The following is a 62,897-nucleotide window of genomic DNA, read 5'->3' as shown; positions in this document are numbered from 1 at the left end:
AATTCCTTTGTTTACTATTTTTGTAATGTCATATGGGGTAACACAAAGTGAAAGTGAAAGTACACATGTCACGGTGACAAAACACATAATTTCACTCAGCTTCTTTTTGTCACAAAATTGACGATAAGCTACTTCACCATGGCTTCATATTTTGATGAACATGACTGTGAGCCTCTTCAAGATGGGGAACAACCTAATCATTTACTGCATATGGCTAGGTGATGATTTATTAAATAATAACTGAATAATAGATCATTTATTAAAAAGAATTTCGCCTTTTAATCAAATGTCAGAAGCTTAACAATTTTTCACTATGATACTATTTGGTTTCTCATCATTACACTTTGGAAAAAAAATGGCCCTGAAAAAATGTACATCAAAAATCCCGGAAAATTTTTAATTTTTTGAAACACAAAAAAAAAACATTTTCTGTAGCTGTGTAATCATAGCTTTTATTGTCTATATAATACTTGTTGAGGGTGGCCAAATCAGAAAATTGCTCTGGACATAGAATCCTAAAAATAAAAGAGATTATAGGACCATAAGAGCTACGATTTTGTAGCTTTTACTGTAAACCAACTATTTTTCACGAGCGACTGATGATCCTAACCGTTGTGAGTAGAAAAATAACATGAATTTAAATCGTTGCAATAATGTGAAACTTTGATCTTCCTTTATATGATTTATAAGATCACGAAAATAAATCGTCTCCAAGTTGTCTTGAAAGAAAATGAAAAAAAAGTATTGGGGAAAATTAGTTGGTTTTAATACAGTATATATCTAGGACCTACATAGCTTTAAAACCTTTTAAGTTGCACAGATAAAACTATGCTCAGAGTACATTTTGTGGTGAAAACACATCCATTTTTGCTGAAGTGTTATGACGAATCAGCTCTTAAAATTAATTTTATTAAGTTATTGAAATCTCATGTCAGAACAACATTTGAAAAATATTAAAACAAAAATGATGAATTGGAAGTTTCTAAGGATTTGACATAACAGCTGTACTGATTAACTCTATTGTCAGCCTAAACTAAAGTAGACAGCAAATGTATTTGTAAAAGATTTAATAATCAGCCCAAACATTCTCAATTGTTCCGACTCATTTACCTGTAAGATACCTGTAAGATCGTTGTGGGGCTCATATGGAAGGATCCTATCCTTTTTAGCCCACCTTATTTTTGGTACACTTTTATAACTGATACAAACATCAATCCTGCATGGTTTGGTGCAATATTTCACACAATTAAAAGTTATAGAAAAACTATTTGTGTCCTCATCAATTACTGAACTAATACATTACGGACTCCCAATGATGGTTACAAATGTACTGGAAATGATCATGAATTCCAACCAAGTTAAAACAAAATGTCAACAACCTGGACATTTTCAGCAAGAATATTACTTAATATATTGATGGGCAATGGAACAGATAAGTGGGAATTGATTGAGACAATAGAATTATCTTAAACAATATTCTATCCATGACATCTAGATGAATTCAAAGTACCTGTAATTATTTTAATTTAGGAACAAGAAACAAAGAATAATTTGCAGTTCATTTCTTCACAAATTCATAATTGAAAAAGATCATGAAAATAGAAATTGTTAAGACTTCTTTTAATAAACACACACAAAAGAACCTTATACACATAACAATTTTACAAAGCACTGACTGCTATATTTTATTAAAAAAAAATGGTGTTTATTCTTTTAATGTAACTAACATAAAGAAGTACATGTACCATGTAAATGAACTTTAGATATACATATGTTGAAACAGTTCAGCCTAGGTTCAGGAAACACTGGTTAATGATATTTGTGTGAGAATTAGGCTTAAAGCAAATACCTAAACATTATTTTTCATAAAGTTTTAGATAAATAATTAATTAATCTATTAATCTATTTAGGCTATTGTTGGATAGTGGCTTAGGAGCAGAATGGGATATGGAATATGGAAGGTAATTATTCATTTGAAATATATTATTGAAATAGTGATGATACTGTGCATTTCTGTGAGTGGTCTGACCATAAACAATCTGAGCACAAAAAATTGAACATGTTAAAAACTAAACTGCTAAACAGTAGTTATGTGTCGTTTTATTTATGTGTACTGTGATGAGGGGTAATGGAAAGTTTAAATTAGAGTTAAAGTTTGTATATTATCCAAATGTTTGCTGTGAATCCATGAAGTGTGTGTCTATGCATCTATATATATTGTACTGTAATTGTAGTTACACAAATGTAGTTATGTTGGTTTTTTTCTGCTCCATTCTGTTAAATATTCAATTATAAAAAAATCACTTTTCTAGTTTATTTTATAAATCTGTTTATTTAGTTATGTATGATTGTACTGCTCTATTTAGGGCACCATGATTGGAAATAATAAAATAAGTCTATGTCATCTGTTGATTACAACACCTTATTTACAGCATACTTATGATGTAAACATATATACTTGACATGCTCAGAATGTCCCTTTTGATTATCTTTGTAATGTCAGTGTGTTGATGAATTGCTGCATCACTAGCATATACGCCCATCTTGTTTCATTCATTTAAATAAAACATTTTAGAATTGTGTTTGCTGCTTCTTTGCAAAGAATACTGCTTTTAAGAATAAGTCAGCTCAAAGTCAGAAAATGTGTCTGGATATGGTTACTTGTGTACCTGTGGGCTAAGAAAATGTGTCTGGATATGGTTACTTGCATACCTGTGGGCTAAGAAAATTTGTCTGGATATGGTTACTTGTGTACCTGTGGGCTAAGAAAATGTGTCTGGATATGGTTACTTGTGTACCTGTGGGCTAAGAAAATTTGTCTGGATATGGTTACTTGTGTACCTGTGGGCTAAGAAAATGTGTCTGGATATGGTTACTTTTGTACCTGTGGGCTATTTCCTTGTGAACTAGCAAGCATGTTAAAAATCTGACTCAGTGTGCTGGTATAGTGAAAACTAGACCAAAGCACGGTACATTCATATCATAATAATAGGTCTCTTCTTGAATATTCATGCAACTGGAAAATTAGTAGCTATCAATCTATCAATCAATTGATTTATATTTATCACATACAGGTATATTGATTGCTCTTTGCTATTATTAAGATGGACTGCAGTGAAAGTTGAATTCTTGTAGGGATCTGTGCTGATATATTTCTTTCAAATATCAAGACCAAATAGACGAGAAATGGCATGCATATCAACTCATCTACATACATGTATTGCATATTTATAATAATTATTGGTATTACCTTTCAAGCTTATAAAATATTTCTTTGTGCATGTAAACTGACAAAAATCGCATAGCAGCAAATAACTGAATTATAAATCCTTTTGTAGTGTATTTGGAGGTGATCGTAAAGTTCCTCCAGCATCTAAGGCCAGTGTTGAGGCTTTAGAAACACATCTAGTCACACCAACAGAAGCAGGTAAAATTTTATAGATGTTAGTCTAACACTGAATAGTGACTTCTGTGAAATAATGATCAACATTCCTAATATTATATTGTATTTGGACATGTTTTTTTTTCTGGGAAAAGTGGGGGGGGGGGATATATAACTATATTAACAAGGTAATTTATTTAAAAAAATTAACCCATATATTTTTAATGCGGTGACCCTACACATATATCATATTTACATCTGAGAATAAAAACACTAATTTTTGGTTGTCATTCAAAGTATCTAAATTTTCATTAATAGTTTCAGAAACATAATATAAATGGTTTCTAAAGTCGTCATAAAGAGGACATCTTAATAAAACATGTGCTTTGTCTTCAATAAAACCATCACTGTTTTCTATAACAATATTTTCACATTTCCCTGTTTCAATCCTCAGTGGGCTACACCACATCTAAATTTGGCAAAGCACTTCTGTGACTGAAAGGCAAGACTATTTTACAGTATTCTTCGGGTTCAAAATTTTCTTTGACCAATTTGTACGTTCATAAGTTATTGCCACCACTACCCGATATAGGTTTATCAGAATGTAAAACAGCATGCATCGACATGTTTATCATGTAATTTTGACATAAAAAGTATTACAACATAATTAGTGCCCATATTTTCAGGACACAGTAAATGACTTAAATTCAGTTCACAGAGGGTTTCCCTTACTAAAAAGTTTCAGTTTTAACACACTTATGCTTAATACTCATATTGTCAGCCCATTTATTTTATGAACTTTTGCATTTAACCGATTTGAGCTCATTTTATTTAATCTACTCACCACAAATGAATAATACTTTTCCACTGCTTATAAAAAATCTAGTACTGTAACTGCAGCATTTGGTGCATATTTTCCTACTCCAAGAAAAAATCCAAAACAGGATGCAAATGAATATTCAGCCTAACAAAATGCAAGACAATGCAGGAATTAGTTGTGTACAAGAATAAGCAGTACAAGTAGCAGATGAAAATGATATATCCATTCACAAAAATACTCCTGCCGCCCTGGGTTCATTGTAGTTATCTTCTAGGTACACTGTACATTACAACTTTACAGTACCGGAACATTCTATTTTCAAATAAAATATCTGAATTATCTCCCCTGTTAAATTAAAGTTTCTTTTACAATACATTTTCTATATTTGTGAAATAAGATAAAATTTATTAGCCCCTTGAATTTGAAAATAAAACATATAAATCTAACAAGTAAAATTCTTTAGATGTTCACAAGACATATAAATATTAGTATTTATATTTTTGAACTTTATCTTTTTCTTCATGATTGATTAACATCTACAAACTTGAGGTAAAACTGCAAAAACTGCCAAAATAGTCTCATTTTGAGTTCTCGTCATTAATATTTACCATAGATATATCAGCTACAGCTTTACCTCAGAAGATATTTTGATACAAGATTTCTTATACATTAAGCTGTTAATATGGCAAAATATTTTTTGGAGTAAGGCTAAGATCATAATTATGCAGCTTACAGCATTGAAATTGATTGGATTTTCCTTACAAGGTTTGTCAGTGTTCTTACTTTTTATCAATTCATCAACAAATGTGCATGTGCTGCTTTTGTGTCATGGATGAATACTATTTAGGTAAAATAAATTCTTATGAGTAATGCAGCCTCATAGGAGCCTCTAATAATATCTCTAACAATCATATTCAAATATGGAATGTCTATTCATTTGTTGTTATTAGACTTAAATATTAATTTCAGCTTTAGAAAAAAAGTGTCCTATATGTTTGTCTCTGTTAGATGAAGAAGATGAAGTCAAGAAGATGCCTTGTTCACACATATTTCATTCAAAATGTATATTACCATGGTTACAAAAGGTAAGTAACTGTTAAAAGTTTTAAAGAAAATTTTAAATGAACCAACCTTTTAATACAAAGAGTTTTTCATCTCCCTTTTTTTCAGGGGCAGGCCAGGGGCATACAATGTTCCACATGTCGGTCACTCTGTAGTCTTGACTTTTTTGTGGTATAAAGTTTAATGATTTTTTTTTCATTCTGAAGCGTATGCAAAGCCCAAAAATGTCTGGCCTATTATATCACGCTGTTAAGGTGCCAAAGTTTTGTGGAATTTTTTATATATGACAATTCTGAGCCAATGTAATAATAAAAATGGAACATTTTGATAATTTGTGTTAGATTGGAGATAACTGTATTGTATATTAAGCTTGGCCTATGTAAAAACTTGATTTTACTGTGCCAAGCTTCAAATAAAGTTTCCTTGACATAATATTTATACCCCCATTGCAGCGGAGGGGGCATAAAGTTTTACCCTTGTCTGTCTGTACGTCTGTCTGTACATATGTACATCTGTCTGTATTTAACTCATACGTATGTCCAAAAATTATTTTCCGTTTCCTAACTTGAGCTTATCACAACCAAATTTTATGAAACTTATACACAATGCTTATTTCCACCGTTCTTGAGTTATGTCCCTTTATAAATGGAAAACTAAACTAAAGTTTGCCTTACCAAATATTATGAACCTTATACACACAATGCTTACTTTAACACCAAACACAGATTATGGATGGCATCATTTTACAGTTCTTAAGTTATATCCATTTATTAATGGAAACATTGGCAACTTTGCTGTTTCTGCAATCTAACTACTTTGCCTCAACCAAATGTTATGAAACTTATATACAATGCTTATTTCCATCAAACACAAATCTTGTTCGAATATGGGTGGTGTAACTTTCCCCGTTTTCAAGTTATGTCTCTTTACAAATGGAAAAATTGCCAAAAGCCAAGTTTGCTTTTGTCATCACTTGCCGTCTGGCGTCCGGTGCCGTTTGCTTTTACAAAAATCTTCTCCTCTAAAACTGCTGATCCAAATTTAACCAAACTTGGCTGCAATCATCATTAGGGTATCTAGTTTGAAAAATGGGTCCGATGATCTCGCCTGCCAACAAACATGGCGGACATGGCTAAAATAGAACATAGCGGTAAAATGCAAGTTTTGTCTATTACATTTTGTATCTTGAAAACATCTATGAATAGAGAAAATCTGACAGGGGCAAAAATGTTCAAAATGTTGAGATCTACCTGCTGTCCATTTAAGTCAAAATTGTCAGACGACTTTTTATGGAGTGATTGCCCTAAAATGTCAAATTTTACCAATTTTTGTCATTTTTGCTAATTATTTTGAAAACTATAATAGATAGAAAGAATCGTTAATTAGGAAAAGTGATATTTTTTACCTATTTTTTGTGTTCTTGTCTTATACATGTATTATAAAAACTGTAATAGATAATAGAAACTTTAAATAGCCAAAAATGAACAGCAGGACAAGATCTACAAATACATCAACATGATTGAAATTTGGTCTTTATGGCAGACCTTTGGTAGTCTATGTTAAATTCATTCACAACTTATCTAGACATGGGACAATTTTTAGTATTACTTAAGGATGTACACCTCTGAGGAGCCAAAAATTTCTAGAATTAAACTTTTTTTCTTAACCTGATTTTTGGGTTTATATGACTGTAAAATAATAATTTGTGAAGAAAAAATCATATGGTGGTGCACTTCTTTTTTGCTACAGCCATTTGAAAGTACCCAATTTTGATGATTTTTCCATTTTTCATCAATTTTTACCCATTTTTTGGCTATTATCATGAAAAAAATCACAGTTTCACAATTAAACTTTTTTTCATACTTTCACTAATTTAAAAGATGAAGTGGACCAATCTAAATAAATTTAACTTAAAAAAACTATGGATAGGAGTTCATATAAGAAAGTTTTATGAAATTTTGTTGCTTTTCGTGTCAAATTTACGATGTTGTCAATTTTGTAAATTTGGGATATTTCTCTTTTTTTAGAACTAAAAGCATATTATTTCAACTTCTTTATTATAAATGATTGAAAAAATACATATCTAAGAAATTTGAAAAGAAAAAGTTGATATGGGATGTACATGTATCTGGTAAAATCATTTCTTGTACTCCTCACCTATTTTCTCAACATTTTGGCTAATGAGACTGACTTGATTGGTTATAAAATTTGAAAATTTTATTACACAAAAACTACCGGTACTTATTGTAAATACACAATTTTTTCACAGAGTTAAGTTTGATTATAATATTTTTTAAATTCATTGATATTTTCCACTTGTATTACATGTTTTGGAAAAATTCCAGAACGAGATTTCAACGAGACTGAAACGTCAGAAGAATACATCCTTAATAAAAACCCTTGCAACAGCTCTTTGAGGGGTCTGTAGATGGCCTGTTGCAAAGGTAAATTTCTGTCCCTATCCAATATACCCTCATTTTCCAGTGGCATTTCAGATTTCCCGCCTATCATCCAGGTGTTGTGTCTTTTATAGGTTAACTGATGTCAAGTTTGCTTTGATATTGAATTTGTTTGTTATTTTACAGGTCAACAGTTGTCCAGTTTGTCGCCATGAGCTGCCAACAGATGACCCTGAATATGAAGAATTTAAAAAACACAAGGTATGTAGCAGTTATCTGTAAAGATGCTATTTTTGTAAGGATATTGAGTATATTTCCTTATTTTTTATCCTGGTAAACACACTTTATAGAACCTTTCCGATTTATTGTGTTAATAGTTATAGTTCTAAATATGCATGATATATTTGACACAAGACATTAAGCATCTAGCATTATCATAAGCTGCACTAGAAAAATTATGTTCTTGTTCAATGCACAATCTGAATGTGTGTACAATATTCAAATATGAAAAAGAAATAATAAAGTATTTTATGGTGCATCAAAGTGTTAATCAGCAATTGATATATATTCAAAAATACATCCCACACATGGCAGGTGTGCTCAGACTCCAATCTTAATTGACTAGGATTCCAGTTTTTCTAAGGAAGGTTGGTGGTTCTCTCTGGGGACTCCGGCCTCCTTCGCCAATAAAAACTGACCGTCATTAAATAACACAATAGTGCTGAAAGTGGTGTTAAAACATCAATCAATCAATCAATCAATCCAAAAAATACAGGGCATATAACAGAAATATAATTGTATCCCTCATCAATAAGTAAATTTACAAAGACCAACTCATAAAATTGTTTCTTTTGTTGATATCAGTATTTTTAATAAAATGCTCTGAGAAGTCGAACCATGAACAGTTGAGGCAAGTATGGACACAACATTCAAGCTTGATACAGCTCTGAATTTGGATTTTGATTAAATAGTTGACACAGCATAGGTTTCTGACACAGAATGAATGTGGTCTAAGAACTTAAAAATTTGAAATTGAACATTTACCAATTATGGTCCAATATCCAAAATCTAAATACATGGTAAGTTTCAGCATATCAAAGAACCACAAGAATTCAATTTTTGATGAAATCAAACAAAAGTTTAACTTTAGAAGGTATAGTTATTACTTTTTTGGCAGTCACAGTGTTAATGTTTTGCAATAAATCTCAATATCTTTAATATCTCAATTTTAACCTAGGATGACAATAATTGTATGGAAGAATTTTATGGTGATATCTTGTCAGTTTTGTGGTTGTATAAAAAGCTTTTCTGAAAGTCTTTTATTATTTAGAGTGCTTGTGAGCACTGAAGCGTAAAGATTGCTTTAATTGTGCATTATGAATTTATGAATTTTAGATTAAACATTGAAATGTATTCAGCAATGGAACACATTCAGGCAAATTATTTATCTAGAATTGGAGTTATCTTCCTTTGTTCATAATTGTACATTTGTAGTTAACCTTTTTTTTTTACAAATTCATACCCCATGCACATCTTATGTAATTTTAGTAAGTTATTTTTCTTGATAAGTATGGTTATTCAAATACACATTATTTAGTACTGTAAATTCAGAAATTATTGTGATTTTTAAAGAATGGACAAAAAGGCAAGATTAATTATCACAATTTCAGGAAAATCTCCATACTCACCCAGTCACATTATTTGCATTAATAAAAACCTCACAATAATTTCTGAATTTACAGTAACTTAAATATATGAGTATACCATATCATTATTAAATTGCATTACATTGGCTGGATAGGATCTAAAGAATGTTCACCTCACTGCACTATGTTGTCAACGGTAGTGATAAACCTTGAAGATATAGATATCAAGCCAGTAGCATAAGAGTTTTGAAAGCATCTGATACAATCCTTACCCCAAAAAAGAAGATTTCATGTAAATGATTGAATGTTTTTTTATTAAACTCTTTATTGTTGCAGGCTCGAGCAAAGCAGAGAGAGTTTGAACTTGACAGTCTGCATAATTCTATGTTTGGATGATTTTAAAGAAAATGTTCTGTGATTGACAGAGAGACAATTATAATATGTGTCAGATTATTTAATGTTTTTAGTCATAACATTTTAACTTTTATTTATTATATAATATAGAAAACTGGTATAACAGATATTTACACTGGAAGCATTATTATACACTTGTAGGTATAGTCTGAGGATTTTAATGACTTTTGAAGCAGTACTTATGACTAATGCTTTAGATTACACTGCACTATACAAACAGTGTTTACATTATTGAGGTATTTACCTACTACATGGTGTACTTTGTTACTCTCAGTATTTTTTAAATTAGTAATATATCAAAAGTTGTAAGGTTCAATTAATCTTTTGTATTTTTTATCAAATAAAGAAGACCATTATGATAACCAGTATTTGTAAAGGAAATTGTTTGGATGGTAATGATACAAGTTGATATGATTGCTCATTTTGTCCTGTCTGCTACAAAGTTTGCTGTAGAGGAGGTATAGTTATTACTTTTTTGGCAGTCACAGTGTTAATGTTTTGCAATAAATCTCAATATCTTTATTATCTCAATTTTAACCTAGGATGACAATAATTGTATGGAAGAATTTTATGGTGATACAATGTATCTTGTCAGTCAGTCAATGCTATCTGACCATGACCTCAGTTTCACACTTCAGTGGCAGTTTAAGTTTTTGAAGATAAGTCTGCACCTCAGTAACTATACATGATAGGTCAACAGTGTTTGGTTGTAAGAAGTATATTTCAGTCTGACATATGTCATATGACCTTGACATCAATTTCATAATCCAGTGATCTGGTTTTTTAGACGTTCTGTTCCTCAGTATTACAAACTACATGACAAGTCGAAAACATTTGACATTTAGATTTGTTGGGAGAAGTATATGTGCATCTAACATGTATGTCATATGGCCTTGAACAGACTTTCACACTCTAGATGTCAGGTTTAGTTTTCAAGTTTAGATCTAGTCCTCAATAACTATACATGAAAGGTCCATATAATGAGTGCAAACCAAAGACTAAAATTTTGGTATTTGCTGCTTCATCACCAAACATTCAGGAGTAAGAGCAAAGACTGATCAGTTCAGAGTCGGAATAGGAAGACATGGAGTGTTACCTTGTGAACTTGCATGTTAAATCTGACATAGAATTTCAGTCTAGTACAAAGCAGGATGTATTTGTATTTTATTCATACTGTGGATTCATTTATTTTGGTGGGTACCAATTTTTGTGGATTGAGGGAAACATTTTCATGGATATTTGATTTTGTGGTTGTGCAAAAGTCTGCATACAGTCCTGTAGAAAATTTGTACTTTGTTGAACATTTAAATGTGTGGTTCTCCATTGCCCACAAAATCCTCTAAAATTGGTACCTCACAAATAATGATGAATCCACGGTATGTTATCATCCTAAATAGTCATGTAATAGTTGCCACTTGACATTAACAGACAGCAATCAATCAATATTTAGTATGTTAATTGTTCGTTAGGAATTTGTCTGTGTTAAAGACCTAATCATTGTTGATTAAAGATTTTTATTGTGTTTCATATGAACTTATCTTGTTTTGAATGATATCACTATACTCAAAAATGGTTACAAAATTGGCTCAATAAAAATATTGTCTTATCTTAATATACTGTTAATTCAGAAAATGTGTTGTGCATTTATTATTGCTATTTTGAAAAATAGAAAACAAGAGGCTGTCAGAGTGACAGCAAACCGGATTTTCCTGCAGAGGTCGAACCCTGAACAGTTGAGCAAGTATAGACACTACATTTAAGCTTAAAACAGCTCTGAATTTGGATTGTGATTGAATATTTGACACAGCATAGGTTTGTGACACAAGATACAAGTGGTCAAAGAACTGAAATATTTTAAATTGGACATTTAAATACCTATTATGGTCCAATATCCAAAATCTAAGTACATATTAGAATCAGAATATCAAAGAACCCCAAGAATTCAATTTTTGATGAAACAGACAACAGTTTAATTTAGGACCCTTTGGACCTCAATGTGGACCAATTTGATAAAGGAGCCCACAATCCAAAATCTCTCAATACATGGTTAGATTCAGCATTTCAAAGAACCCCATAAATTCAATTATTGTTGAATAAAACAAAAGTTTAATTTTGGACCATGATTTGGACCAACTTGAAAACTGGGCCCAAAAATCTAATATTTAAATACAGGTTTAGATTCAGCATTTGAAAGAACCCTATATATATATTTAATTTATGTTGAAATGAAACACAGGTTAATTTTATCCATAATATTTTCTGTGCAAAGGGAAATAACTCAAACTGGATAAATAGTTCTCTAAAATAAGATATGATGCAATTTTTATACGACCGCAAAAATTAAAAAATTTTTGGTCGTATATTGGTATGACGTTGGCGTCGTCGTCGTCGTCGTTGTCCTCTGGCGTCGTCCGAAGACACATTGGTTTTCGCACTCTAACTTTAGTTTAAGTGAATGGATCTCCATGAAATTTTACCATAAGGTTCAATACCACGAAAGGAAGGTGGGGATTGATTTTGAGGGTTATGGTACCAACAGTTAAGGAATTAGGGGCCAAAAAGGGGCCAAAAATAAGCATTTTTGTAACTTCCAGACAATAACTTGTGTGTAAGTGTATGGATCTCTCTGACATTGTACCACAAGGTTCCATATCACAAAGGGAAGGCTGTAATTGATTTTGGGGGTAATTGCCTCAAAATTTTAGGAATTAGGGGCCAAAAAAGGGGCAAAAAACAAGCATTTTTCTAGTTTCATGACAATAACTTATGTGTAAGTGTTTGGATATTTCTGAAATTGTACTACAAGGTTCCATATCACAAAGGGAAAGCTGGAATTGAGTATGGGGGTAATTGCCCGAAACATTTAGGAATTGGGGGCCAAAAAGGGGCCAAAAATAAGCATTTTTCTAGTTTCCAGACAATAACTTGTGTTCAAGTGTATGGATCTCTCTGAAATTGTACTGCAAGGTACCATACCACAAAGGAAAGGCTGGGATTGAGTTTGGGGGTGATGAATCATAAGGGGGTTCAAAAAATTTGGGGGGGGATTTTTTTTTTTTCTTTTTTTTAATTTTTTTCCTTTTTTTTTTCTTTTAAAATTTTCCATTTTAAGTTGGTTATTTCTGATTAATATTTAAAAGCAAATAATAATGATATGGTAGGAGATACACACCAAACAGGATGTGTAAATTATTATATAATAAGTATTGTGCAATAGCAAGAAATTTTCAATTGCACAGTATTGCACAATTGCAAGAAATCTTCAATTGCACAGTATTGCGCAATAGCAAGAAATCTTCAATTGCACAGTATTGCGCAATAGCAAGAACTATCCAATAGCACAATATTGCGCAATAGCAAGAAATTGTCAATTGTACAGTATTGCACAATAGCAAGAAATATTCAATTGCACAGTATTGTGCAAAAGAAAATACTTCGTATAAATTGCTTATTTCTTGATCAATTTCAATGGGGTTTTATTCTTGAATTCTTGGGGTTCTTTAATATGCTGAATCTAACCGTGTATTAAGTTTTTGGATTTTGGGCCCCGTTTTTAAATTGGTCCACATTGAGGTCCAAAGGGTCCAAAATTTAACTTTGTTTGATTTCATCAAAAATTAAATTATTGGGGTTCTTTGATATGTCAAATCTAACCGTGTATTTAGATTCTTAATTTTTGGTTCCGTTTTCAAATTGGTCTACATTAAGGTCAAAAGGGTCCAAAATTAAACTTAGTTTGATTTTAACAAAAATTGAATTTTTAGGGTACTTTGATATGCTGAATCTAAACATGTATTTAGATTTTTGATTATGGGCCCAGTTTTCAATTTGGTCCAAATCGGGGTCCAAAATTAAACTTTGTTTGATTTCAACAAAAATTGAATATATGGGGTTCTTTGATATGCTGAATCTAACCATGTATTTAGATTTTTGATTTTTGGGCGCCGTTATCAACTTTGTCCACATTGAGGTCAAAAGGGTCCAAAATTAAACTTTGTTTGATTTCATCAAAAATTGAATTCTTGGGGTTCTTTGATATGCTGAATCTAACCATGTATTTAGATTTTTTATTTGTGGACCCGCTATCAAATTGGTTCATATTGAGGTCAAAAGGGTCCAAAATTAAACTTTGTTTGATTTCATCAAAAATTGAATTATTGGGGTTCTTTGATATGCCAAATCTAACCGTGTATTTAGGTTTTTAATTTTGGGTCCCGTTTTTAAATTGGTCTACATTAAGGTCCAAAGGGTCCAAAATTAAACTTAGTTTGATTTTAACAAATATTGAATTCTTGGGGTTCTTTGATATGCTGAATCTAAACATGTGTTTAGATTTTTTATTATGGGACCAGTTTTCAAGTTGGTCCAAGTTGGGGTCCAAAATTAAACTTTGTTTGATTTCAACAAAAATTGAATATATGGGGTTCTTTGATATGCTGAATCTCAACATGTATTTAGATTTTAGATTTTTGGCCCTTTTTCAAGTTGGTCTAAATTGGGGTCTAAAATTAAACTTTGTTTGATTTCAACAAATATTGAATATATGGGGTTCTTTGATATGCTGAATCTTACCATGTATTTAGATTTTTTATTTTGTGGGCCCGCTATCAAATTGGTTCATATTGAGGTCAAAAGGGTCCAAAATTAAACTTTGTTTGATTTCATCAAAAATTGAATTATTGGGGTTCTTTGATATGCCAAATCTAACCGTGTTTTTAGATTTTTAATTTTGGGTCCCTTTTTTTTAAATTGGTCTACATTAAGGTCCAAAGGGTCCAAAATTAAACTTAGTTTGATTTTAACAAAAATTGAATTCTTGGGGTACTTTGATATGCTGAATCTAAACATGTGTTTAGATTTTTGATTATGGGACCAGTTTTCAAGTTTGTTCAAGTTGGGGTCCTAAATTAAACTTTGTTAGATTTCAACAAAAATTGAATATATGGGGTTCTTTGATATGCTGAATCTAACCATGTATTTTGATTTTGGACATTGGACCATAATAGGTAAATTAAAAAAATTGAAGTTCTTTGAACACATTCTTTCTGTGTCAGAACCTATGCTGTGTCAAATATTTAATCACAATCCAAATTCAGAGCTGTATCAAGCTTGAATGTTGTGTCCATACTTGCCCCAACTGTTCAGGGTTCGACCTCTGCGGTCGTATCAAGCTGCGCCCAGCGAAGCATTTTATTCAAATTATAATCAATAATATAATAACAACAACCAGTGATGACTAAGTTCTCTAAAATAAGATATGATTTAACACTCAAACATTGTTAGAATCAGCATATCAAAGAACCAAAGAATTCAATGTTTGATGAAATAAAACAAAAGTTTAATTTAGGACCCTTTGGACCTCAATGTGGTATTATCTTATTAATAATGATAAGAAATACAGGTTTAGATTAAGCATTTCAAAGAACCCTATATATATTCAATTTATGTTGAAATCAAACACAGTTTAATTTTGGACCCCGATTAGGACCAACTTGAAAACTGGGCCCAAAATCAGAAATCTAAATAAATGTTTATTAATAGACAATATAAGCTTAGTTTTTAAAGGAGTTCACTTCATCAAAAAAAAATATATAGCATTCAGAAAATTAGTTTTTACAGAATAACAAACAAACTTGCCACAAAATTCTTTAAACACTTTACCAAAGAAAAGAAGAAAAAAATCCAAAATTTTATTTATAATTAATTTAATGTCTTTTCAAAATCTATAAAACTTATCAGTAATGAAGTCTCCCAAACAAAGATCCAATAATTTGTCATTCCCATGGTCGCCTGACATTGGGCAAAGTCCAGTACAAATTGGTTTGTGATATGCATAAGTGACGCCTATGGATTGACCCTGTATGTCATTCAAATCTTCTTGAAAGGGGGGGTGTGATTCCCCAGGGGACTCGCCCTTTATTTCATATGATTTGTTTTTTTGTCCCATACAAGAATATATATGGTTTAGAGGTGGGGATCTCAACCGTTTACAAGTTCTTAAACAGGAGGGGGGTGGGGGTGACCCAAGGGGACTCGCCTAATATTTCATTTGATTTGTTTTATTGTCCCAAACAAGAATATATATGGTTTAGGGGTGGGGATCTCGACCGTTTACAAGTTATCAAAAAGAAGTGGGGTGGGGGTTACCCCCATGGACTTCCCCTATATTTCATTTGATTTTTTTTATTGTCCCATACAAGAATATATATGGTTTAGGGGTGGAAATCTCGACTGTTTACAAGTTCTCAAACAGGAAGGGGTGGGGGTGACCCCAGGGGACTCGCCTTTTATTTCATTTGATTAGTTTTATTGTCCCATACAAGAATATATATGGTTTCAGGGTGGGGATCTTGACCGTTTACAAGTTTTCAAAAAGAAGGGGGGTGGGGGTGAACCCGGGGACTCCCCCAATATTTCATTTGATTTGTTTTATTGTCCCATACAAGAATATATATGGTTTAGGGGTGGGGATCTCGACTGTTTACAAGATAAAAGCACATTCTCAAATTGAAGGGGGTGGGGGTAAGAATATATATGGTTTAGGGAGACTTTAATACCTTCAAAATGTCTAATAATGAACAGTTTCAAACTTCATTTATATAGTCCTACTAGTAAATTTCAAACTGTATATATACAGTCCTACAGATCTTATCAGGAAACAGAAAATTTTCAAATAAATCTGTCACTCCAATGATTATCATATGCTAAGATATACCCCAGATCTAATTAATAATGTAATTAACTTTAAAATGTCTAATAATATAGCTTATAATCATCACCACTTAAAAAAAAGAAAATTTTCAAATAAATCTGTCACTCCAATTTTTATTGTGAGTTAAGACATTATGCTGAGTCATAAAATGATAACAAGAGAAAAATATTTTAAAATACCACTTTTGGATATTAAAAATGGCGATAACTCAAAAAGGAGAAGTACTAAAATCGTGAAAATTGAACTAGATCTTCATTAAATCACAAGAAACAATATATCTAAATTTGAAAACAAATCATCACAGCGTTTTCATGTTATTGTACAGACACTGTTTGGCAGCCGCCTGTCCTCCCGCCCAGCCGCCCGCCGTACATCACCATTTTAATAACCGATATTTCCTTCGAACATCCGGTTAAAAATCAAAAAAATAAATTATGCAATGTCATAAAAAATGCAACATACAAATAATGCTATCCAAAATTAAATGCAAGTTTATATGTTTGGCAAAACTGATGTCACAATTTTCCAATTACAAAAACATAGATATACAGTTATATATTCAGAATTTTTTTCTATCTTATTGTAAAGAAATCTGTCATTGAGAAGACTATGATGCCTTCCATTTTTAGCCAACCTCGGCCATGTGAGCTATTGCCATCCTAACTTTATTAAAGATCATCTCTGAAACTTCTGTAGAATATCTTGTATCAAATTTGTGTTTCTTTTCATGTCAGTCAACAAACATGGCAACCATGGCTAAAATTAGAACATATGGGTAAAATGCATTAAATGTCTTTTGATATGAAAACTATAAAAGAGAAAAATCTGACCGGGGCCTAAATGCTTAATGCTAAGAATGTCAAGATTTGCCTACTTCCTGTTGGCACCAAAATTATCAGATTACTCCTTAAGGAGTTATTGCCCTAAAATGTTGATTTTTAGCTAATTTCATGTTTTTGTCTGTTATCTCAAAAACTGAATTAGAAACAGTGCATGGCCACAAGTATTTGTCACTTGTGATTTTTCACAACATGTATATATTTCATATTAAAACTATGTGGAAAAAACGTTATTAAAAAAAAATACAAATAAATAAATATAATGAAAAACGTCTTGAATATATACAATAATGAAGAAAAAAAACATATTAATATAAAAAAAAAAATCAAAAAATCAAAAACCGTCTACATTTGTGTGTAATACGCATACCCTCTACCAATTACAATTTTTGGTGTAAAAAGGTTCGTATTATACACAACAAAAGACGGATTTTTTTTAAAATCATGTTTCATGAAAAAAATATTGTTGGGTCATTTCTGAAATATCAGTGAAAGTTCTTTAACCTTAGCCATGCACTCATGGCTAACCCACTGAAGTTGGGTAAGTTTTCATCATACATTTCCCAAAATTCAGAATTATTCCAGTGATTCCTTGTTTTAGACAATTTTGTGTCCTTCAACACCTGGTCTTTTAAAAATATAACAATAAATTAATTGCTTTCAAATATTTTTTTGAATAAATGTGTTTTCAAATGAAACTATAGCTAAAAAAGAAAGATGTTTACTTTTGCAGGGCAGTAACTGCATTGAGGCAAATGCCTCATACAGTAGGAAATTTTAAAAAAAGAAATAAGTTGAAACAAAAGCTTGTCTTCATATCAAATTGTTTTCACGGCGGGTGTCTTGCAAGAAGCAAGTTCTGTTCACCCTCTGACGGGATCCATGTTTCTCATTTATGTTTAGTTTTCAGTGTTGATGGTCTATTGTTTGTCGTTATGTGTCTTATCTGTTCCTGGGTTTGTCTTTTGTTCATGTATTGCCTTTCTTTATGACTATATTGTCTTAGTGTTGAATTTCATTTGTAAATTTAATTTATTAATTTTGTTTTAAACTTAAATTTTATGATATTTAAGAACCTTTTGTCTAGTTTTAAAAACTACTTTAAATTGTAAAAATATTTGAAATTGGCTCTCGCATTAATTTTTGTTCTGAGGCGGCGTTAAGCTAACACCAATCAATCCGCCGATCAATCTTTAAGACTAACGCTTCAGTCGTCCAAATTCCTTGATATTTGTATATGGCAGATTATAGTGTTGATGATATTGATTTTTAATAATAGTTTGTTGCAATGTATGGCTATATATAACATTGTCTATATTTACACAGTTAATAGCCCAAGCCTATTCACGGTGTAGATAAGCCAACGATTATCGGGGCTTGCGCAGGCCCCGATTATAATTTATTTCATCTCATTGTGACTTTGAATTTTAACGGTTTAAACGCAGCCAAGATGTCATTGGAAAATTGGTTAAAGACTGGTTCTTTGAAAAGGAAAGAAATCAATGTAAGTACAGGAGTCCCCTACCCTGTTTCCATAATTTAAATGATTAGAATTAATTTATTTAATAAACAAATCATTTGTTGCAAATAAAACTTGTTATGATCTGCATTGGTTTAAGAAAATTACGGGTTTCGGCCGGCACTGGCACAACATGCTGTTTCTACATGTTTATTTAAAATTAAACCAATGTGGAGAATAATTTTTAAAGGTCTATTTCTGACATACCGCCCGATTTTCACTTAACTCAAGATCCCCTTAAACTATTATTCACTATATTGATGAATAGTTTTTAAAAATGCTTGTTGTATCTACTCTGAGTATATACCCTTTTATCCCAGTTAGGAACTACATCAAGTTGTAATTGAAATGTGTTATAAAAACGAAATTCACATACTATAGTAGTTTATAAATCAATGATAATCAGCCCCCTCTTATATATAACTTAATTTAAAAAAACATAACTGACAGGCGTAATACGTTTTTCTGCAAGCCGAAACTCAATTACAAAAAATAAAAAACAGCAGCCACACACTTATAATTATGTGAATTACGATTTTTGCTTTATCCTACTTATAGGTTTTCTGATGTTGTTCCTAAAAACTAAAAGTCTGACAATGAATCTAGTATATGGCTTGAGACCAGAATATTGTCGAAAAATAATTAAAACAAAACTTGCGTTTCAGATTAAGAAAGAGTCCGGGAAACGCTCAGAATGCACGATTTTGCGTAATTTGTTTCAGAGCTTCTAGGGGCCTTGAGCGGCCCCCAAACCCATCGACGAAAATTTTAACGTCTTGCTCCGCTCTGAGAATATATCTTGCCTCACTTTTAACAGAGGCTAGTTACGATCCTGTTTTGGACATGCACTGTATTTAGAAACTTTAAACAGCAAAAATTAGCAGAAATACAAGGAATCTGATGTTCAGTAGTTGTCGTTTGTTGATGTGGTTCACAAGTGTTTCTCGTTTCTCGTTTTTTATATTTTTATATAGATTAGACCGTTGGTTTTCCCGTTTGAATGGTTTTACACTAGTAATTTTTTGGGGCCCTTTATAGCTTACTGTTCGGTATGAGCCAAGGCTCCGTGTTGAAGACCGTACTGTGACCTATAATGGTTTACTTTTATAAATTTTGACTTGGATGGAGAGTTGTCTCATTGGCACTCATACCACATCTTCTTATATCTATCTACAAAATGACAATTTTCTTGTCCATTGTATAATTTTTCATAGATCTTCTCTTAAACTATTGAACCAATTTCAACCAAACTTGGAGTGAGAGATCCTTATGGTATGTAGTATTTACTTTGTGTTTTTTATCAGTCAGTCAAGGGGACTCGGTGGCTGAGTTGTCTAAATAGTCAAACTACTGTATCACCATCCTGTCAACACTGATCAGGGTTGTGAGTTTGAATCTTGCATGTGGCAGGTGCGCTCGATCCTTATTGTATGTAATATTAGCTTTGTGTGGGTTTTTTATCAGTCAGTCAACAAACATGGCCTTCGTGGCTAAAAATAGAAAAAAAGGGTCAAATGCATTAGTTTTCTTATATCTCGCAACTATTTTAGATAGATTAAATCTGACTAAAAGCTCAAATATCATAATCAATATCTATACCTACTTCCTGTTTGAACCTAATTTTCAGATGACTCATTGTATGAGTTATTGCCCATTAATTGTTTTTTGATTAATTTACAAGCTTTTGCCTCTTATCTGGAAAACTATGATAGTAAGGTAGCGGAAGAAATTGTGAACAGAAAAAACCCACAATATGACCACAAGAGTGCACATGCTGAAATGTCTCGGCTGCTTTACTGACCATTGATTGTATGTTGATAGACTATAAAGTTTAACTACAAGTATCACATTAACTTAACATGATCAAAGAAAATGAGGTCAAGGTCAAATAAAACCTGCCAGACGGACATGTATATCGTTAAATATTTTTCATACACCTACAGTAGTTGAGCTCTTGTATACAGTATTAGAAAACACAGACCAAAACACAAAAACTTAAGGTCAGATGACACCTGCCAGTTGGACATGTACACCTAACAATCCTTCCATACACCAAATATAGTAGACCTATTGCTTATAGTATCCGAGATATGGACTTGACCACGAAAACTTAACCTTGTTCACCGATCCATGGAATGAGGTCGAGGTCTAGTGAAAACTGTCTGACAGACATGAGTACCTTCCTAGCAAGGTAAGCACATACCAAATATAGTTATCCTATTACTCATAATAAGAGAGAAGTTAAGATTACAAAAAATCTTAATTTTTTTTTCAAGCCGTCATTAAACCATAAATGAGGTCAAGGTTAATGAACACATGATAGACGGAAACTTCATAACATAAGGCATCTTAATACAAAGTATGAAGCATCCAGGTCTACTACCTTCTGAAATACAAAGCTTTTAAGTAGTTAGTTAACGCCGCCGCCTTCGGATCACTATCCCTATGTCTCGCTTTCTGAGACAGAACTGACTTGCGGGGTCAACAAAAACCATAGGAGTAATTTACAAGTGTTAGTCTATTTTCTTGAAAACTAATAGATATATAGAAACTGTGATCAGCTAAACAAGAATTACAAAAAAAAAAAACAAAAAAAAACCAACATGACCAAAACAATCATGATTCCTTCTAGGAGTTATTGCCCTAATCTAAATAAAGATTTTTCACTAATTTTCGCGTGTTTGTCTATCATCTTGGATACTGTAATAAATAACTACAAAAATGCAAAATGTCTGATACCATTGGATGACTCCTTATTGCCCTTCAATGAAAAATTTTGAATAATTTTCTATTTTTGTCTAATTTCTTAAAAACTATCATGATAGGTAGAAAGTGTCAACAGCAAAAATGAACAGCTATACAAGACCTATATAAATTCTAATATGTCCTAAAACATTGGATGACTCCTTAAGAGTTATTGCCATTAAATGACAATTTTGGACTAATTTACAAGCATTTGCCTACTTTAAAAAAACTGATAGATAGGTAGAAACTGTGATCAGCAAAAATTATCAGCTGTACAAGATCTACAAAAATGCTAATATAATCCTTCAGAATACTTTTAATGGGAGTTATTGTCCTAAAAGAATTTTTTTTAGATCTAATTTTCAAGTATTTGCTTCTAATCTTGAAAAATATAATAGATAGGTAGAAATTGTGAACAGCAAATAGTATCAGCAATACAAGAGCTACAAATAAATTACACAATTTGAACAAAATCATTAGATGAATCCTTACAGGGGTCATCGCTCTTAAATGAAAATTTTTGACTAATTTTCAAGTTTTTTCCTTCATTTCTTCAAAAATTATGATAGATAGAAACAATGGACAATGCAAGACCTAAATAAAATCAAATATGTCTGAAAACCTTATAGGAGTTATTGCCCTTAAAAGACAATTTTTTTTTCAAAAATAATTTACATGTGTTTGTCTATTAAAATTTTTCTTGAATTTTGAAAAACAGCTACAAAAATGCTACAATAACCTATCAGAGGACTTCTAATGAGTATTTGCCCTTCAATAGATAATTCTTTTAAAACTTAAATTTCGTGTATTTGCTTCTAATCAGGGGGGGGTCTCAACATGGGTTTTTGGGTACAGTTGTGCAGCTGGGATTTAAAAACACCCCCCCATTCATATATTGAATAATTGTGAAATCCCTACCTATGCATATATTTCACAGCGAAATCATAACCCATTCATATATTTATATATTTTAATGACAAAGAGTTTGGGAAATGCAGTGAAGATCGTTGCACAACAAACTGAAAAACTATGATGCATTGATATATCACAATTGGTCAATTACTACCTATTGATATATTTCCTCGGTAAAATTGCACCCCATTGATATATTTGAAGTATCAAAAAAGGGACCCATTCCAGCGGCACATATGTATATAACTTCATATAGGAAGAGATCCCCCCCCCCCCCCCCGTGCTACTAATCTTGAAAATATGATGAATAGATTTGTGCCAACAGCATAAATGATCGGTATACAAGATCTTTAAAAATGTCATTATGACCAAATCCAATGGCTGACCACTCACAGTAGCAATATCACTTAAAAGATATGTTTTACTAACTTAAATTGAGAATTTGCCTATTATTACAATTTTTGACAGGTGAGCAATTCAGGCTCTTGTTTTGTTGGGTTGCTGTCTCGATGACAAAAATCCATTTCTTAAAATCATAAAAATTAAAGAACCTTATGACCATGACATATTGACCTCATTTTTTTTTATTATACGTGACCTCAGATGCAAGTTTGACTCCAAGGTTATACGGTTATTACACCCTCTTTCTTTGCTATCGTTCATTTTAGTCTATTTTAAGAAACAATGATTTTAAAGTCAATGTAGAAATAACATGTAAAGTTCTGAAGTTTAATCCAGAAACCCCTTCCTTGCACTTATTTGAGTCTAATATTTCATGACCTTAAACAAATCTCTCCTATTGATCAGGATCTCGTGTCCATGCTTTGCTTACAATGATCTGTCAAGAATGCATTCTGGTCTGAGGCAATAAATTTTAATGCCTAGTTTGATAATGAAGGTCTGAAACCATAAAAGGTCTTCAAAACAAAAAGTAGGACAAAGCAGACGAACCCTTTTAAGCAAATTATCATAGGTTCTATATTTTAATCAGATTGATATATTTAAATAACGTTGGAATTATTAACCTGCACTTTTTATTGTTTATTTTTAGCAACTTGGACAAAATGACCCAAAATCCTATCACTTGTTGGGACGATATTACTATGTATGTTGCAATCCAATATAAAGTATTTGATTTACCAACCAGAAACCAAAACTGGTAAATATAGATTCTTAAATTAGTACCAGTGGATTATCGGGCTTATCCAATCAAGATAGTTAAATTATCGAATTTTAAAAGTCCGAGATTGGATAAGTCCAATAATCCACGAGTAACTATGCAATAATCTGTTTCTCTAATGATCATCAAATAAATTTTCATTTTTGAAAAACGAAAATCCCCTTCGAGTGCCTTCCACATTCCACAAAGTTATATCAATTTCAATCATTAACACCTGTTAGCACATATATAGATATAGACATCTGAACCTTAATAAACTACTTCGCCGAGCGCAGCTGGATACGACCGCAGAGGTCAGACCCTAATCAGTTGGGGCAAAAATTGACACAATATTCAATATGATACAGGTCTGAATATGGATTGTAAATAAATATTTGACACATAGGTTTCTGACACAGAATAAATGTAGTCAAAGAACTTGAAATGGTTATATGATTTGAATTTATATTCAATTGAAGATTTCTTGCTTTTGTGCAATACACTGTGCTGTTGCGCAATACTTAGTAAATCTGTTTTCAGACTATATACAAAGAATTAGCAAAATAAATTTTGACGCCAATTTCTTAAATCTATTTACCCCATCACCAAATTTTTTTTACCCCCCGCCCCCCTTTTTCCAAAAAAATAACATTTGAAGAAATTTTCTTTTTGTAAAATGTGGTACAATCTAAGAGACATCAATACACTTGGACACAAGTGATTATCTGAAAACTAGAAAAATGCTTGTTTTAGATCCTTTTTGGCCCCTAGTTCCTGAACGGTTTGGGTAATTATCCCCAAAATAAATCCCAACCTTTTACTTGTGGTATTGAACCTTGTGGTACAATTTCAGAGCAATCAAAATACTTATACACAAGTTATTGTCCTGAAACTAGAATATATGGGGAATGTGTGCATGGGACACAGATGATGCTTCCATATCATATAAAGTTATAAAGGGACATAATTGAAGAATGGTGAAAGTGACACTACCCAAATTTGTACTTGATCTGAGTTTTGTGGTAATAAGCATTGTGTATAAGTTTCATAACATTTGGTTGAGGCTAAAATAAGTAAGAGTACGGAAACGAAAAATTCAGCAATTTTTCCATTTGTAAAGGGGCATAACTCTAGAACAGTAAAAGTTACACTACCAAAATTCAAACTTGATCTGTATTTTGTGGTAATAAGCATTGTGTATATGTTTCATAACATTTGGTTGAGGCTATCTAAGTTAGAGAACGGAAACGAAAAATTAAGCATTTTTTCCATTTGGAAAGAGGCATGACTCTAGAACGGTAAAAGTGACACCACCAAAATTCAAACTTGATCTGTATTTTAAGATACTAAGCATTGTGTATAAGTTTCATAACATTTGGTTAAGGCAAACTAAAGTTAGAGAACGGAAACGAAAAATTCAGCAATTTTTCCAATTGTAAAGGGGCATAACTCTAGAACGATTAAAGCGACACCACTTGATCTGTATTTTGTGTTTATAAGAATTGTGTATAAGTTTCATAACATTTGGTTGAGGCAAACTAAAGTAAGAGAACGGAAACGAAAAATTCAGCAATTTCCATTTGTAAAGGTGCATAACTCTAGAACCGTTAAAGTGACTCCACCAAAATTCAAACTTGATCTGTATTTTGTGGTAATAAGCATTGTGTATAAGTTTCATAACATTTTGTTGAGGCAAACTAAAGTCAGTGAACGGAATGGAAAATTCAGCAATTTTTCCATTTGTAAAGGGGCACAACTCTAGAAACGGTAAAAGTGACGCCACCAAGGTTCAAACTTGATCTGTATTTTGTGGTAATAAGCAACCATTTTGTACAAGTTTCATAATATTTGGTTGAGGCAAACTAAAGTTACAGAATGGAAACCAACTTTGGGACGTACAGACAAGGGTAAAACTTAATGAGGGGCCTGATGGGGGGTCTCATCACGAGTTGATTTTTTTGTCAATCACGATTCACAGAAAATAAATTTCCATGATCACAGATCACGAAAATATAAAAAAAAAAAATCTGTAGAAAAACGGATCACGATAGCGAAAATGCGCCGATCACGAAGAACGAAAATAACCCATCATGCCCCTCCGCTACGGCGGGGGCATAAAAATGCTTGTTTTGGGCCCCCAATTCCTAAACGATCCCAACCTTTCTTTTGTGGTATTGAACCTTTTGCTTAAATTTCAGAGATCCATACACTTAAAGTTAATGTCCGGAAACCAAATGTCTTTGGACGACGACATGATAGCAATACACGACCCAAAAAATTTTATGCAGTCGTATAAAAAATGAGGTCAAGGTTTAGATAAGCCTCATCAAACCGAGATATACACCTTACAATCATTAAATACGGGGAATATGGTTGACCATTACTTGCGAGACTGATGAAAATAAAATTTACTGCTGTACCATGAAAACGATGTTACGGTCAGATAATCCCTGCAACAAGGACATGTGCACCTTTCAATCATTTTGTTCAACAAATTACTTCCCCATTACTAAAAGAAACTGACCCCAAAAAAACTCATTTGTTGTTCCTGTTGTATAAACAGGACTTGCATCAAAATTTCAACCTTGACTACTGAAAGATTCTGGTAGCACACAACTTCTCACATTACAAATCCTGATGTGTTGTTTAAAGAAACTTAGGTTACAGCTTTTTTCAGCATCTGCTTGTAAAAATCACTTTTTTTGTATTGGTATTCAGGACCGTTTTTTACCCAACTCACGAATTGCACAAGCAGCTCTAGTAAAATGCTAGACTCCATCCGAAAGAAAACTTTTATCAAAGTTTTCATGACTACCATGAAAGAGAACGATTTAATATTTGGTCTGCATTCAATATTGAGTTGTAGCATGTAAGCAATTTCTACATCTGCCGTGTAGTCTTTTCCTGTTTGCCAATAGTTTGAAATTTTAAAACTCATTGCACAAGAAAATTTCGTCAGTTTTCTAGGCTCTTATTGAAGTGAATGATTTTAATTTTGTCTTGGAATGACAAGTTATACTCTGCAATAAATGGTACCTCAATCACTTGCATGCAGCAACGTTGGTCCAGGTTTGGTTTAACTGATGCCTCCTTATATTAATTACTGCCATCTAGATTTGTGTTCAACGTGGAAAAGAAAATTTTCCATTGAATATTATTTCTGCATTCCAGATTGGTGATATAAATCAGTCAGGACAATCAGGCCCTTTGATTTGTCCAAACATTATTGCAAGGTTAAAGGTGTTTAGAAAGGGGGGACAAATGAATTTCTAATTCGACAAGTTACCAAACCACGATGAATTTGGATATTTTGAAAGTCTATTTTCCTTTTCAAGTCAACAGAAAATTAATTTTCGCAATGTTTTTGTTGTCTTTGTTGCTGTGTTTGATGTTTCCAGAGGAAATATGGAGGAGACGTCATAGATTTACCATTTTTACTACATGTTCACGACAGGGGATATTCACTCCAGGTATCCTCCCGCAGATTTCCAATTGTGACACCCAATGCAATATTATTTTTGATCTGATGCATTTCCATACAGTATGTGCAAGTTTGCAATAATTTTTGTCTTTATTTGTACATATAAGAATGCTCAAATTTTTAGCTCCTAGCTTTCCTGATGAAGCTAATTTAGAATGTTCTTTGAACTCAGCAATATCAATCCATGATTTGGATTTCCCATTGACGCCAATAAAAACAATTTTAAATGTTTCTCTAGTACTGTGCAAGACCAAATATTTTCAAGCTTTATAGAAAAGATAATACTCTATCCCTCTTAAAACAAGGATTCATACAGGCCATCTTATTCCTTGCGCAATTTATCATTTAGACAATTAAGGATGTTTGCTCTTGTTTTTGGATTTTTGCCAGATTTTCGGAATCCTCCATGAATTGCCATTAAAAAAATATGCCCACTAACCCCTACTTTTCTTTTCATAATTTTATTACATAGTTTAAAAAGCCATATTTGAGAGTCTTATAAAATCCTTATTTTTTCATAGTTTTTTAAGGGCTATTCCAGAAAAAAATGTATGGGGGGGTTGGAAGGCACTTTATATTAATAATACATGGGTGATGGGTATCAGAGTAACTTTCACATATATAGTGCACTCTGATTCTAAATTACGATTGTCTGGGTGGCGGGTGCTGAAAAAAAACTGCCTTCCAACCCCCCCATACATTTTTTTCTGGAATAGCCCTAAACAGAAAAGCTGCCAATGTTAAAAGAATGAAAAATCTAGAGAAAATCATTTCCCGCCAAATTTTCAATGGCTTATATCTCAAAACAAGCTCACGGACCCTTAATTTTTTTCTGCTTTTTTAGTTCCTTTATTTATATAATATCATTTTAGAATAGTCTTTTAAAAAGCTTGTTATTTTGAAACAGAGTAGCAAACATCCTTAAGCACAAAAATGACAACTCTTGGCTAGCACATATCAGCACACTAGTAACAACACTTGATTAGAAACTTGCAAGGATCATTCATGAAATTTTTTTATTATTCTGTTCTGATTCTGAAGAAGATTTGTGTTTTAAATATCAGATGACAACAGATATCAAGCAAAGGCAACAGCTCACATGTCCTTTGATCTGCTAGCTTTATTAACAGACATACAAGATGCAAGACAATTAGACCTCATCCAAAAATTTAAGAAATAGCATTAAACAAACTTGGGTCTACAGTATATGCAATATTCATTTCAGAACATTCAAGAGATGCATCAGTGGAGCCATTTACAAAAAGTACTATTTATTTTCAATTTTCCCTGACCAGGGACATTTATTCAAATTACAATATTTACACTATGTATTTTAAACTCTTGCTTTCTTGACAAGAGTAAACAGTTTTTTTTTAAAACAAAGCAAAAGTTAAAAATCACATAGTTGTGTATACAACATTTTTTGTTAAAAAAGTTGACATGTCCATGATCGATGATATTCCATTGATTGATTGATGAGGGATGAGGATGAATCGATGAATTACCATTCTGTAAATAGAAATTAAATTTGTTCAAATTACCATGTTTATACATTACCTTTCAGAAGTAGCTGCAAGTACCATCATCAATAATCTGTATTGTAGCATATTTATGTCCAATTTTAATTTTTGTAAATTTGTTCCACATGTCAAACGGATCATCGACATCTTGTAGAAAGTGTAAATGTTTCACCAGTCAATCACCCAGTAAAACAATTATCTACATGCAGCTCAAGTCGCAACTTTACTGGCAAATACTTTTTTTCTGTAGCTCTCGATCACTTTTTCATTTCAGTATAATTTCCTGATGTACAAGTAATAATATTGCTGTTGTGCCTTCTTTTTTTTTCAATAATCAATTGAAAACTAATATATTCATCTTTTATAACACTTTCTGGTTTCTGTGTATTATTTCACATTGTCACTTTTCATAATTTTTGTTTGTAGCTTTAATGTTCATGTTCTATGTATTTTATGAATTGAATGTGTCCACAAATAACAGACCGAAGGCAAATCTAAATATGAAAACTGAAACAAACATGATTTTCTGTTTCTTGAGGTTAGTCTGCATCTATTTTTTTTATTTATGAGCTTGCTGATATCAGCATTTCTCCATGAAAATGCAAAACACCTCCACCATAATTGCCTTTTTCCTTACATTCTTTTCTTAAAAATATATAAGTAATGATCTTGTGATAAAACCGTATCTAAATATGTGCTTTATTGAGTTTTGCTGGCCATGCACAACTGTTTTGTGTTTTACGCTGTGGTAAAATAACCCAGAATTCATTAATCATTAAAAATTTGCCAACAAACCTGATAAAGCACACATCCAAATATGGTGGTAAACATAACATAATCACCGAAGAAGAGGCTTACAGAATCACATGTTAGTTTAACAGTAAATTTTGGAATACATTTCAAAAATGACAGAAAATTATATAGATTATACAATCAAAAACATCTAAAATCTCTAGAAAACGTTCATCTAACAAAGGTGCTTGTTAATTTCTACCATCAGCATTTCTAACTACGAATGGTTAGAAAATAAAGACTTTCTGAAAAGGTGCACACTTTGTTAGAAGTATGAGAAATGAAAATACTTTACATTAAAAATGAGACCTATAAATTTCTTCATCGGTTGTATGGATGATAACCTCCTCCTCCTCGGGCACCTTTCTGTGTTTTACCATATTGACTTGTCTGTTGGCCTACAAAATATACAAATGCTTTATCTTTTCTGCTTCATTTTCCCAGCCTTCTCCATTGGTATCCCAGTAAATGAATGATTTCATATTATCAAATCCTTTTTATTGAACATTACTTTCAATCTACCTGTGACTTCCAACAACTGCATTAACGTATCCTTAAAAGCTTAAAATTTTAAAGCTTTTTCTTGTATTCTGCCAGTCTGTAGACCTTCAGAAGTCTGCTTTGTAACTAAAATAAGCTTGAACAATCCCAATGCATTTTACTTACAATGTTGAATGATAGTCTCTTCCATTTATAGAAACAGTTAACAACATATAATACTTGTCATTTATTTAAATGTTTAAAAGAAACAATTGAGATTCTTTTTTTTTTTAAATAACACTCAACACTAGCCCCATCAAAGAGCTTACTTGAATATTTTTCCTTACAAAAAAACACTGGATATAAATTAAGATGGTTCAATCCTCAACTTCTGCATTATTGTCAAGTCTCATCAATATTATACATACACTTGTACATCTATGGTTATCTATGCTGCTGCTGCCAGCATGCAACATTTGAAATACTAAGACCCTTGGTAGTTTGAAGCATGAGTAAGCAATAAGGTGTAATATACAACTGAAAGCAGTTTTGAATTTGTCCAAGAGTATTCAACTATTTCTGTAAGTACAACCCTTAAATTCCTGTAAACTTGAGTCCCTTAAAATAAGGAAATTTGCTTTCATTTATCTTAGAAATAAGAAAAATCTGTCCCCCACCCCAAAAAAATTATGAACTCAGATGTCCCTTTTTCCCAATTTCAACAGAATAGATGAATTATGCATTCACTTGCATCTTAAACAAGAGGCTCTCCAGAGCCTGAATCACTCGCCTGTATTTCAGAGGAGAAGATTTTTAAATGTTAGGAAACTTGATGAACAAATTGTGTAAAATTGTCTTTAAAGGGCAACAACTCCTTAAGGGGTCAATTGAAAATTATGGTCATATTACCTTTTTTGTAGATCTTACTTTGCTGAACATTATTGCTGCTTACAGTTTATATATATCTATAATAATATTCAAAATAATAACAAAAAAATACAAAATTTTGTTAAAACTACAAATTCGGTGGCAGCAACCCAACAATGGGTTGTTCGATTCGTCTGAAAATTTCAGAGCGGATAGATCTTGACCAAATGAACAATTTAACCCCATATGAGATTTGCTCTAAAAGCTTTAGTTTTTGAGATATAAGCCAAAAACTGCATTTGACCCCTATGTTCTATTTTTAGCCATGGTGGCCATGTTTGTTGATGGATCAAAACTTCGGATACAATTTATAAACTAGATACCCTAAGGAACATTTAGTTAAAGTTTGAAGGTATTTGGCCCAGTAGTTTCAGAGGAGGAGATTTTTGTAATAGTTTACGACAACAGATGACGGACGCCAAGTGATGGCATAAGCTCACAAGGAGCCCTTTGGGCCCCAGTGAGCTAAAAATCAGTAAAAAGATATAAAAAAGTTTACTATCCAAATAAGAATAGATCATAAGTAAACATGCAGATAAAAGCTAAACCATATGTTACAAAGTCATCTGAATTATGTTCATTAAATAAATAAATCAAGATAAAAGGGATCTGTAAGCAAGAAATTATAATTTTACAAAAAATAACAAATAGGTATATTCAAGTTTATTAAAAACTATTTTTAAAGAAACTTTTTATTGCAAACAGGTTTACTTTTAAATAAAAGCTTGCAAAAACACCTGCATTCTTTTTCTTTGGACATGTTGACAGAAAATGCAATTCAGTCTTCTTGGATAGATTAACTTCGATCTGCAACCCATGCAACTACATACAATCAGGTCAATAGTTACTGGCAGTGAACGAGTATGGACAACTGCTATACTCTAGAATTATGGGAGGACTGACAAAAGGTTACAATAGCTGCTATAATTAGTCTTAGTTATGTACAACACTGAAATAGGCATCTTTTATGCCTTTTGAAATAAGGAGAAAATTCAAAGTTAAATTGCAGAAGAAACTTAAAATTTGGCCACTATTGAACCCTAGTAAGATTTTAAAGCTGCTCTTTTGAGTGTTAGCATCACACATCCTCTACAGGAACATAAAACCAAATAAAGCAATGTGAACTGCAGCAACCTACCTTGATCATATCCCCAACTTCCATTGCCATAATCATAGCCTACAAAAAGATGAGGATGCATCAAACCAAAGACTAGTTAAATTTGATGATGCCCCATGTTTTTGGGCTCCATTATCAGTAACTCGAACAAATGAACAACTTTGTGTAATTCAGCTGGATCTCACTAATCACTTTATTTTTTTCATTGCATTATTTTTGTTTGTGTCTCCCTCTTTTATACTTAGGAATTGCTTAGGTACAATATTTAAATAAAAAATATGTTTGGTTGGTCTGATTTCTAATGCAAACATTATGAGCCGTGTTTGAAAATTTTATATTATCCATCTTATCAAACTACCATAGCTTTAGTGAATTTTTCTTTTAGTTATTTTACCTTAAAAATTATTCATATTATGCATTAGAACAGTAACACAAGTGTATATTTTTCATCAATATGGTACCTATTCAATCCTTGAACCATGTCAGAATATGATCAAAATGCAATAAAAGATAAGTATAAAGATTACAAAAGATTTTTACCTTGACAAGCAATCAACAGACTTGTACCATAGTGAGGCAACACGTTTGTGGAAATGTTATATTATGGCATTATCAACAAGTTTATTCCTTCAAGTCAATTCCCAAAAAAGTAAATTGTGTTTCAATTTTTCAATGATAAAATCCCTTATTAATATTGTGTATGAACATCATACTACACTGCATGTTTGTATAGATGCATTTTATCCAAAACTTATTTGTTCTATTTGAGCATATAAATTTTCAAACTGCTCCTTTACAGATATAAATAAAAGGTTTATATATAATTCTTTATCTGAAATATTTATTATTTCTTGAAAAGTAAATTCTCTTAATTCTAAACCCAATATACTTTTGGAATAGTTATCAGCTTTTCAATAATTATTCATAGGAAATTTTTACTCAGACTTTACATTTTTTTTATTGACTTGCATACACTTAAATCTAATTATCCATTCACTACCTACAATTTTTTGGATTTCATCAAGTTAGAGGACAGTAATTCCTTAAATAATACATGTCATATATTTATGTATTTACAAAAAATATTAAATGTAACCAACTATCAAATCTGTAAAGAGTTAACAATTTTGATAACGGGTTAGTTTTTTCTGCATATTTGTCATAAACTTCAGCAGGTTTCTTTGATCAATAGAATGAAATGAAAAAAGGTCATCTCATCAAAACCCAGATGAAATTATGTCAAATAAATAAGGTCACAATAATTGGACTTCCATCCTAAATTATACTTTATCCAATGAACCAAGAAATGTTTTTTCTGTTAAAATATTACTCTTGCTTTAAAAACCAAGATTTTAATACATAAAAAAGATTGCCAAGTAAGCGCAAGCTGACACACCAACTTCATTCAAGATTACTTTCAATATCTTTTAATACATATTGTTTTTTTGGATTGCTTTTATTTAACCCAAATTTTGTGGAAACTAACTTGATAAGCAGGTGGATGAAAATCATACTTTCATTATGACCTTTAAAATAAAACAAACAACAAAAAACTGAAAATTTATTAAGCCTGCGACTGAAGCTTACCTCCATAACCCCCATATCCACCATAGTAACTTTGGTCATATCCTCCCCATCCATATCCATAATTATTATAGTAATTGCTGTCATAATTACCATAACCACCATAATTGTAAGCAGGATAAGCACCACCTTGGTTTCCATAGTAACCTTGGTTGTACCCTACAATAAATCCATACATCATTATCACTGTTGTGTGCAATCATCAAGTATGGCATTTTTTTGTGTCTTTGAGAGTCTGTTACATTTAAGAGTATTCCTTACAGGCAAAATGAAAATGAGTTGTCAAAACAACATTTAATTAGCAGAAAGTACATTAAGAGAAATGAAAATGATTTCCAAAAAAAATTTCAGAGTTCTACTTAGTTATCAATGTATATTTTGTTTCATTCATACCAAGAATAGAATTGATTTGATTTATAAAACAAACTAAATAAGAATGTCAATCATTTTGTAAAAATGGCATTAATAAGATGAATGCATTGGTAATGGATACCTGCATTTTGTTATCAACCTTAATTATTATTCAGTTAATTGTTTATCTAGGCAAGTCCCAGGTTATAGGAAACCATTGACAAACTTTCAGGCAGAAAGCAATCGATCTTTATTAGGGTTGAATTGTTTGTTGCAGATGGCTACAAAGAACAATTGAACCCTTTCCTACTTTATTTTGGACACCAACCTCCACGACCCCTACCTCCTCTTCCTCCATCAAAGAATCCACCACGTCCTCCTCTTTTACTTTGATTTGTGGGTGTGGCTTTCTTTACATCAAACTACAAATTTGAAAAATTCACTTTACTATTTAAATCTATACATGATTTTCATATTCTATAAACACTTTAGTTTTTACCATTTACAAGGGTATTCTTTACTCAGTCTGAGAAGTTCCATAGTAGTAATTACACTTTACAACACCTGTTAAAAGCAAAAAAGAGCAAGAACTTGTTAAAACATTAACAAAAATGTAAATAAACTTGATCAAAGTGATCTGTAACATTAATCTAGTAAGATTGTTTACACTTTTGTTTGCAGAGCTTGAACAGTTTTTCTTTCATATGGTTTGATACCTGCCCTCAACTGTTTCGGCTCCTTTGCATCCACTCAAATCCTGCATTCCGCTGGAAGTGGAACAAAAGGAGGGTCAGACATAGTCATCATAGCAATAACAACATTTTTCCCAGCACTTTAGCCAACAACCACTGTTATTTTTATCTTTTCTTGTTTACTGTTAAGTATCTATATATATATATATATTTCTAGCAAAGCTTTGTACTTCTCATGTGAAAGCTTCTTTAACCTTACAATTCAATATCAGTAAATGTTCAATAAATGTTCACTGACAGAAATCATAAATAAAACAATACTTTAGCCTGAAAATTGATAACTCGTACTGAAAAATAGAATTTGTTAAAACAGTAAAAAATCATTAAATGTATCCAGATCTAAACAGACATCAAGATGCATTAAACGAACATGCAGTGTATTCACCTATGATGCAAACAGACTTAATTTCATCTTTTGATCTTCACTGTTTAATGGATGGGAAGCAAGTCAGGAAGCCCTCAGTCCACTAGGTTAACCCAATGTTTGGACATGACTAAACATGAATAATAAAATCTCCAAATTTGGACATTAAATTTAGTCACAAGCATGTAAATTCTTATTTACTTTCCATCTAACATATTAAAAGCAACATTCATAAAATGATGTGTGTATTGAATGCTGCTTGCAATATGTTGCTCATAATTTTTTTTGTTCAGACAGAGTAAAAATCATTAAAATAAAAAAAATTGTACTTGTAAAAACTTGGTAGGCCATATGGTACTATGAGGAATAAAATCTCTCTTGGCAGGATCATAACTGGTCTAATTGAGTAAAACTATATTTTCTGTACATACATAAACTTGCTATCTTTAAGAAGTAACAGAAACAAGTGGGAAAATCTGTCTTATCACTATTAAATGTTTTGATTTTCATGAATGTGTTGATGTATATCTGGGAACAGAAGCAGCCATTAATTACATTGAGATTTGTGAATTGAGAAAATTCTAAATTTAAAACTTGCATCATTCGTGAATCCACTGCATTATTTGGAACAATTTTATGACATGGAATCCAACATACCTCTTGTGAGCCCATTTTGTGTGTAGTTTCATTTAATACTTTCTCTACAGCCTTTTCAGAATCAAATTCCACAAACACAAAGCCTCGTCTTTGGTCCTTTTGTTTGTCAAATGGCAATTCCACTTTCTCTACCTGTGAATACATTTGCACAACACTTAAGTCATAAATGCCAAACACATATATAGATCTTAAACCAAATAGAAAAATTCAGCTTAAATTGTCATTGTGAATCTGTATAGATACAGATGTCATTAATAACTAGAATGTGTCCATAGTACATGAATGCCCCACTAGCACTATCTTTTTCTATGTTCAGTTAAATTATGGTAAAAACTCTAATTTAGCATTAAAATTAGAAAGATCATATCATAGGGAACATGTGTACTAAGTTTCAAGTTGATTGGAATTCAACTTCATCAAAAACTACCTTGACCAAAAACTTTAACCTGAAGCAGGACAGACTCGAAAACATAATGCCCTTGGTGGGGCAAAATAAAATAGTAAAACATGGTTGACGTCCACTGCTTTGAGTTTGTCCTTTTTTTTTATAAGCACGGAAAGTAAAACATTTGATCAGTATGCTTTAGATTAAATTATACTTATTTATATAATTAAAGATACCGATCTGCACCTTTTTAATTATATATCAGTCACATGTTTTATGTTCTCATTCTTAAAACTAAACTTCTTGCGCACTTCCACAGGTTTTAATTCCACTACCCCAAATATTTTTTTAAGGAAATTAACATCTATTGAAAAAAAAAACCAAACGATTCCTCAAAAACTTACCTTTCCAAATTTGGAGAAATATTCTTTAATTTCACTTTCTTCTGTGCTTGGATCACATTTTCCAACGAATATTTTCTTTACCACTTCTCTTCTTGGATTTGCTTTTTTTGGGTCTATTGTTCGTCCATTTAATTTGTGTTCTTTCTCTTCTAAAACCTGAAGAAATCAAATACAATTAAATAGTAAGGACAAATCTTTTATCAATAAAATAATCTCAAGATGAACATGGTGAAAATACAAGCACTGAAAATGCATTTTGTAAAAAAAAATATATTTTGGAAAATTAAATGAAGTACAAATTGTTCCTTCTCCATACAGTCGTCATAATTATATAATAGAGCTTCATAAGTTCTCCTTCGGAAAATAGCCTTTAGTTCATACTTATTTCTGGTTGTTTAAATACAGATCAAATACTCAATTCTATGTTATTAATGGGCATAGATAAAGTTAAAAGTTATATAATGAAATTATACTAATTGTCACAAAGAACTTCCAAATTCAATCACCTTCGTTATCATATATACATGTACAAAAATACTACTGAAACCAATGAAACACTTACCTTGTCCACTACAGATGCTAATTTAAATACAACAAAACCAAATCCTCTTGATCTTTTTGTTTCAATTTCTGTCTTTAATGTGCAGTTTTCTACTTCTCCGTATTTACAAAAATAGTCTTTCAGATCCTCTGAAAAAACATAAAAGGACAATGACAATATGTCCAGAAGTTTTCCAACATCTCTAAATTGGATACAAAAACTTGCAAAATGTGGCAAAAACAATCATTCAATACTCAAAATAGTGATGATTTTTTGTGAAATTATTTCATGTATGGTTAGTCCATATGTCCCTTTGGGAATAAAATATTAATGTTGTCCAATTGAATGAAATAAACAACACAAGTAGAATAAAATACTCATCATCAGTACTTGACAATTTCCAAATTTGATTGATCAACCATTTACATTAATTTTAGTAAATAAACACTTTTGCCCTCAAGTACTGAAATGAGGATCAGTTTTGTTTTGTTAGAAATGACTTGGATGTTACATTGTAACATAAATTTGTAATAAATAAAATGTAGGTCATAATGAAACAAGACCATGCTGGACTTTGTCAATGTCGCAATTTATTATATCTTTCAACTACCAAATATGACTGCAGGCGATATTATTGGCACCTCTATTATCCCCACATCAAAATTGTCATGATTTGATTAATAGTAATCAGATATCAGAGACCAATACAGGGCAATCCAAGTTATATGTTGTCTTCAAGCATTCATTACCTGTACAAGTTTTCTAAAATTACTTTCTTTTCATTTGATTATCTAACAATTTGAATAGGACGTTATAGAATCATATATTAACATTTGAGCTTCTTTGTGAAAAAATAAAATTTTCCATGGAATTACTGCTAACAACAGATCATAATTTCTCCAAGAAAAAGAATCCCCCCCCCCCCCCGATTACAAAAAGGGTGTGCAAATTATACTTAATTTTTTTCACAGTATTTGTGATGAGACAACTAATAGCACAAAATAGAGGTCTACATATTTCAGTTTTTTTAAATATGATTGTACTTACTTTGTGTAGTTTCCCAGCTCAGATTACCAACAAACAACTTTCTGAAAGAGATAAAAACCAGATCTAAGAACTATAATCAACATTTCAAGGTTTATCAGATCTTAAGGAACTTGTCATTTTTAGCTACATTGTTAATTTGGATGTCTTTCTAGAAAGGCTTCGTTGATTTAATGTTTAAACTAATATCTATTTTGAAAGAAATTACATTTATTCACCCGTTATTATTTATTGAATTTATTTTTTTTGGGAATAAGAATTTTGGGTTTCATTTGAATATCTCAAAGATTTTTTTTTAAATATAGATTCAAACAGTATTAATGAATTCACAGCATCTTGTAATGGGTCCATCTGCTCTATTATAGTCATTCATAGGGCATAAATTCTCATATTTGATTCACAACATACTAAAACGTAAATCCAAATAACAATAAGTCCAAAAAGAAACGATAAAAGTCAATAATACAATTGTGATGTTTCAATAATATTTTCACCCAATTGAACTAAGCAGAGATAAAATAAAAATATACATATATTTGTTCCGCCTAATAGAAGTTCCTCTGGAAACTGTTTTAAACAATGTCATAATATCTGTCCTGTTGGACAAATATTCTATACCCTTTATTCCGTTAGGAACAAATACTGTAATCTTCATCCCAGTGGAAATTATATAACAGAAAATTTCTTCCACTTAGAACTTGTATTAGCAGGGAACTTCTATTTCGTGACAACATGTCCGTTTATTTTACCAGTTTTGGGACTAAATGAACACATTTTTTTCCCAGATTTTGACAATATGAAAAATAAATGTTGACTTCCAATCCTATTTTTTCCAGGATGTAACTGGAGCCGCACATTTTATTTGGCCCGACAGCTAAGAGGAAAGTATTATTTCACTATTCCTCAAAAAGTTGCATTATTGTTTTGAAACAAAGAAAATCATATTCTTATTTTTGTCTTAGTCTCAATCGCAGCTAATGCCCCTTCAAATTCTAACATCCAGGTAGAAAAAATCTATTGGGATTCTTCTTCCTTCATGATGGTGAAATAAACAAACACTTGAATCACATTTGTAACTGTCAGCTCAGTTGCAGACTTTAAATCAACTATTGTTGTTTGAATATCTGTTGTCCTTCTATTTGCCAAAACTTTCTACTAACTCACCCCACTTATGAAAAGCCAAAGGGTTTTATTCTGCTGAATTAAGGCATGCAATCTCGCCCCCTCAAGAAAAAGTTTGAATCTGATGAATCAAGGCCTGCCAATTCGCCCCACTTATGAAAAGTAGTTTAAATTATCCTGATGGATAATAAAGGCTTCCTTTCCCACTGAATTCAGACCTGCCAAATCACCCCCAAAATTGAAAATAATTTATATTTCAATAAAGACATGCCAGATCTCCCCACTAAATTAAATACTGATTAAAACCTTAGAAAGGCACTTTTTTTTTTTTATTTCTTTTCTTTTGGTTGAAGTAGAAAGAATTGCGTGTGAACAGAATTCAGTTAAATTTTCTTCAATGGGACCATATTTGTCAACATTATGAAGAACATTGGAATAAAGAATCGATGACAAAATAACCTGCACTATCATGTAAATGTGCTATTAAACTGTACATGTGTATGACGTCACATGTGTAAACTTGCGTGAAGGTTGGTGGATCTGAATATAAATAACGACATAGTGACAGAGACAATGCTTTAATATGGATTCATAGCAAACAGCAGCAAATAAAATATGTGAACCTAGATTACTATTAATAAAAGGTCCACAGAACAATGAGGCGGGGGATTTTTACCTGTCGTCTTCGTCTTCAGGATTTCCTCCTTCTGCCTGATCTCCACCGCCCGATTCATCGCCTTCCATTGGTTCCACTGCGTTTTCAGTGAACTCCTCGCCATTTTGTTGTTCAATCTGCTCGGTTTGGGGAGTTTCTTCATCTGCCATTTTTAAAACTGTTCTTTCTTTACACAGGGCGACTTCTTCGTACAAAGGACTCCAACAAAATGGCTGCACCATAGCGTGGTCGGCTGAAATACCGATATCTGATTGGACAATAGAAAATTGTACCAAAGCACATATTTATTTTATTTTTGTTTTTAAATTCCTACAACAACAATCAATGCCAGTTTTTATTAGAAAATTTAATAGTTGCAATTTAATTATTATGAATCTTTATTGAAATTATATTTAAAATGTCGAGTTCCGGTGATTTCCGGAAAAAAACCCGAGCTAATATGTTTTCGCCCTTTGTATATTCGTCCCTATGAAGTCACAAACAGACGATCCTTGATCTGGGACCTTCTAAAACATGTTATATAAGTTCCAAGCCCTGATTGACTCCATAAAAATCAGCATTTTATATCGTTTCATTAAAGTTATCTATGTTCAGGATATATTTGTACACGGTAAAAGCATTTATTTAGTCTATTCTTTGTCTCTCGAAAATTTATTTTCAATTTTGTACATATTGAAATCCTGCATTTCGTTGGCTAAAATTTTTCAATTTCATTCTGTTCTGGGCAAGGTCAGGTTGCTTATTTTCACTTCTAACCAGGCCACTATATTTATTTTTTTATGGGTGTTAAATCATCACGGTTATTTTAACTGCAGATTTTATATAAAAAAATGAAAAATAGATAACTAAAACAACCTTCAAATAAAATCTGCTATCCGATAAGAACAGTAGGACTAGGTTATGTAATAAACCAAAGCACAATAAGTACACAATACACGTTTTTGTATAAAGAAACAACGTTTTCCTTACAATTAAAAAACATGATAAATATGAAAAATACATACATGTAACAGATTAAGTATATTTTAAGATTAAGTTAGGAAAAGACCAACCAATTCCATTCAACTCTACCCTGGAACTAAATTCAGAAACTACAGATGCTGCTAAGCCTGCCTCATATCTTGACTTATATCTAGAAATTGACAATAAGGGTCGGTTGTGAACAAAACTTTACGACAAAAGAGATTATTTCAGCTTCTTAATTGTGAACTTTCCATTTCTATGTAGCAACATTCAAGCAGCGCCTGAATATGGAGTATATATCCTCAGTTGATACAGGGCTTGTGTTTCCTATCATGTGATGTCTTTGATAGAGGGTTGTTACTCACAAGGAAGCTATTAAACCAAGAGTTCCAAGTGGTGAAGTTGAAATCATCCCTTCTAAAATTTTACAAACGCCATCACGAGTCAATTGACCGTTACGGAATATCTGTTTCACAGATGACGACAGATTTATTCTAATCATCGTAACCACAATCCCGCCCTTCTTTTCACTGAATGTGACCTACCAAATTAGACTTTCATGGGTTTGTACTTAAATGAGCAACACAACGGGTGCCACATGTGGAGCAGGATCTGCTTCCCTTCCGGAGCACCTGAGATCACCCCTAGTTTTTGGTGGGGTTCGTGTTGCTCAGTCTTTATTGTTGTCTATGTTGTGCTTTGTTAACTGTTGTTTGTCTTTGGCATTCTTCTTTAATTGTCATGGTGTTGTCAGTTTATTTTCGACTTATGAGTTTGAATGTCCCTTTGGTATCTTTCGTCTCTCTTTTTAAACTCTCAATTCATTTTCATGCACCTGTTGCTAGTACGGCTTGTTTATTTTCATTTTTGTAAACTACTATTTCTGGCACTCTCTTGCATTTTGTTCGTTTTGAATAATCATACTCGTCCTGTCTTGTGCTAATTCGATATTTGTTTCCAATTATCAGCAGGCCAGAAAATTCGTTTCGAAAATCCTCCTTTCCCCTCCCTTAAATATCAAATGGGTTGCAGAGCTGACAGTATAATAGCGAAGAACTTTGGCGATAATCGGAGAAGAAAAGAAACTTCGTGTTATCCTATGCAATATTGTTACTGATATATAGTTGCAATGGAAACATAGCTTGTGTAAGAATGTAAAATCAGTGCTTGATAATTGTGGAATATCAAATATATGGAAAACTGAATATATTTACTCATTTTTGAAGTAGCAACTGGTTGTATAATACTGTTAAATTATGATTAACTGACCAGTTTAGTTAATTATGGTCTGCCACTCTATAGAACTCTAAAAAAAAAGCTCTAAATTATAGATTATTCATAAACAGTCTAAATTGTGAAACCTACTTTAATATTCTAGATGACAAAAACCTTTTGTAGATTTAGAAATTTGAACACAAAAATTCCTACTTAAATTGGTAGATGACAAAATATTCAGAAGGAAAACCGTATTTGTTTTTATGTAATTTCGGTGATATTGGCAAAGAATCCTTATATTTTGGCATGTTCAGCAGTAGACGAAAGTAGACGAACGGTTTTAAAGCACTAATTTGTAAACAGACTGACCAAACATTTATAATCTAGATTATATTAATGAATAGCAACAATCCGTCTAAACTAAACAAGTTGTGCAAATTTATATACGATACGTAACGAATAATTATAGAAGGCCTAGAATCTCTTGGGTAACCAGTTTATGTCTACTTTATAATTGTATTTATATTTTATACTATGTATGTTAACTTTGTTTATTTGTATATGTCTCTATACCATTATACTTTGGTAACGAGAATGAATTAAGATAGTCTACTTCAAAAGAGGCGAAGGATACCAAAGGGACATTCAAACTCATAAGTCACCGCAAATAAAAAAAAACTTATGATAAAGAAATGAAAATGGAAAAAGGAGGTGTGGCCCGTGCCAATTTTTGCGAGACCGTAACCGTCATGGCGTGCGGGTTTACCGTCAGGCGGAAGTTAAGGCGCATGACAGTATTTCTATACCCCCGTTTACCCATATGGTCTCAGATTATGTAAATAATGTTTGGTGTCTATAATGATTGCAAAGTGTGTACATGTTCGTTCGTTCGTTTGTGAGTGAGTTTTATTTTAATAGGATAGCACAGTTAGAACCATGCAACAAAGCTAATCGTCCGGCTGAGGCCCTCAAACAATAATTCTAAAATAATTAATATTCATTGTTAAAGTCTATACACAATATATCTTTGGTGAAATAAAATGCAGTTTCAACGATTTTCTGGCTTATCTTTACATTAGATATGTTGTAAATATTGGGCATGGGAACAAATGAATTTTCATTATTTGACGATCTAAAAGAATATTTTGTAAAATAAGATATCACATAAATATGGAGGAGCATTACTATCCATACACTTAAAACATTAAACCCCCCTCGTGATATTTCAATGTTGAAGTGTATGAATAATAATCGGCATCTTCATATATAGTTCATCGATCAACGTAGATTTCTGTAACGCTACTGGTATTATGACAACGATCTCAGGCATACCTAGCTGCCCGATGTTGGAAACAGACTCTAATTAAGGTGTGGTTGAGAAGAATGTAATAATATTGTTTGATTGGAGTTTTCTTGTTTGAAGCAGTGAGAACTGTACATTTGCCAGGATGGAAAGCCATCAACCAGTCTTTATTCACACCTCGCTGCAGCATCAAGATCTTCTTGAAGGCTATGACGATCTTTTTTATTTGATAGTTTTGTACATGATGCTGTCATCTGCGAACAGTCTGAGTTTACCAAACTGGTAGGTCATTTATGTTTATGTGTTGAAGGCCGTACTTTGACCTATAATTGTTTACTTTTTACTTGGATGGAGAGTTGTCTCATTGGCACTCATACCACATCTTCTTATTTACATAACTTGAAAAGAACAGGAACCAGGAATTTTCCATGTGAGCACCAGAAGTAAGTTAACCGGAGCAAAATCTGATTACTCTGTACCTAGGACTACTGTTTTGCGGTTTGATAAATAGGGCGGATATCAACTTCAATGTTTCATTTTGTATTCAATAAAATACGTTTGAATAAGAGTCTTTAATAAGGGACTTTGTCAAGATATATCTTAAAAAAAATCAAAGATTTTTAATAAATCATGAGTCACAAAATCTTGAAATCTATTTCATCATTTGTCATAATCCAAATTAATAATACGTTGACATTTCCACCTTAAGTTTTCTTTGACGGTTTCGCTGTCACTGTAAATATGTGAATAACATTTGGTGTATACAGACATATATATATTTATATAATCATTCATGTATTATATTCGCTGGATTCTCTCGCTGGTGTATAGAATCATTGTAAGGTCTGACAGGAATCATCTGATTTTAGCCTTATGCTCACAGTTCATTGAAAAAATATGAAAACATTTATTTTATTCAATTAAGGATTTATAACTAACATAACTAGTATACGTCCTTGATTCAATTAACTCGAGGAGTACCTACGGTGGAAAGTCAAACACACCTCTTTTGACGGTTCCAACCGGAAATCACCGTGCGCATGTTTACTGTATCCAAGCAACATTGGAACTGTTTCCTCTCTTGCAATATTTGCTGTATTTGGAAAGCAAGTTTATAAAAATACATGGTAATTAACTTATTTGTGAATATACTAAGATTATCAATGTTTCTTTTTATGTTGTAGCAAAGTCACTTTATTTGATGTAAAAATCAGTGTGGGGCTACAGGTGAACACTGACAGGGTATGCCTAGCTTGTTTATGTTCTGAGTTGTTGTTATATATATGTTTTTGAACCGATCCAATTATAATTTTTGTAGATATTGAACGATTATTCATATCAATCTATAGCACTGTGTTTTGTAAATATAATCATGTATAGAAGAAACCATATGGGAGAGACGGATGAAAGCGCTATTCTGTCCTGTACTGCTGTAGATAACACGTTAACTTTGCAATGTTTGGGAGATTTTATTTGAGACTTAATACTGGTTTGATTAACTTCAATAATCAATTGATTAACCTTTCTTTTATACATGTACATGTGTAGTTGTCTATCTCCTATTTCCAGTGAAGTTTATCTGGTTAGGCAATATTGATTTTTGTAGACATAGTGTGAAAAGAACAGTTGAAGAATTTACATTGTATAAATACTTCTCAATTACCATTGGTAAGAAAAATTACAAGATAAAAATTTACAAAGGAGTATACTAGCAATTCAGGTTTGAAGTTTGATCGTCTGGTTGTCTGTATTGTGAAGCTCCCGCAGGTTCAAAAACGACCTGCGACCTCCGGGCTTTTTAGAAGCGACTTTCGACCTGAGGGCCTTCTAAAAATGACCTGCGACCTGTAAAATTTTGAAAAAACGACCTTGGACTTCACCCACGCCTTGCCATTTTGGGCGCAATGTTTTCCTTTGTGGTCCTTTGTCGCCATTTCGGTTATTTGACAGATTGGCAAAACGGCGCGGTTACTGGTTCTCTGTGGTCACCAGTAGAACTAGATCAGGAAGAACAATCGGCTGGCATCATGACCAGATCTGATAAAATAAAATGCCCAAATCACATGTCTGTTATTAAACATAAACTGCTGACTGTTGGTCCCACCAACCATAGTCAGCCTTACTGTTTTTCTGGCCATCTGTCACACTTTTGTCTACTTTATTATACTCCACTACACGCAGTAGAGAAGTATTACATGGTTGGGTATCCGTCCGTACTTCCATCTGTGTGACCGTCCCATGGTGGTATCCAGATGAAAACTTGAGAACGGATCAAAGATTTATTTCATTTGTTCCCAAATGTTTAGCACTATAAAGTACAAGTTAAGTTCGATTTTCATCTTAAATCAACATGCAGTTTTCAAATAGTCAATTTTGAACTATTTGTGACCCTTTTTGTATCTATAGTCGGTTAGAAGTCTTCGTTTCTTTGTTTCTAGAGCCTGATAAGCTATCAAATTGTCAAGTTATGATCATTTTTGGACCATTTTTGTTGTTTAAAAAAGATTAAAGTTGGTCTGGGTTATTGCTTCAAATACACTATGGACACTATGGGCGATGGTCATCACTAGAGCATAGGGCACTAGCTACTAGCGTCTCTGTGTCTGCTCCAAAGAGACAAATGTATCCAAGTAAGGTTGTTGATCAGTTTCATGTTTTATGTCCCGACAACATTGTTGCGGTAAATATAGTTTTTCGGTCTGTTCGTCCATCCGTTCGTTCGTCAGTTACACTTTGGTTTACCTTTGCGTTTAAGATGATTTCCTAAAAAGTTTCAAGTCGAATCTTCGTGAAATTTTGTACCGTACTCTTTATTTATCCTGACATGGACTAACAACTGTGTAAAAATGGGGGAGTTCCATCGAAAATGGAAATAAGCGCAGAGCGGGACACCTCTGTCTTCAAGACATTTCCTTGTTGCCATCAGTCTATAGATCGTGTATATCTCAGTAGGTAAATCCAGCTCTACATCCCTGGTGATTTTATAAGAGTTCTGGGGACTTGCTCAATATGAATATTGTGTTGGATTAGTGAAATACTGAATGTTTGATTGAAACTACTGTTCTGAAAAATCGAAAAGTTCAAGTCCTGTTTTGGTCTCAATATGGAAAAGAACGGATATGGGTTAATGGCACGAAGACATCACATATTGATCATTAAATGCCACACAAAAATAAATCTAGAGCTGACGACACGAATTTTAATAGATCAGGAACTTCCCACTTACAGATAGCCATCTCTGGATGGCCTCAAACAAAACAAGAACAACCGAACCCAAGGGCACAGCAAAATGTCCAAATATCTTATTTAAAACTAAAAGGTTAAATCAGGAACATATATGTCCCTGGTTTAATAACACAAGAATCGACACAACAATGACTTAAATGGATCCTTTAAATATAAAAACGACTTCCGACCTCTATGTTGGAAAAAAAACGACTGGCAACCTGTACATTTCCCTTAAAAACGACCTCGCGACCTTGCGACGAATTTAAAAGCCACCTTGCGACCTGAGGGGGGTACCCTGTGGGAGCCCCTATTGTGGCAGAGAAGACCTAAGATTTATTAAGTTCAGTACTTTATTTGCTTAAATAAGGTAAATCAATTTATAACAAGCAAGATTCTAAAATCATTAGTACATCAACAATACATAACCTAACTTCGATGTAGCAGTATTTTGTAAACAAAAAGAGAGCACCATAAACATGAAGTTATTAAATGAAGTCTGACAAAATTTAGTTTAATGGCAATATTATAAAAAAAAAAATGGCTAAGGCTTGCAAAAACTAAACCTGCTACACACTACTGAAATAATGCTGTTTTTTTCTATAAAACTAATTAAGTTACAATAAATTAGGAATATTTTGCAAATTCATGCCTTGAATAAATTATTTCATACTAAAATTTCAAATGTCAGTCTTGCATTTTATTCAAAGAACTTGTTGGTTTATATTAAAATCTGGGCTTCTTAAATTCTTGTGCTTCCTTTACAAATATTTTAACATAAATAATGAATAGATTTAAGTCATATGAAAGGAGTCTATTGAAATGATAATGTTACGGAAGTTATTGGACCAATCAATGTATATATTACTAAACTAAGTTTCCTAGGTATGATTTTTTTGCATTTACAACAAAAAATGTATAACAAAATCAAGAAAAACTACTTCATTCAGCGAAAACTTGGCCTGCTAAATAATTTTCGTGTATTATTGTTGAAGTTTACTGAACATGACCTTATGTAATAAACAATCAACACAGAATCATGGAGCACATGAAAAATAAGTGAGGTGATAGACATGCAATAGAGCAATGTTTAATTTTTTTTTCATATTTTCCATTCATTTCTATTTGTTAATTAAACTTTGTCATAACAGTTGTTAAATCATTTGGTGTATTGAAACTTTTTTTCAGAATCAAATAACACTAACTTCCACTTTTGTTTACCTTTTCTTTAATCAAGGTTTTCCCCTTGAACTTGCGCTGTAGGGTTGTTGAAGTTCTTACTAGAGATCTCATGTTTAAGATCACTGCATATGGAAAAGCTATCAGCGAATTAGAGAACGAGAAGACAACAATTCAATAGCAGTACATTTCTGAAGATTTTGATAAGATAAAGGATTTTCTTTTAAAGAAAGTCAATTTACACATGATTTTTAGTAAAACAGTGCCATTCAACTTCAAGTAACTGTATATAAAACATATTGAACTTTTTTTGGCATATTAAACATGGTGGTTTGTATTTAAATATCTTTTAGGTTTTAATCCACATATTTTACACCTTTGAATAATTTGAAAAACTTTCTTAAAGTCAAAGAATACATTAGGTTTGTCTTTGCATAAAGAGGCTGAAACTTGATTCCTGTTCACTTATTTTGACATTTATATATTTTTCATTTTATATTTGTAGATTTTAAGATGTCAGCTGCTGTGGCATCAAACCATTTAGAACATGACATAAGAACACTTGCACAAACTAAGAGGATTAGAGTTACAGAATTCTTTCAAGATTTTGACAAACTGAGATCAGGATTCATAACAGGTTATTTTATTTATCAATTTCACCACCCTCATAATATTCCAGAATTTATTATACATTACTTTAGTCTTGAATCTACTTCAATCTTGAATAGGGTAGTGTAGGAAAGATAATCAAGTTCATGTTTTAATTAGTTAGTTGGACTTGGAACAGTCTTTAATATGCCAAATGATGGGGGAACATTGTTTAACAGTAAACTAACATCTGTTGAGCAGCCTAAACAAATTGTAAAATTGATGATGAATGCTGTGAATAGATTTTGGAATAAGAAAATGGATGATATTAGTTGATTAAAAAACTTTATATAAATTTTGTCTTTTAATTGTTTTCATAAGTAAGTAAAAATTACATTGATCTTTAAAAACACTTACAGTGACTAAAATTGTATTGCTATAACAAACAAACTTTCTTTTTCAGATCAGCAATTTTTTCGATGCTTATGGCAAACATTAGGCTTGAAGTTAGATACAGAACAGGAAGCTGTCTTAAGACAAAAATATGACTTTTTGAGAAATGGCAGATTTAATTACAAGGCATTCTGTGAAGAAATAGATAGAAACTTTAATCCACATGATTTAACCAAAGATCCTGCCAGGCAGAGAGTCGAAGCTCCTGAATTGTAAGCTCCTCACATTAGACCTACTAGCCCAAACAGCCAGTTAATTTTATATTTTATACATATGTACTACTATTTTCCAGATATTCAGTTTGTTATATCTTAGAAAGTATAAAAGTTACATAAATCATTATTTTCGATGTTTATGTGCAGTTCCTCATGCTCTAGTTGCATGCAAAATTTCGTAAAATTCTGTGAGAATGCCCATTTATGTTAACCTGTTACATGAAACTAGCATATTTATCCATTAGATTTACAGCATTGTAAAAGTTCCTCTATCTGTGAGCCCAGTGTGAGGTAGCAATTTTAATAGATTTATAGGTTAATACAAACCATGAATTTTTTCATGTACATACTCTTTATTGATTTGTTAAGTAGAAAGTCTGAAACTGTGAATTTGAAAATCTACAAGTCCATCAATTCATGTGACTTTTAAAAAATTAACAAACATTTGTGATAATGTAAATTTGTGGTCATGAAAATGCTCAGTTTTAGATTATTAACATTTCTGTGATGTAATATTGCTTTTTCAATTGTAGCCTGGGAACCATAAGAACAGTACGTCCATTGACTCCAACTCAAGAAGATGTTATTTTGGGGGTTTTGAGTCGTATGCAACAGTTTTATCAGTACCATGGAATCAACCTGAGAACCTGTTACGAAGACTTTGATCGTCATCATATGGGTGTAGTTACAGAAAGTCAGGTACCTAGCTTGATGACTTATACCTCTTGGAAACTTTTGCACAAAAGATAATGTTCAGAAAATGGGAATTTTTGTCTGCATTACTGGTACTCAGATCATTAAGAGGGTTAAAAAAATTTAAAGTCATTTTGGCTCAGAAATGAATTTAAAACTATCATAAACATTAGTATTGATATATTTTAAAAGTCAAGACCTGCAATATTTTAAAATTTTTACTCCCTTCTAAAGTGGTTTGTCATAGATGGAAAGGTAAAAACTTCAAAGAAATTTTGATAGAGATCTTTATGGTCATGGTAAATTGACATACATTACAGAAATTAAATTCCTTATAATTTTGATAATTACAAATTTATATAAATATATGTTTATGAATGCAAAAATGATAACCTTTTTTCATCAACAGTTTTACAGAAGTTTTCCTGGTCCTCCAGATGTGAGTGAGGGTGAAATCGCATTATTAGTGAACAAATACAGAGATCCTAGCAAACCAGGACTTCTTAACTACTTAAACCTTCATCATGATATTGTGGCCATCACTGGACAAATAGCAAAACAGAAGCAACTTACACCAACATTTGAAAGATCTGTGGATTATGTCCCATTGCAGGTATTTGAATTATAATTACGCATTTTAAAAACGTCGCTTGCATACGAATTTTCACATTCAATGTGTACATTTAATGCTGCTATGTCAGTTAAATTTTGAATACAATACCATATTATAATTAGTAGCCATTATAGTCAAGCTTTTATACTAATATTTGTATCATGGTATCAAAAGGTTAAAATTAATGGGTGATTGGTGTTTTTAAATAACTTTCCTTAGATTGATTAGTCGATGCTTTTCTACCCTGTGTTTGCATGCAATCATTTTATTAAAGCAAGAAGAAAGCTATATAAAAAATTTTATACGACCGCAAAAATGTTTTTTGGTTCGTATAATGCTATGATGTCGTCGTCCGAAGATACATTTGGTTTCCGGACAATTACTTTAGTTTATGTGAATGGATCTCTATGACATTTTACAAGAAGGTTCAATACCACAAAAGGAAGGTTGGGATTGATTTCGGGGGTTATGGTGCCAACAGTTTAGGAATTAGGGGCCAAAAACAAGCATTTTTGTAGTTTCCGGACAATAACTTGTGTGTAAATGTATGGATCTCTCTGAAACTGTACCACAAGGTTCCATATCACAAAGGGAAGGCTGGGATTGACTTTGGGGGTTATTGCCCCAAACACACAGGAATTGGGGCCAAAAACAAGCATTTTTCTAGTTTCCAGAAAATAAATTTTGTTTTAGTGTATGGATCTCTCTTAAATTGTACTACAAGGTTCCTTATCACAAAGGGAAGGCTGGGATTGAGTTTGGGGGTAATTACTCCAATGGGGGGAGGGGGGGTTCAAAAAGTTTGGGATGGGGGATTTTTTTTCAACACAAATTTTTTTGGGGGGTTCATATTATTTTTTCTTTTAAATTTTTGAAATTTCAAATTTTTTGAAAAGTTCCAAGAAGAAATCTTCAATTGCACAGTATTGAGCAATCCAAATTCAGACAGTATTAAGCTTGAATATTGTGTCCAAACTTACCCCAACTGTTCAGGGTTCGACCTCTGCGGTCGTATCAGGCTGCGCTCATCAAAGCATTTTATTACACATTGCTGAAATAAAAAAAAATTGCTGTGGGAAATACCCCATACAATTTATTTCTAAAATAGTCCTTAGTTCATCATATTTTACTGTCATTTGTAGCCAACTTCAGATCCAACATTGAACCAGATCTTTGATAAGATCAGAGTTGCTGTTTACAAAAATGGGATCCGTACAAAAGAATTTTTCAAGGATCATGATAAATTAAGGAGTGGCATTATAACAGAGAACCAATTTATATGTGGACTGGCCCTTGCTGTGGGAAAGGAAGCTCAGTTATCACGACCAGAGATACAGAAAGTTGTTGAGTATTACAGAAGACAGGATGGGCGTGTACAATATAAAGAATTTTGTGATATGATGGAAAATGGTAATTAAAAGATCAACAACAAAAAATGAACAATGTTATTTGTATTCAAGTTATTGATTTTGTATATTATTTGATTTATTTTTATTCATATTTTTTCTGAATTTTGATAAATTTCGCCAACCATTTGTTCATGATTATTTAATCTGCAATTGACTTTTTTGATATTAGTCACATTTATTTCAAAAAATTTCCATAAATGTTTTTAAAGTGTATTAAAATACCTACCTTAGAAATTGCTTTTTTTGTTTTTGTTATGTAGTTGGGTAGCTTTTTAATTGATGTATATATACCACATCTCCTTTAATTCACGTTTAAAATTAGGTTTTTCAAATGTTGAAAGGTAAATTTATACTCATTTTACTTATTTGTTATTTTCCAGCATTTAACATACCAAATCTTGACAAGAAACCATTACAGGAAGTGATCAGACCAGGCAGAGGAGCACTTGCTAGGGTAACTTTCTTTTTAAACAGGTTTCAATTCAGAATGTATAGAAATTTGGATTTAATTGGATGCAACAAGATTGTCTGGAAATAGAACAGTGAACTCAGGGTTTATGATTGCTTCTTACATTTTATAAAAATGTAATTTTCGGTGACTTATAAAATGTCCAAGGTTTCATATTTTTTGTACAGCATATTTGAAACGCTGGAATTTGGATACCGAATTTAAAAAAAAAAGGATGATCTCAGCCTATAAGTATGCAGCATCTTAGGTTTTATTGAATAACAATGTTTTTCGCCTGATTCTGAAATTAATGGGGTTTTTTTTCATTTGAAAATACAAAGTTGTCAAGATTTTATTTTGTGCATTTATATGTAGTTGAATAAAGATCAGTTACACATCAAGTTTTTGAAATACTTTTAAATTGATTATTAGTCTTTATGACACTTAAAGTTTGAAATATTCTAGAAAATTATACTTGTCTCCACTATTTTGTCATGCATGTAGAGAAAAAGTAAAATCACAAAAATTCAATCGGAAAGTCCCTAATCACATGGCAAAATCAAATGACAAAACACATCAAACGAATGGACAACAACTGTTAGAATGTGCTAATTATATTACATGAATAATGATCAGATGCAGTGTGAGTTTTGTCTGTTCTTTTTCCTTCGAAATCAAAAATTGAACAGTTGTGTAATGATGAGTTACTGGTCAATTTACATTTTATAGATTGAGATACAATTAAATAAGATTTTTCCATCATTAGCTAACCATACTCCATTCTTACTGTAAAATGTGTGAATCATTGTTTTACAGACTCTTAAACCACTGACAGATAATGAGGAGGCCAGAGTGAACGTTGTTTTGTCAGAAATAGCAGAACAGGTTAGACGCAGACGACTGATGATGTACACATACTTTAAGGATTACGACAGGGTAAATACACAATTAAATGAAATACTCACATCCAGTTAAACAAAACATGTTCTTTTTAAAAAAGATGTGGAGAATTAATATATTCAATCGAGGAGATAAAGCACTTAAGACTACCATTCAAACAAATAATACAAGTAGATAAAGTTAGAATATGTACAGCAAAGAAGTAGACAATCTAGACAATAAATGAAAATTCAAGCAAAAGAAGATTTACGATGTTCAATTCTCATTAATGGATTAAGAAGACTAATCAAGGTAAAAACAAACAAAAAATGAGGGAATCAACTGAACTCCAATAAAGAGTGAGATTGGATGTAAAAACATGCACAACATCTGTCCATAAAAAATAAGATGAGTAGGTAAACTAAATGTAAAACTTGTACAATTATTATCCACACAAAAAATTAACCAAATAAAGCATGTAATAGTATATTCCACAATATAAGATGGAAATACAGCCTTGATATGAAACATGAACAACTACCATCCAGATAAAACAACAAAACAAAGTAAAACCATTAACTAAAAATTTCCATAAAATATATGCAACTATGTCACACAATTAGACAAGCAGATTAAAGTTGTTTGATATAAAACATATTAAACTACTATCCAAACAAAAAAAAATCAGACAGACCCAAGAGTAGATTAAGCTTTAAATGTTTTCTGTTGTTATTAGGAGTGTGTCACATTTATTTCCAGTTAGTTTTGTTTCATAATGATATCAAATAATATGCCTTTATGAGAGAACTTTGAATGATATTTTTAGGGAAAGGCCTATACTAGAGTTGTCACACCATTACAGTTCGGAAGAATTTTACATTTCTTAAGTTTAAATGTAACTGCAGAGGATATGAAGTTATTATGTAAAAAGTTTGAAGACCCTGCCAGTGGTGATGTAAATTATCCAGCTTTTGTACAATGTGTAGATAAAGGTTTGTTAAAAGATCATCTTTTTAAAATTAATAAAAACAAAATTTGATATTATAATTTACTGTTGTCTGTAGTATTTGCTATTAAATCTTATCATATGTTGCTTAAAACAGTGCAAATAGTTTACAATAGTATTCAATTTCATGCAAGCCTTCAGCAAGGTACTAATGATCTTTCACTTAAGATCCAAGAATTATAGTTAGAGATTGCTCTGACATTAATTGTCATGTTTTTTCTCATGTAGCATGCTAAATGTGTTTTAACACCTACATTTGAAATCTATTTTTTATTTAGAATAATTCCTCTGAATTTTCTTGAAATAATGTAATGAATAAAATGAAAAATTAAAACTGATAGCACTGAAGTTTATTTTTTAAACAAGTATTGAAAACTGACCTTTAAGAAAGTAAATAATAAATTATGTAAATATTTTATGAATTTTTCAGAATTTGTTGGTCACACTTTGGAAGATGCTGACATATCAGAAAAGGGGCGTACTAATACAAATGCACCAGAGAAGACTTTAGAGCAGAGCCTCAGTAATGTCTCTTTTGAGGATTTGATGTCAAGAATTAGACATATAGTGCTAACAAATAGACTCAGGGTAGGTATTATTTTTTAATTTATTTATTAATATAAATGACAGCATAAAAAGATTATAACAAAGTTATAATCACCTGTCATAACATTCTGAATTATTCATTACAGCTTGTTAGTAGTTTTCTTTCTTTTGAATTTTAATTCAATTTTAAGGGATACACAAAGTTGAATTTAAGCATTGTTTATATTTCTATATTACATGCAAATCTTCTGGTATTTAATTAGTTTGTGAGTGAGATGGTCATATTGATAACACAAATTGCTTCTACAGAAACAGTTGATAAAATGCAGGAAAACCAAACTGAATATTCAAATTCACATCATTGGCATGATTATCTCCCCTGTGACAGTTTGGCTTTGTGAAACTATTCTCTATAATTTGTTTAAGTCAAATAACCTTAGGTATCAAGATAGAGTTATCCATATCACATGCATCAAGACATTTGAACACTAATAAATTATTTATGTCAAAGGATTTCTGTCTGACCAAGTATTGAATATTGCATAATGTGAGACTTAGATCAGCTGTATTTGGTCTATAGAATCTTTGTAAGGTTTACATGTCTGTCTTTTAGGTTCAACATAACTTAATCTCATTTTCATGGGTAATGATCGAAATTTAAGTTTTAATGAAACCATGAGAGAAGATCTTGATATCAATGACTTTTTAACATATTAATATATATAGTCATAACAGTGTGTTCACTCTTTCTTTACTATTATTTACTGGCTTATAATTTTGCAATATATTTTTTTATTTTTAAAGGTGAATGAATTTTTCCAAGATTATGATCCATTAAGAAGTGGATCTATCAGTAAGACACAGTTCAGACGTGGTCTAGGATTACTTGGACTGAGTAAATTGGGAACCCATGATTTAACAGATGGTCATTATAGAATCTTAATTGATGCCTACCAAAGTCCTGATAAAGAAGATCAAGTGTTGTGGACAAGGTTTTTACATGATGTTGAAACAGGTGAGAAATCTATTATTGTGGATAATATTTTTACATTAGGCTGAGGAGAAATCAAGTGTTTTCAAGGTTTTTACATTAGCGTTGAAACAGATAACAGTAATCAAGTGTTATATTTAACTTTGAAAAGGCTAAAATTGTTTTCACAATCATGCACAGTTATTACTGTATAATACTGTGAATTCATTAGTATTTGTCAAGTACTAAATTTCATTGAATAATTGGTGTTAATGAGTCATTAATTTCAGATTTCCTTACTTGTATGGAAATTTTTCAGACCTTGAAATCGAAGTACCCACAAAACTAATACTTTTCACAAACACAAAATAAACGAATCGAAGTTAGATAATTTCAAAAGAAACATGACAAAATCAGTGTTCCAGCTAGGTCGTTTTCACAGGGCGGTCTGCCCGCCCTTTCCCGAGGAAACCACCCTGTGCCCTTTTTCTGACGTCCTGTGCCCTTTTTAAGACGCCCTGCCCTTTTTCGTAAGTCCATGCCATTATTGCCGTAATATTTTGATGAAAATACAATTATTCTACCTGTCTTCATATTTATGACAAATTTATGACCCTCAGCTAATTAACATTTACAGCAGGTGTAATAAGTTGTGATTACAGATAATCCGTTTATCGACATCGGATGGGTCATTAATCCGTTAATTAAACTTCATAATTGACCATTGTAATAATTTTTCTCATTAAATTCGGTCAGTCAGCATTTCAATTTCAATATTTCTCAAAAGATGACAATTTGCATTTGATGTATCCGTAGATTGTCTGTTGTTATGTCAAAGATTTTTTTTTTTAAATAGATCTTTTAAACTAGTTTTAATCCAGAAGAAAGTAAAAACAATGCTTGACTGTACCTTTCATTGAATATCTATATCCAAATTAAATTAATTAAAGCTGTAATCCATGATCACAAATTGACTGCTTTGTTTACATTTGTTGAAAGCCATGTGCTTTTTTGGCGGGAAAATTCGGAAAAACCCCTTTAACAAGAAACAGTTACATTTCATTATTTATAGACAGTAAGATTTTCATTTTGATTAACTGCTAAGATTATTTCATTAAAAATGAATACTTTCTTGGGGTGAAACTGATAATACTTTAATACTCTACATCTAGGGGTGTGTAAAATGGAAAAAGGGGGGGGGGGATTTTTTATATATGTTTTATATATAATATTACAAATATAAGTTTAACAGTCTGAAAAGACATGGTTAAATGGATTTTAATTCTGAAAAACTCAATGTGGTTTATTGTAATTCATTTATTATTTCTACCATAATCAAAAACACTGGGCTACATGTATAGGCATTTCAAACATATATATATTGCCTTTATAAGAACATTCAAGACTTTAATAAGTATGTACCTGTAGTAAAAATACCCTGGTAGGGCCTTAAAATTTCTACTGGGCACTTGGAAAAAAGTTTTGGGATCCAGGTTGGCCCCTGGAGAAAATGTTAGGTATTGTTCCTGACTGTATTGCAGATCTAGTGTAGTATTTTAACTGACATTCACAATTCATTTCACTAATGAAATAAAAATAATTCTACAAAACACTGCTGCGCTCTGCATTGCAACTTAACCTTAGACCTACCATGGAGCAAAAATGTTCTAGGGAAGACTGAGCTAGTAATATACGTCCTTGCATGGTCCCTTTAATACTGTTACCCAAAATAAGGTTGATTTTCATCTAGCGTAAAAGTGACTGAACCCCTGCAGTTAACATAAGACAATGTTTGACATGCCCTTTTTGAAATATCAATCATCGTGCTAAAGTGCCCTTTTCATGATTGTCTCCCTGCCCTTTTGAAATCCTAGCTGGAACACTGAAAATGGTTGATCCATACAGATCTTTGGATCAAATTTTGTGATTTATTGTTAAAATACAAATTTTTGTTGTACCTGTAAACAGCTTTTTAGAGCCCTTCTGTTCTGTAGTTACATTCACAAAATTCAGCAACTCAATTGACCCTATGAATAAGATAAACACTGGTTTAGTGATAGTTATTTTCAGCTACTGTAGTTGGACTCACAAAAAAAAAGAGAATTTCCTTTGTAAAATATGATCAAGGGAGATAATTCATAGAATTTTTATTTAAGAAGAGTATGTGATTAATTAGTGAGGCTACAATGAACCTATCAAAAATATACAAACATAATTTTTTTTTATCCTCAGTATTTACACAGCCTTGTTTGGAAAAAGATCCAAACTTCCAAGTACCTCCACAGGAAATATTCCGTGTCCCAAAACCTGGTACTGTAGACTGGGACCAGAGTACCGAAGACCATCAAAGTATTTTTGAGGGAACCATGGATAGATTGCGGCAAAGAACAAATCAGAGAAGAGTACTGACAAAACCAGTTTTTCAGGACTTTGACCTGTAAATATTGATTTAAAAATCATTGATTTTCTTTTGGGAGGGGGCTGAAAATTTTTGTTTACAAAAGAAGAAGAAAAAAAACTAGTAAAACCATAACGAGAAAATATTTCTTTAAATTTTAATCTGTCCACCTTAATTTTGATCAAATGCTCCAAACTAAATTGTTTATCACTTTGGTGACTTTATAATTAAAAAAGAATTGGCCTATTGTCAGAGAAAAATATAATAGTTTAATATAACTTAGATTTCATGTCACCGTGAATTTGGTTCAGTGTAAGAATCAGCTAGTGCACAAAAAACATGTAGTAAAACATTCAGGGCATTGTATCACCTTTCCACAAAAATTAAGTCATTTTGATCTATATTTCATGGTTTAATGACAAATTTTACCTCCAAGTTCAGTTCTCAGATACTTGAGTGACACAACAATCATTAAACATGGTGTAAGGATGCATTTAGGGAAGTTTCAGAGCTGTTGCCAAAATTATGTCACTTTTACCTACGTTTGAGGCTTCAGTGACTTTTTTTAAGATTTCTGTTTAAGTTCAGTTTTACAAAGTTGCTTACAATCTTAAAACCTTATGTAGTGATGGAACGATGTGAGCATAACTGCTTCCCACCATAATTATGTCACCATTAGGGGTTTTAAATGAATCCCTAACTTTTTACATCTTGAGTTTAATCTTTTTATGCGTGGATCCCATGGATGACATCGATCTTAATCCCATTTAAAGCAGTTGTTATGACTTTATTTCAGTCCTCTTTACATTGACATGTACTATTATTCCATAACAGTTATACTGATTATATAAGGTGTGAAACACAATAAGAAGAATGTGACAAACTTCGTAATCAATTAAAACCTGATGCATCTGTTTTCATTGAGTTATACTAATGTAACTATGTGTCTGCAGTACATATATACATATGTTCTGTTATTTTAGACATAATAATGGCCATGTGACCAGGGTCCAGTTCAGACAGTGTTTAACAATCCTAGAACTTCATGCTACAGAGCCTGAGATGGCATCACTGGAGGCTAAGTTCTGTAATGATGTTGGGTTTAACTACTTACAATTCCTGCAAGAGCTTGAACCAAGAGAACAACAGCAGTTTATGTATGAGAAGCGATTAGAAGAACTCAGACTTACTAATACATCAAAGAAATTACCTGAATTGAATATTGCTGAAGATTTAGAAGGAGTTATGATGAAAGTGAAGACTAAGGTAGTGTGTTGGAATTTGAATTTCCATGACATATTTGTACAGTTCAATCATTTTGGCATATTTAATCACTCTATTGAAATTATATGGTTCTTCAAATATGAAATTTGATCTCGATTTTAATGATTTACATTTTTTAAAGATCTTTAACGTTAGTCTCATTGAATAACAGTTGAAAACAGTTGACTTAAATATGATTTTTTATCCATTCTACAGGTCAGTAAAGAAAGAGTTCGTGTTCTGGAGTTCTTGAGAGACTATGACAAACTCAGGTCAGGAAGAATACTGAAGACATCATTCCGTCGTGCTCTTGATTTATGTAGATTTGAGTTAAAGGAATCAGAAGTCTGTATCCTGGAAGACAAGTATGTATATACGGTCATATAATATAAAAATCAGTCCAGTCAGATTTGTTTAAAAAAGAAAGCTATTAAGAAAATTTATAAAAATGTGACATTACCTCTCACATAGATGATTTCTGTATTTTCTAATTGTAAATAAATCACAGGGAAAAAAATTATTGCACCCAGCTGTACTTTGAAAACTTGTTTGGTATTGAATGTAAACCTTTTACTGTGTTGATCATGTTTAAAACCTTTACCAGGTATTTGGCATTGTTAAAATATCTTACATCTATATTACAAAGTTGGCCTTAAGATGGATTTGGCTATTTTTTTAGGTCCTATTTGATTTATAGCTCTTCAACGTTTCGGTCCTTATACATCCTTGGCTTTCAAATATTTGGCTTTGAGCGTTCCTGATGAAGGTAAATCCAGAAAAGCGCTTCGAACGCATGAAATTTATAACATGTTGTTTTCAATTTTTTTATATATAAGTCTTACATTATATTTTTTTCTCCTGTGTTTATTACAGATACCAATCACAGGGTTATCCAGATTTTGTAGACTATGTGAAGTTCTGTGATGATGTGGAGAGTATATTTACTTTCAAAGAACTAGAAAAAGCACCGTTACAGGAAGTGGTACAGTTCAAACCTCCAGAAGAATGGGAACTTAATAAACTAGAACCAGAAGCTGAATCACAGTTTTCAATGTGTATGGATAGAATTTCTGAAAAGGTGAGAACTCTAAGGTTTTTTTTTTACAAAAGAGGACCAGGGATGATAAGACTCTTTGGTCTGAATTATGATGGACCTCTTAAATTAAAAACTTAAATGAACGTGAGTAATGATTTTCAGTGTAAAGTCAAAAAATGTTTTTGTTACATGGTGTTTATATGAGGGACTTTGATGGACAGATTGAAAGCAAGGAGGAAAAGGGCTAATTTGAAACAATAGAAATGAGAGAGTTTATCTCAGTCACAAATCTTATGCTACCTGATAGTTAAAAACTTAGCAGGAAACTGAATGAATAGGGAACCCAGTTTAACCCTATCTACATTTTAAACAAGAAGACCTTTCAACAGAAAATAATGACTACTTCTATTTTGCAAATAAAATTTTATTACGCTGTTAATTAATTACATGTTGAAATAGTCTCTAATAATAAGGAATTTAAAAATTAGTGTTAAAGCATTATGAGTTTTTGTAATTGAAAATTGAGAGTGTTCTGGTTTCTTTTGAGAAAAAAAATATGTCATCTTTTGAGCAGAAATTTGAATGCCAAAGAATTTCAGACTCTTAGTCTTATTTTTTTACCTTCTGGTATACTAATATATGTTATTACCTTACAGGTGAGGAAACACAGAATGCAGTTATATCCCTTGTTCGAAGATTATGACAGGGTCCACAATGGCACAGTATCAAGATCACAATTCAGACGTGTTCTTAGTGAACTAGAGTTAGCCAGTCTGGTAAATGAACAAGAATTTAAACTCCTCTGGCACAAGTTTGATGTCAAAATCGGAGGAAAAGATGATGTTAATTACATTGCATTTTGTGAAATGATTTATGCTTTAGCCAAGTTTGAATGGAGGAAACCATAAAAATGTAAACATAGAAAACAAACAAGCATTAAACTGTGATAAATAATAAAATGAGAAAATAAAAGACAGTGAAGAAAAGTTATATTAAACTGAGATTGCTTAATGTTGAAACAATTTTATGAATGCATATTATGTTCCAAGTATCAGTATATAATGGATGTTGCAAATTACTGTTATTTCATTTCTTTTACTTTTAAATAACTAATGCCATGTTTATTTCTTTGCTTGATGTTTCTCAACTTTTCCAGAAATTAAGATTGTTCTTTTATCAGATTAAAAAGACATTGATTGTGGAAATGCTGCCAAATTTTTCTTCATTTTGTCAAAACAAGGTTTTTTATTATTGTTCTATAAGTTGTTGCTTCAAACAATTAATCACCTTGCTGTAAATAAGCATTGTCAATACAGAAACAAATATATTAGAAGCAATCTATTTTACATCAACTTTATTTTTACACTATTATATTTAAAATTTGTTTTATATCTAATAAATGATGTCCTTTGTATTATTCATTTTCATTGTGCCTCAACAAAATTTAGAGGACTATAAAAAAACCATAGTCTATGTCCATATGTGCACCCTCTAACATCTCTCAGAAAGTAATAACTATATAGTTTATATAATATTGTATGCAGATGCTGACAATATGCCATAAGGTGACGGTAAAATGGTTTTCAGTTTTTACAAATTTGTAGTTTTATATTTGAATTCAGTCTTAAGATGGTAATGACCTACACCATTTAACTTGATGAAAGAATGCATGTCTTAGATACTTAGTGACCTTAAATCTAATGACTGATGTAAGTTCTTCAATTGTCTGGTTAAGTTTTCTGGACAATTGATTGATTGTTGGTTTGCTTAATGTCCAGTGGCAAATATTTCATGCATGTTCAGGAAGAGAACAAATTAACAATAAATACAATAGGTAGGTCTTGTAATTGAGGCTGTCCGGGATTAGGTCGGGCAAATTTGGACTTTTCTGGACAAATTATAGTTCTCAACATTTAACATTAGGATGACAATATTTTGTTTCAAGGCTTATAATTTGGTAGACAAACATACATTTCATCTACCTTAGTCTCTTCAATGATGCTTGAATATCACCTAAAATTCCAAAATGTTGTTACAAATATGACTAGGGAAATTTTTTCCTGGGGGTAGAAAAACCTTAGTCAGTTAATGTTTCAAGATGTTCAATATTTTATAAAGAGTAAATTTATAGAAAATTAACATATCAATGATAGTTTATGTCAACACAAAAGTGCTGACAACTGGGCTGGTGATATAGCTGTCTATATATTTGATATGCCATCTCATATATATACATGTTTACCTTTTGATGTTGCCATGCTATTTTGCATATCTTGTAGTGTGATTTGCTGTTGATTGAAAGTCCAATGGCAAATATAACCTGTATATTCAGGATGATGACATCTTAATGAAATATGAACATTCCAAGCTTTTTAGTAGAACGACCTTTAACATGCTTGATGACAAATGACACTCTTCAACCAGACATACCCTACTTTGACACATTATTCCATCTCCAAGCTGATTATCCTTTGCTCTTATTAATAACATGTGCTTCATTAAGATAAGCAGCTTAAAACATCTTAAAGTTTCTGCTTTAACCTCCTTCACTAAAGGCCAGCACGAGACTACTGAGGTTGTCACCATATGATGACATTTGATCTACCATTATTTTATTTCAAAGTATTATTTTTATCAAGCCTTTGCGGAAAGTGACAAAACGCAAATCATAGGGGTGCTAATCTGGTGT

The 62,897-nt window shown here is 31.9% G+C and overlaps 3 protein-coding genes across 8 annotated transcripts; 2 read left to right on the top strand and 1 right to left on the bottom strand.

The window, feature by feature from the left end:
* The first annotated feature begins 47 nt into the window (after positions 1-47).
* On the top strand, positions 48-10,085 carry LOC127709368 (E3 ubiquitin-protein ligase RNF181-like). The gene is made up of 6 exons (XM_052214864.1): positions 48-218; positions 1,911-1,961; positions 3,339-3,427; positions 5,172-5,287; positions 7,850-7,924; positions 9,646-10,085. Exons 1-6 carry the CDS (start codon positions 139-141, stop codon positions 9,703-9,705), a joined length of 471 nt encoding a protein of 156 aa, XP_052070824.1. The 5' UTR covers positions 48-138; the 3' UTR covers positions 9,706-10,085.
* An 18,275-nt stretch (positions 10,086-28,360) lies between these two features.
* Positions 28,361-40,035, bottom strand: LOC127709356 (heterogeneous nuclear ribonucleoprotein D-like-A). Of its 6 annotated transcripts, none has more exons than XM_052214840.1 (10): positions 39,807-40,035; positions 38,012-38,052; positions 36,986-37,113; positions 36,424-36,579; positions 35,635-35,766; positions 34,190-34,283; positions 33,514-33,669; positions 31,948-31,986; positions 29,698-29,800; positions 28,361-28,599 (listed from the first exon to the last, which is right to left on the bottom strand). In XM_052214840.1, the coding sequence occupies exons 1-9, from the start codon at positions 40,025-40,027 to the stop codon at positions 29,724-29,726; spliced, it is 1,044 nt and encodes a 347-aa protein (XP_052070800.1). In that variant the 5' UTR covers positions 40,028-40,035; the 3' UTR covers positions 28,361-28,599; positions 29,698-29,723. The 6 variants fall into 6 exon arrangements, with proteins under 6 accessions (XP_052070800.1, XP_052070801.1, XP_052070802.1 ...); XM_052214841.1 differs by having other exon boundaries at positions 29,712-29,800; XM_052214842.1 differs by having other exon boundaries at positions 29,747-29,800.
* Positions 40,036-44,383: 4,348 nt separating this feature from the next.
* LOC127709346 (uncharacterized) lies at positions 44,384-61,622 on the top strand. Its single transcript, XM_052214819.1, has 16 exons — positions 44,384-44,414; positions 48,197-48,328; positions 48,743-48,944; positions 49,481-49,646; positions 50,050-50,253; positions 51,396-51,663; positions 52,043-52,116; positions 52,927-53,046; positions 53,816-53,981; positions 54,426-54,583; positions 55,346-55,556; positions 57,744-57,948; positions 58,893-59,175; positions 59,389-59,537; positions 60,046-60,250; positions 60,865-61,622. Exons 2-16 carry the CDS (start codon positions 48,205-48,207, stop codon positions 61,114-61,116), a joined length of 2,787 nt encoding a protein of 928 aa, XP_052070779.1. The 5' UTR covers positions 44,384-44,414; positions 48,197-48,204; the 3' UTR covers positions 61,117-61,622.
* Positions 61,623-62,897: the final 1,275 nt, after the last annotated feature.

Source organism: Mytilus californianus, unplaced genomic scaffold (assembly GCF_021869535.1).
Source record: "Mytilus californianus isolate M0D057914Y unplaced genomic scaffold, xbMytCali1.0.p SCAF_7, whole genome shotgun sequence".
Taxonomy (NCBI): domain Eukaryota; kingdom Metazoa; phylum Mollusca; class Bivalvia; order Mytilida; family Mytilidae; genus Mytilus; species Mytilus californianus.
The sequence above is the reverse complement of the archived record's forward strand: the minus strand, read 5'-3'. Positions and strand labels throughout refer to the sequence as shown.

What these genes read in the sequence shown, in the direction of transcription:
- LOC127709368 (XM_052214864.1), top strand. Translation starts at nt 139, where the DNA reads ATGGCTTCATATTTTGATGAACATGACTGTGAGCCTCTTCAAGATGGG. An exon ending in TGGGATATGGAATATGGAAG is followed by an intron (nt 1,962 to 3,338) that starts GTAATTATTCAT and finishes ATCCTTTTGTAG; the next exon opens with TGTATTTGGAGGTGATCGTA. An exon ending in AAGAATTTAAAAAACACAAG is followed by an intron (nt 7,925 to 9,645) that starts GTATGTAGCAGT and finishes TTATTGTTGCAG; the next exon opens with GCTCGAGCAAAGCAGAGAGA.
- LOC127709356 (XM_052214840.1), bottom strand. Translation starts at nt 40,027, where the DNA reads ATGGTGCAGCCATTTTGTTGGAGTCCTTTGTACGAAGAAGTCGCCCTG. An exon ending in TAGCATCTGTAGTGGACAAG is followed by an intron (nt 36,580 to 36,985) that starts GTAAGTGTTTCA and finishes TGATTTCTTCAG; the next exon opens with GTTTTAGAAGAGAAAGAACA. An exon ending in TGGATATGGGGGTTATGGAG is followed by an intron (nt 31,987 to 33,513) that starts GTAAGCTTCAGT and finishes ATCTTTTTGTAG; the next exon opens with GCTATGATTATGGCAATGGA.
- LOC127709346 (XM_052214819.1), top strand. Translation starts at nt 48,205, where the DNA reads ATGTCAGCTGCTGTGGCATCAAACCATTTAGAACATGACATAAGAACA. An exon ending in GAGATCAGGATTCATAACAG is followed by an intron (nt 48,329 to 48,742) that starts GTTATTTTATTT and finishes TTTCTTTTTCAG; the next exon opens with ATCAGCAATTTTTTCGATGC. An exon ending in TGCTAACAAATAGACTCAGG is followed by an intron (nt 54,584 to 55,345) that starts GTAGGTATTATT and finishes TTATTTTTAAAG; the next exon opens with GTGAATGAATTTTTCCAAGA.